The sequence below is a fragment of the Nansenia antarctica genome, assembly GCF_963989245.1.
Source record: "Nansenia antarctica genome assembly, chromosome: 5".
Lineage (NCBI taxonomy): Eukaryota > Metazoa > Chordata > Actinopteri > Argentiniformes > Microstomatidae > Nansenia > Nansenia antarctica.
Window position 1 is genome coordinate 34,051,367 of NC_137690.1, and position 72,089 is coordinate 34,123,455.

Consider the following 72,089-nt stretch of genomic DNA (forward strand, 5'->3'; position numbering starts at 1 on the left):
AGCATTGACTTGATCTTATAATGCAGTAAGTGCTACATGTTGGGGTAGTTTTAAGTGATTAATGCAACTACTACTCTTCAGAAGAGACTCTGTTTGTTGTTAGCTATGTCTCTGCAAGCAAACATGCTTTTTTAGAACACCTAGAAGTATACTTCAACTTTAGCAGCTCTCTTGTATCTGGTTAAAGAAAGTGCTATCAAGTTGGGGTATGACTCTGGATGGAATGACCACAATGCTTTCAAAGCCCAACAATTACCTGTGGCAAACATCATTATGAGATGTCGTACCAGGACAGCAACTTTAACAGAAGCATTCACCAGTTGTTTGACAGTAAGTGCTTTTTGTTGGGGTAGCTGTAACTGGAATATACAACAACCATTCTTGTTTTCTTTCTTTTTTAAAGAAAAAACCCATTTAAACAGTGTCAGTCCACCTAGCTTCACATTACAGTTATCTCAAATGGTTGCATTCATTTCTATCAATAAAGTAAGTGCTACTCTTTGGGGTAGCAGTAACAGTGGATGCCATTAGGTGGTGACCGTGGGTACCAAGAGACACAACAACATGTCACAGCAGAGAAATTCTGATGATCATGGAAGATAACCTCAATTCAATCATGCTATTAGGATTCCCATGTGTGCCTTTTTCAGATCAAGTTGAATTGTTGGCACACAATTGTTCAGGCTCATGAATGTGAATCGTTAATTACACATTAGCGTGGTGATCACAGCGTATGAAACAGGGGGCGTGGCTGTTAACAACACAGCCATCAGTTTCTATCCAAAGTCATTTAAAATGAACTCTTCTCTGGTCAGAAAAGCACTTCAGTTGCACTCTTGGAGGACATTCAACTTGGAAAAGACCTCCTGGGAAAACAAGCATCATGATATAACCAGTAAGTGGCCATGTTAGAATCTGGAAAATGCAGCAATCTCTTTACTTCACAATTGGTACCCTAACCTTAGCATTGACTTGATCTTATAATGCAGTAAGTGCTACATGTTGGGGTAGTTTTAAGTGATTAATTCAACTACTACTCTTCAGAAGAGACTCTGTTTGTTGTTAGCTATGTCTCTGCAAGCAAACATGCTTTTTTAGAACACCTAGAAGTATACTTCAACTTTAGCACCTCTCTTGTATCTGGTTAAAGAAAGTGCTATCAAGTTGGGGTATGACTCTGGATGGAATGACCACAATGCTTTCAAAGCCCAACAATTACCTGTGGCAAACATCATTATGAGATGTCGTACCAGGACAGCAACTCTAACAGAAGCATTCACCAGTTGTTTGACAGTAAGTGCTTTTTGTTGGGGTAGCTGTAACTGGAATATACAACAACCATTCTTGTTTTCTTTCTTTTTTTAAAGAAAAAAACCCATTTAAACAGTGTCAGTCCACCTAGCTTCACATTACAGTTACCTCAAATGGTTGCATTCATTTCTATCAATAAAGTAAGTGCTACTCTTTGGGGTAGCAGTAACAGTGGATGCCACTAGGTGGTGACCGTGGGTACCAAGAGACACAACAACAACATGTCACAGCAGAGAAATTCTGATGATCATGGAAGATAACCTCAATTCAATCATGCTATTAGGATTTCTATGTGTGCCTTTTTCAGATCAAGTCCCAGTTGAATTGTTGGCACACAATTGTACAGGCTCATGAATGTGAATCTTTAATTACACATTAGCGTGGTGATCACAGCGTATGAAACAGGGGGCGTGGCTGTTAACAACACAGCCATCAGTTTCTATCCAAAGTCATTTAAAATGAACTCATCTCTGGTCAGAAAAGCACTTCAGTTGCACTCTTGGAGGACATTCAACTTGGAAAAGACCTCCTGGGAAAACAAGCATCATGATATAACCAGTAAGTGGCCATGTTAGAATCTGGAAAATGCAGCAATCTCTTTACTTCACAATTAGTACCCTAACCTTAGCATTGACTTGATCTTATAATGCAGTAAGTGCTACATGTTGGGGTAGTTTTAAGTGATTAATTCAACTACTACTCTTCAGAAGAGACTCTGTTTGTTGTTAGCTATGTCTCTGCAAGCAAACATGCTTTTTTAGAACACCTAGAAGTATACTTCAACTTTAGCACCTCTCTTGTATCTGGTTAAAGAAAATGCTATCAAGTTGGGATATGACTCTGGATGGAATGACCACAATGCTTTCAAAGCCCAACAATTACCTGTGGCAAACATCATTATGAGATGTCGTACCAGGACAGCAACTTTAACAGAAGCATTCACCAGTTGTTTGACAGTAAGTGCTTTTTGTTGGGGTAGCTGTAACTGGAATATACAACAACCATTCTTGTTTTCTTTCTTTTTTAAAGAAAAAAACCCATTTAAACAGTGTCAGTCCACCTAGCTTCACATTACAGTTATCTCAAATGGTTGCATTCATTTCTATCAATAAAGTAAGTGCTACTCTTTGGGGTAGCAGTAACAGTGGATGCCATTAGGTGGTGACCGTGGGTACCAAGAGACACAACAACATGTCACAGCAGAGAAATTCGGATGATCATGGAAGATAACCTCAATTCAATCATGCTATTAGGATTCCTATGTGTGCCTTTTTCAGATCAAGTCCCAGTTGAATTGTTGGCACACAATTGTTCAGGCTCATGAATGTGAATCGTTAATTACACATTAGCGTGGTGATCACAGCGTATGAAACAGGGGGGGTGGCTGTTAACAACACAGCCATCAGTTTCTATCCAAAGTCATTTAAAATGAACTCATCTCTGGTCAGAAAAGCACTTCAGTTGCACTCTTGGAGGACATTAAACTTGGAAAAGACCTCCTGGGAAAACAAGCATCATGATATAACCAGTAAGTGGCCATGTTAGAATCTGGAAAATGCAGCAATCTCTTTAATTCACAATTGGTACCCTAACTGTAGCATTGACATGATCTTATAATGCAGTAAGTGCTACATGTTGGGGTAGTTTTAAGTGATTAATGCAACTACTACTCTTCAGAAGAGACTCTGTTTGTTGTTAGCTATGTCTCTGCAAGCAAACATGCTTTTTTAGAACACCTAGAAGTATACTTCAACTTTAGCACCTCTCTTGTATCTGGTTAAAGAAAGTGCTATCAAGTTGGGGTATGACTGGATGGAATGACCACAATGCTTTCAAAGCCCAACAATTACCTGTGGCAAACATCATTATGAGATGTCGTACCAGGACAGCAACTTTAACAGAAGCATTCACCAGTTGTTTGACAGTAAGTGCTTTTTGTTGGGGTAGCTGTAACTGGAATATACAACAACCATTCTTGTTTTCTTTCTTTTTTAAAGAAAAAAACCCATTTAAACAGTGTCAGTCCACCTAGCTTCACATTACAGTTACCTCAAATGGTTGCATTCATTTCTATCAATAAAGTAAGTGCTACTCTTTGGGGTAGCAGTAACAGTGGATGCCACTAGGTGGTGACCGTGGGTACCAATAGACACAACAACAACATGTCACAGCAGAGAAATTCTGATGATCATGGAAGATAACCTCAATTCAATCATGCTATTAGGATTCCCATGTGTGCCTTTTTCAGATCAAGTTGAATTGTTGGCACACAATTGTTCAGGCTCATGAATGTGAATCGTTAATTACACATTAGCGTGGTGATCACAGCGTATGAAACAGGGGGCGTGGCTGTTAACAACACAGCCATCAGTTTCTATCCAAAGTCATTTAAAATGAACTCATCTCTGGTCAGAAAAGCACTTCAGTTGCACTCTTGGAGGACATTCAACTTGGAAAAGACCTCCTGGGAAAACAAGCATCATGATATAACCAGTAAGTGGCCATGTTAGAATCTGGAAAATGCAGCAATCTCTTTACTTCACAATTAGTACCCTAACCTTAGCATTGACTTGATCTTATAATGCAGTAAGTGCTACATGTTGGGGTAGTTTTAAGTGATTAATTCAACTACTACTCTTCAGAAGAGACTCTGTTTGTTGTTAGCTATGTCTCTGCAAGCAAACATGCTTTTTTAGAACACCTAGTAGTATACTTCAACTTTAGCACCTCTCTCTAGCAATTCACAATTGGTACCCTAACCGTAGCATTGACATGATCTTATAATGCATTAAGTGCTACATGTTGGGGTAGTTTTAAGTGATTAATGCAACTACTTCTCTTCAGAAGAGACTCTGTTTGTTGTTAGCTATGTCTCTGCAATCAAACATGCTTTTTTAGAACACCTAGAAGTATACTTCAACTTTAGCACCTCTCTTGTATCTGGTTAAAGTAAGTGCTATCAAGTTGGGGTATGACTCTGGATGGAATGACCACAATGCTTTCAAAGCCCAACAATTACCTGTGGCAAACATCATTATGAGATGTCGTACCAGGACAGCAACTTTAACAGAAGCATTCACCAGTTGTTTGACAGTAAGTGCTTTTTGTTGGGGTAGCTGTAACTGGAATATACAACAACCATTCTTGTTTTCTTTCTTTTTTAAAGAAAAAACCCCATTTAAACAGTGTCAGTCCACCTAGCTTCACATTACAGTTACCTCAAATGGTTGCATTCATTTCTATCAATAAAGTAAGTGCTACTCTTTGGGGTAGCAGTAACAGTGGATGCCACTAGGTGGTGACCGTGGGTACCAAGAGACACAACAACAACATGTCACAGCAGAGAAATTCTGATGATCATGGAAGATAACCTCAATTCAATCATGCTATTAGGATTCCCATGTGTGCCTTTTTCAGATCAAGTTGAATTGTTGGCACACAATTGTTCAGGCTCATGAATGTGAATCGTTAATTACACATTAGCGTGGTGATCACAGCGTATGAAACAGGGGGCGTGGCTGTTAACAACACAGCCATCAGTTTCTATCCAAAGCCATTTAAAATGAACTCTTCTCTGGTCAGAAAAGCACTTCAGTTGCACTCTTGGAGGACATTCAACTTGGAAAAGACCTCCTGGGAAAACAAGCATCATGATATAACCAGTAAGTGGCCATGTTAGAATCTGGAAAATGCAGCAATCTCTTTACTTCACAATTGGTACCCTAACCTTAGCATTGACTTGATCTTATAATGCAGTAAGTGCTACATGTTGGGGTAGTTTTAAGTGATTAATTCAACGACTACTCTTCAGAAGAGACTCTGTTTGTTGTTAGCTATGTCTCTGCAAGCAAACATGCTTTTTTAGAACACCTAGAAGTATACTTCAACTTTAGCACCTCTCTTGTATCTGGATTGTTGTTAGCTATGTCTCTGCAAGCAAACATGCTTTTTTAGAAAACCTAGAAGTATACTTCAACTTTAGCACCTCTCTTGTATCTGGTTAAAGAAAGTGCTATCAAGTTGGGGTATGACTCTGGATGGAATGACCACAATGCTTTCAAAGCCAAACAATTATCTGTGGCAAACATCATTATGAGATGTCATACCAGGACAGCAACTCTAACAGAAGCATTCACCAGTTGTTTGACAGTAAGTGCTTTTTGTTGGGGTAGCTGTAACTGGAATATACAACAACCATTCTTGTTTTCTTTCTTTTTTAAAGAAAAAAAAACCATTTAAACAGTGTCAGTCCACCTAGCTTCACATTACAGTTACCTCAAATGGTTGCATTCATTTCTATCAATAAAGTAAGTGCTACTCTTTGGGGTAGCAGTAACAGTGGATGCCATTAGGTGGTGACCGTGGGTACCAAGAGACACAACAACAACATGTCACAGCAGAGAAATTCTGATGATCATGGAAGATAACCTCAATTCAATCATGCTATTAGGATTCCTATGTGTGCCTTTTTCAGATCAAGTCCCAGTTGAATTGTTGGCACACAATTGTTCAGGCTCATGAATGTGAATCTTTAATTACACATTAGCGTGGTGATCACAGCGTATGAAACAGGGGGCGTGGCTGTTAACAACACAGCCATCAGTTTCTATCCAAAGTCATTTAAAATGAACTCATCTCTGGTCAGAAAAGCACTTCAGTTGCACTCTTGGAGGACATTAAACTTGGAAAAGACCTCCTGGGAAAACAAGCATCATGATATAACCAGTAAGTGGCCATGTTAGAATCTGGAAAATGCAGCAATCTCTTTAATTCACAATTGGTACCCTAACTGTAGCATTGACATGATCTTATAATGCAGTAAGTGCTACATGTTGGGGTAGTTTTAAGTGATTAATGCAACTACTACTCTTCAGAAGAGACTCTGTTTGTTGTTAGCTATGTCTCTGCAAGCAAACATGCTTTTTTAGAACACCTAGAAGTATACTTCAACTTTAGCACCTCTCTTGTATCTGGTTAAAGAAAGTGCTATCAAGTTGGGGTATGACTGGATGGAATGACCACAATGCTTTCAAAGCCCAACAATTACCTGTGGCAAACATCATTATGAGATGTCGTACCAGGACAGCAACTTTAACAGAAGCATTCACCAGTTGTTTGACAGTAAGTGCTTTTTGTTGGGGTAGCTGTAACTGGAATATACAACAACCATTCTTGTTTTCTTTCTTTTTTAAAGAAAAAAACCCATTTAAACAGTGTCAGTCCACCTAGCTTCACATTACAGTTACCTCAAATGGTTGCATTCATTTCTATCAATAAAGTAAGTGCTACTCTTTGGGGTAGCAGTAACAGTGGATGCCACTAGGTGGTGACCGTGGGTACCAATAGACACAACAACAACATGTCACAGCAGAGAAATTCTGATGATCATGGAAGATAACCTCAATTCAATCATGCTATTAGGATTCCCATGTGTGCCTTTTTCAGATCAAGTTGAATTGTTGGCACACAATTGTTCAGGCTCATGAATGTGAATCGTTAATTACACATTAGCGTGGTGATCACAGCGTATGAAACAGGGGGCGTGGCTGTTAACAACACAGCCATCAGTTTCTATCCAAAGTCATTTAAAATGAACTCATCTCTGGTCAGAAAAGCACTTCAGTTGCACTCTTGGAGGACATTCAACTTGGAAAAGACCTCCTGGGAAAACAAGCATCATGATATAACCAGTAAGTGGCCATGTTAGAATCTGGAAAATGCAGCAATCTCTTTACTTCACAATTAGTACCCTAACCTTAGCATTGACTTGATCTTATAATGCAGTAAGTGCTACATGTTGGGGTAGTTTTAAGTGATTAATTCAACGACTACTCTTCAGAAGAGACTCTGTTTGTTGTTAGCTATGTCTCTGCAAGCAAACATGCTTTTTTAGAACACCTAGTAGTATACTTCAACTTTAGCACCTCTCTCTAGCAATTCACAATTGGTACCCTAACCGTAGCATTGACATGATCTTATAATGCAGTAAGTGCTACATGTTGGGGGTAGTTTTAAGTGATTAATGCAACTACTACTCTTCAGAAGAGACTCTGTTTGTTGTTAGCTATGTCTCTGCAAGCAAACATGCTTTTTTAGAACACCTAGAAGTATACTTCAACTTTAGCACCTCTCTTGTATCTGGTTAAAGAAAGTGCTATCAAGTTGGGGTATGACTCTGGATGGAATGACCACAATGCTTTCAAAGCCCAACAATTACCTGTAGCAAACATCATTATGAGATGTCGTACCAGGACAGCAACTTTAACAGAAGCATTCACCAGTTGTTTGACAGTAAGTGCTTTTTGTTGGGGTAGCTGTAACTGGAATATACAACAACCATTCTTGTTTTCTTTCTTTTTTAAAGAAAAAACCCCATTTAAACAGTGTCAGTCCACCTAGCTTCACATTACAGTTACCTCAAATGGTTGCATTCATTTCTATCAATAAAGTAAGTGCTACTCTTTGGGGTAGCAGTAACAGTGGATGCCACTAGGTGGTGACCGTGGGTACCAAGAGACACAACAACAACATGTCACAGCAGAGAAATTCTGATGATCATGGAAGATAACCTCAATTCAATCATGCTATTAGGATTCCCATGTGTGCCTTTTTCAGATCAAGTTGAATTGTTGGCACACAATTGTTCAGGCTCATGAATGTGAATCGTTAATTACACATTAGCGTGGTGATCACAGCGTATGAAACAGGGGGCGTGGCTGTTAACAACACAGCCATCAGTTTCTATTCAAAGTCATTTAAAATGAACTCTTCTCTGGTCAGAAAAGCACTTCAGTTGCACTCTTGGAGGACATTCAACTTGGAAAAGACCTCCTGGGAAAACAAGCATCATGATATAACCAGTAAGTGGCCATGTTAGAATCTGGAAAATGCAGCAATCTCTTTAATTCACAATTGGTACCCTAACCTTAGCATTGACTTGATCTTATAATGCAGTAAGTGCTACATGTTGGGGTAGTTTTAAGTGATTAATGCAACTACTACTCTTCAGAAGAGACTCTGTTTGTTGATAGCTATGTCTCTGCAAGCAAACATGCTTTTTTAGAACACCTAGAAGTATACTTCAACTTTAGCACCTCTCTTGTATCTGGTTAAAGAAAGTGCTATCAAGTTGGGGTATGACTCTGGATGGAATGACCACAATGCTTTCAAAGCCCAACAATTACCTGTGGCAAACATCATTATGAGATGTCGTACCAGGACAGCAACTTTAACAGAAGCATTCACCAGTTGTTTGACAGTAAGTGCTTTTTGTTGGGGTAGCTGTAACTGGAATATACAACAACCATTCTTGTTTTCTTTCTTTTTTAAAGAAAAAACCCCATTTAAACAGTGTCAGTCCACCTAGCTTCACATTACAGTTACCTCAAATGGTTGCATTAATTTCTATCAATAAAGTAAGTGCTACTCTTTGGGGTAGCAGTAACAGTGGATGCCATTAGGTGGTGACCGTGGGTACCAAGAGACACAACAACAACATGTCACAGCAGAGAAATTCTGATGATCATGGAAGATAACCTCAATTCAATCATGCTATTAGGATTCCTATGTGTGCCTTTTTCAGATCAAGTCCCAGTTGAATTGTTGGCACACAATTGATCAGGCTCATGAATGTGAATCTTTAATTACACATTAGCGTGGTGATCACAGCGTATGAAACAGGGGGCGTGGCTGTTAACAACACAGCCATCAGTTTCTATCCAAAGTCATTTAAAATGAACTCATCTCTGGTCAGAAAAGCACTTCAGTTGCACTCTTGGAGGACATTCAACTTGGAAAAGACCTCCTGGGAAAACAAGCATCATGATATAACCAGTAAGTGGCCATGTTAGAATCTGGAAAATGCAGCAATCTCTTTACTTCACAATTGGTACCCTAACCTTAGCATTGACTTGATCTTATAATGCAGTAAGTGCTACATGTTGGGGTAGTTTTAAGTGATTAATTCAACGACTACTCTTCAGAAGAGACTCTGTTTGTTGTTAGCTATGTCTCTGCAAGCAAACATGCTTTTTTAGAACACCTAGAAGTATACTTCAACTTTAGCACCTCTCTTGTATCTGGTTAAAGAAAGTGCTATCAAGTTGGGGTATGACTCTGGATGGAATGACCACAATGCTTTCAAAGCCAAACAATTATCTGTGGCAAACATCATTATGAGATGTCATACCAGGACAGCAACTTTAACTGAAGCATTCACCAGTTGTTTGACAGTAAGTGCTTTTTGTTGGGGTAGCTGTAACTGGAATATACAACAACCATTCTTGTTTTCTTTCTTTTTTAAAGAAAAAAAACCCATTTAAACAGTGTCAGTCCACCTAGCTTCACATTACAGTTACCTCAAATGGTTGCATTCATTTCTATCAATAAAGTAAGTGCTACTCTTTGGGGTAGCAGTAACAGTGGATGCCATTAGGTGGTGACCGTGGGTACCAAGAGACACAACAACAACATGTCACAGCAGAGAAATTCTGATGATCATGGAAGATAACCTCAATTCAATCATGCTATTAGGATTCCTATGTGTGCCTTTTTCAGATCAAGTCCCAGTTGAATTGTTGGCACACAATTGTTCAGGCTCATGAATGTGAATCTTTAATTACACATTAGCGTGGTGATCACAGCGTATGAAACAGGGGGCGTGGCTGTTAACAACACAGCCATCAGTTTCTATCCAAAGTCATTTAAAATGAACTCATCTCTGGTCAGAAAAGCACTTCAGTTGCACTCTTGGAGGACATTCAACTTGGAAAAGACCTCCTGGGAAAACAAGCATCATGATATAACCAGTAAGTGGCCATGTTAGAATCTGGAAAATGCAGCAATCTCTTTACTTCACAATTGGTACCCTAACCTTAGCATTGACTTGATCTTATAATGCAGTAAGTGCTACATGTTGGGGTAGTTTTAAGTGATTAATGCAACTACTACTCTTCAGAAGATACTCTGTTTGTTGTTAGCTATGTCTCTGCAAGCAAACATGCTTTTTTAGAACACCTAGAAGTATACTTCAACTTTAGCACCTCTCTTGTATCTGGTTAAAGAAAGTGCTATCAAGTTGGGGTATGACTCTGGATGGAATGACCACAATGCTTTCAAAGCCCAACAATTACCTGTGGCAAACATCATTATGAGATGTCGTACCAGGACAGCAACTTTAACAGAAGCATTCACCAGTTGTTTGACAGTAAGTGCTTTTTGTTGGGGTAGCTGTAACTGGAATATACAACAACCATTCTTGTTTTCTTTCTTTTTTAAAGAAAAAACCCCATTTAAACAGTGTCAGTCCACCTAGCTTCACATTACAGTTACCTCAAATGGTTGCATTCATTTCTATCAATAAAGTAAGTGCTACTCTTTGGGGTAGCAGTAACAGTGGATGCCATTAGGTGGTGACCGTGGGTACCAAGAGACACAACAACAACATGTCACAGCAGAGAAATTCTGATGATCATGGAAGATAACCTCAATTCAATCATGCTATTAGGATTCCCATGTGTGCCTTTTTCAGATCAAGTTGAATTGTTGGCACACAATTGTTCAGGCTCATGAATGTGAATCGTTAATTACACATTAGCGTGGTGATCACAGCGTATGAAACAGGGGGCGTGGCTGTTAACAACACAGCCATCAGTTTCTATTCAAAGTCATTTAAAATGAACTCTTCTCTGGTCAGAAAAGCACTTCAGTTGCACTCTTGGAGGACATTCAACTTGGAAAAGACCTCCTGGGAAAACAAGCATCATGATATAACCAGTAAGTGGCCATGTTAGAATCTGGAAAATGCAGCAATCTCTTTACTTCACAATTGGTACCCTAACCTTAGCATTGACTTGATCTTATAATGCAGTAAGTGCTACATGTTGGGGTAGTTTTAAGTGATTAATTCAACTACTACTCTTCAGAAGAGACTCTGTTTGTTGTTAGCTATGTCTCTGCAAGCAAACATGCTTTTTTAGAACACCTAGTAGTATACTTCAACTTTAGCACCTCGCTCTAGCAATTCACAATTGGTACCCTAACCGTAGCATTGACTTGATCTTATAATGCAGTAAGTGCTACATGTTGGGGGTAGTTTTAAGTGATTAATGCAACTACTACTCTTCAGAAGATACTCTGTTTGTTGTTAGCTATGTCTCTGCAAGCAAACATGCTTTTTTAGAACACCTAGAAGTATACTTCAACTTTAGCACCTCTCTTGTATCTGGTTAAAGAAAGTGCTATCAAGTTGGGGTATGACTCTGGATGGAATGACCACAATGCTTTCAAAGCCCAACAATTACCTGTAGCAAACATCATTATGAGATGTCGTACCAGGACAGCAACTTTAACAGAAGCATTCACCAGTTGTTTGACAGTAAGTGCTTTTTGTTGGGGTAGCTGTAACTGGAATATACAACAACCATTCTTGTTTTCTTTCTTTTTTAAAGAAAAAAACCCATTTAAACAGTGTCAGTCCACCTAGCTTCACATTACAGTTACCTCAAATGGTTGCATTCATTTCTATCAATAAAGTAAGTGCTACTCTTTGGGGTAGCAGTAACAGTGGATGCCACTAGGTGGTGACCGTGGGTACCAAGAGACACAACAACAACATGTCACAGCAGAGAAATTCTGATGATCATGGAAGATAACCTCAATTCAATCATGCTATTAGGATTCCCATGTGTGCCTTTTTCAGATCAAGTTGAATTGTTGGCACACAATTGTTCAGGCTCATGAATGTGAATCGTTAATTACACATTAGCGTGGTGATCACAGCGTATGAAACAGGGGGCATGGCTGTTAACAACACAGCCATCAGTTTCTATTCAAAGTCATTTAAAATGAACTCTTCTCTGGTCAGAAAAGCACTTCAGTTGCACTCTTGGAGGACATTCAACTTGGAAAAGACCTCCTGGGAAAACAAGCATCATGATATAACCAGTAAGTGGCCATGTTAGAATCTGGAAAATGCAGCAATCTCTTTAATTCACAATTGGTACCCTAACCTTAGCATTGACTTGATCTTATAATGCAGTAAGTGCTACATGTTGGGGTAGTTTTAAGTGATTAATGCAACTACTACTCTTCAGAAGAGACTCTGTTTGTTGATAGCTATATCTCTGCAAGCAAACATGCTTTTTTAGAACACCTAGAAGTATACTTCAACTTTAGCACCTCTCTTGTATCTGGTTAAAGAAAGTGCTATCAAGTTGGGGTATGACTCTGGATGGAATGACCACAATGCTTTCAAAGCCCAACAATTACCTGTGGCAAACATCATTATGAGATGTCGTACCAGGACAGCAACTTTAACAGAAGCATTCACCAGTTGTTTGACAGTAAGTGCTTTTTGTTGGGGTAGCTGTAACTGGAATATACAACAACCATTCTTGTTTTCTTTCTTTTTTAAAGAAAAAAACCAATTTAAACAGTGTCAGTCCACCTAGCTTCACATTACAGTTACCTCAAATGGTTGCATTAATTTCTATCAATAAAGTAAGTGCTACTCTTTGGGGTAGCAGTAACAGTGGATGCCATTAGGTGGTGACCGTGGGTACCAAGAGACACAACAACAACATGTCACAGCAGAGAAATTCTGATGATCATGGAAGATAACCTCAATTCAATCATGCTATTAGGATTCCTATGTGTGCCTTTTTCAGATCAAGTCCCAGTTGAATTGTTGGCACACAATTGATCAGGCTCATGAATGTGAATCTTTAATTACACATTAGCGTGGTGATCACAGCGTATGAAACAGGGGGCGTGGCTGTTAACAACACAGCCATCAGTTTCTATCCAAAGTCATTTAAAATGAACTCATCTCTGGTCAGAAAAGCACTTCAGTTGCACTCTTGGAGGACATTCAACTTGGAAAAGACCTCCTGGGAAAACAAGCATCATGATATAACCAGTAAGTGGCCATGTTAGAATCTGGAAAATGCAGCAATCTCTTTACTTCACAATTGGTACCCTAACCTTAGCATTGACTTGATCTTATAATGCAGTAAGTGCTACATGTTGGGGTAGTTTTAAGTGATTAATTCAACTACTACTCTTCAGAAGAGACTCTGTTTGTTGTTAGCTATGTCTCTGCAAGCAAACATGCTTTTTTAGAACACCTAGAAGTATACTTCAACTTTAGCACCTCTCTTGTATCTGGTTAAAGAAAGTGCTATCAAGTTGGGGTATGACTCTGGATGGAATGACCACAATGCTTTCAAAGCCCAACAATTACCTGTAGCAAACATCATTATGAGATGTCGTACCAGGACAGCAACTTTAACAGAAGCATTCACCAGTTGTTTGACAGTAAGTGCTTTTTGTTGGGGTAGCTGTAACTGGAATATACAACAACCATTCTTGTTTTCTTTCTTTTTTAAAGAAAAAACCCCATTTAAACAGTGTCAGTCCACCTAGCTTCACATTACAGTTACCTCAAATGGTTGCATTCATTTCTATCAATAAAGTAAGTGCTACTCTTTGGGGTAGCAGTAACAGTGGATGCCACTAGGTGGTGACCGTGGGTACCAAGAGACACAACAACAACATGTCACAGCAGAGAAATTCTGATGATCATGGAAGATAACCTCAATTCAATCATGCTATTAGGATTCCCATGTGTGCCTTTTTCAGATCAAGTTAAATTGTTGGCACACAATTGTTCAGGCTCATGAATGTGAATCGTTAATTACACATTAGCGTGGTGATCACAGCGTATGAAACAGGGGGCGTGGCTGTTAACAACACAGCCATCAGTTTCTATTCAAAGTCATTTAAAATGAACTCTTCTCTGGTCAGAAAAGCACTTCAGTTGCACTCTTGGAGGACATTCAACTTGGAAAAGACCTCCTGGGAAAACAAGCATCATGATATAACCAGTAAGTGGCCATGTTAGAATCTGGAAAATGCAGCAATCTCTTTAATTCACAATTGGTACCCTAACCTTAGCATTGACTTGATCTTATAATGCAGTAAGTGCTACATGTTGGGGTAGTTTTAAGTGATTAATGCAACTACTACTCTTCAGAAGAGACTCTGTTTGTTGATAGCTATGTCTCTGCAAGCAAACATGCTTTTTTAGAACACCTAGAAGTATACTTCAACTTTAGCACCTCTCTTGTATCTGGTTAAAGAAAGTGCTATCAAGTTGGGGTATGACTCTGGATGGAATGACCACAATGCTTTCAAAGCCCAACAATTATCTGTGGCAAACATCATTATGAGATGTCGTACCAGGACAGCAACTTTAACAGAAGCATTCACCAGTTGTTTGACAGTAAGTGCTTTTTGTTGGGGTAGCTGTAACTGGAATATACAACAACCATTCTTGTTTTCTTTCTTTTTTAAAGAAAAAAACCAATTTAAACAGTGTCAGTCCACCTAGCTTCACATTACAGTTACCTCAAATGGTTGCATTAATTTCTATCAATAAAGTAAGTGCTACTCTTTGGGGTAGCAGTAACAGTGGATGCCATTAGGTGGTGACCGTGGGTACCAAGAGACACAACAACAACATGTCACAGGAGAGAAATTCTGATGATCATGGAAGATAACCTCAATTCAATCATGCTATTAGGATTCCTATGTGTGCCTTTTTCAGATCAAGTCCCAGTTGAATTGTTGGCACACAATTGATCAGGCTCATGAATGTGAATCTTTAATTACACATTAGCGTGGTGATCACAGCGTATGAAACAGGGGGCGTGGCTGTTAACAACACAGCCATCAGTTTCTATCCAAAGTCATTTAAAATGAACTCATCTCTGGTCAGAAAAGCACTTCAGTTGCACTCTTGGAGGACATTCAACTTGGAAAAGACCTCCTGGGAAAACAAGCATCATGATATAACCAGTAAGTGGCCATGTTAGAATCTGGAAAATGCAGCAATCTCTTTAATTCACAATTGGTACCCTAACCTTAGCATTGACTTGATCTTATAATGCAGTAAGTGCTACATGTTGGGGTAGTTTTAAGTGATTAATGCAACTACTACTCTTCAGAAGAGACTCTGTTTGTTGATAGCTATGTCTCTGCAAGCAAACATGCTTTTTTAGAACACCTAGAAGTATACTTCAACTTTAGCACCTCTCTTGTATCTGGTTAAAGAAAGTGCTATCAAGTTGGGGTATGACTCTGGATGGAATGACCACAATGCTTTCAAAGCCCAACAATTACCTGTGGCAAACATCATTATGAGATGTCGTACCAGGACAGCAACTTTAACAGAAGCATTCACCAGTTGTTTGACAGTAAGTGCTTTTTGTTGGGGTAGCTGTAACTGGAATATACAACAACCATTCTTGTTTTCTTTCTTTTTTAAAGAAAAAAACCAATTTAAACAGTGTCAGTCCACCTAGCTTCACATTACAGTTACCTCAAATGGTTGCATTAATTTCTATCAATAAAGTAAGTGCTACTCTTTGGGGTAGCAGTAACAGTGGATGCCATTAGGTGGTGACCGTGGGTACCAAGAGACACAACAACAACATGTCACAGCAGAGAAATTCTGATGATCATGGAAGATAACCTCAATTCAATCATGCTATTAGGATTCCTATGTGTGCCTTTTTCAGATCAAGTCCCAGTTGAATTGTTGGCACACAATTGTTCAGGCTCATGAATGTGAATCTTTAATTACACATTAGCGTGGTGATCACAGCGTATGAAACAGGGGGCGTGGCTGTTAACAACACAGCCATCAGTTTCTATCCAAAGTCATTTAAAATGAACTCATCTCTGGTCAGAAAAGCACTTCAGTTGCACTCTTGGAGGACATTCAACTTGGAAAAGACCTCCTGGGAAAACAAGCATCATGATATAACCAGTAAGTGGCCATGTTAGAATCTGGAAAATGCAGCAATCTCTTTACTTCACAATTGGTACCCTAACCTTAGCATTGACTTGATCTTATAATGCAGTAAGTGCTACATGTTGGGGTAGTTTTAAGTGATTAATTCAACTACTACTCTTCAGAAGAGACTCTGTTTGTTGTTAGCTATGTCTCTGCAAGCAAACATGCTTTTTTAGAACACCTAGTAGTATACTTCAACTTTAGCACCTCTCTCTAGCAATTCACAATTGGTACCCTAACCGTAGCATTGACATGATCTTATAATGCAGTAAGTGCTACATGTTGGGGGTAGTTTTAAGTGATTAATGCAACTACTACTCTTCAGAAGATACTCTGTTTGTTGTTAGCTATGTCTCTGCAAGCAAACATGCTTTTTTAGAACACCTAGAAGTATACTTCAACTTTAGCACCTCTCTTGTATCTGGTTAAAGAAAGTGCTATCAAGTTGGGGTATGACTCTGGATGGAATGACCACAATGCTTTCAAAGCCCAACAATTACCTGTAGCAAACATCATTATGAGATGTCGTACCAGGACAGCAACTTTAACAGAAGCATTCACCAGTTGTTTGACAGTAAGTGCTTTTTGTTGGGGTAGCTGTAACTGGAATATACAACAACCATTCTTGTTTTCTTTCTTTTTTAAAGAAAAAACCCCATTTAAACAGTGTCAGTCCACCTAGCTTCACATTACAGTTACCTCAAATGGTTGCATTCATTTCTATCAATAAAGTAAGTGCTACTCTTTGGGGTAGCAGTAACAGTGGATGCCACTAGGTGGTGACCGTGGGTACCAAGAGACACAACAACAACAACATGTCACAGCAGAGAAATTCTGATGATCATGGAAGATAACCTCAATTCAATCATGCTATTAGGATTCCCATGTGTGCCTTTTTCAGATCAAGTTGAATTGTTGGCACACAATTGTTCAGGCTCATGAATGTGAATCGTTAATTACACATTAGCGTGGTGATCACAGCGTATGAAACAGGGGGCGTGGCTGTTAACAACACAGCCATCAGTTTCTATTCAAAGTCATTTAAAATGAACTCTTCTCTGGTCAGAAAAGCACTTCAGTTGCACTCTTGGAGGACATTCAACTTGGAAAAGACCTCCTGGGAAAACAAGCATCATGATATAACCAGTAAGTGGCCATGTTAGAATCTGGAAAATGCAGCAATCTCTTTAATTCACAATTGGTACCCTAACCTTAGCATTGACTTGATCTTATAATGCAGTAAGTGCTACATGTTGGGGTAGTTTTAAGTGATTAATGCAACTACTACTCTTCAGAAGAGACTCTGTTTGTTGATAGCTATGTCTCTGCAAGCAAACATGCTTTTTTAGAACACCTAGAAGTATACTTCAACTTTAGCACCTCTCTTGTATCTGGTTAAAGAAAGTGCTATCAAGTTGGGGTATGACTCTGGATGGAATGACCACAATGCTTTCAAAGCCCAACAATTACCTGTGGCAAACATCATTATGAGATGTCGTACCAGGACAGCAACTTTAACAGAAGCATTCACCAGTTGTTTGACAGTAAGTGCTTTTTGTTCGGGTAGCTGTAACTGGAATATACAACAACCATTCTTGTTTTCTTTCTTTTTTAAAGAAAAAAACCAATTTAAACAGTGTCAGTCCACCTAGCTTCACATTACAGTTACCTCAAATGGTTGCATTAATTTCTATCAATAAAGTAAGTGCTACTCTTTGGGGTAGCAGTAACAGTGGATGCCATTAGGTGGTGACCGTGGGTACCAAGAGACACAACAACAACATGTCACAGCAGAGAAATTCTGATGATCATGGAAGATAACCTCAATTCAATCATGCTATTAGGATTCCTATGTGTGCCTTTTTCAGATCAAGTCCCAGTTGAATTGTTGGCACACAATTGATCAGGCTCATGAATGTGAATCTTTAATTACACATTAGCGTGGTGATCACAGCGTATGAAACAGGGGGCGTGGCTGTTAACAACACAGCCATCAGTTTCTATCCAAAGTCATTTAAAATGAACTCATCTCTGGTCAGAAAAGCACTTCAGTTGCACTCTTGGAGGACATTCAACATGGAAAAGACCTCCTGGGAAAACAAGCATCATGATATAACCAGTAAGTGGCCATGTTAGAATCTGGAAAATGCAGCAATCTCTTTACTTCACAATTGGTACCCTAACCTTAGCATTGACTTGATCTTATAATGCAGTAAGTGCTACATGTTGGGGTAGTTTTAAGTGATTAATTCAACGACTACTCTTCAGAAGAGACTCTGTTTGTTGTTAGCTATGTCTCTGCAAGCAAACATGCTTTTTTAGAACACCTAGAAGTATACTTCAACTTTAGCACCTCTCTTGTATCTGGTTAAAGAAAGTGCTATCAAGTTGGGGTATGACTCTGGATGGAATGACCACAATGCTTTCAAAGCCCAACAATTATCTGTGGCAAACATCATTATGAGATGTCGTACCAGGACAGCAACTTTAACAGAAGCATTCACCAGTTGTTTGACAGTAAGTGCTTTTTGTTGGGGTAGCTGTAACTGGAATATACAACAACCATTCTTGTTTTCTTTCTTTTTTAAAGAAAAAAAACCATTTAAACAGTGTCAGTCCACCTAGCTTCACATTACAGTTACCTCAAATGGTTGCATTCATTTCTATCAATAAAGTAAGTGCTACTCTTTGGGGTAGCAGTAACAGTGGATGCCATTAGGTGGTGACCGTGGGTACCAAGAGACACAACAACAACATGTCACAGCAGAGAAATTCTGATGATCATGGAAGATAACCTCAATTCAATCATGCTATTAGGATTCCTATGTGTGCCTTTTTCAGATCAAGTCCCAGTTGAATTGTTGGCACACAATTGTTCAGGCTCATGAATGTGAATCTTTAATTACACATTAGCGTGGTGATCACAGCGTATGAAACAGGGGGCGTGGCTGTTAACAACACAGCCATCAGTTTCTATCCAAAGTCATTTAAAATGAACTCATCTCTGGTCAGAAAAGCACTTCAGTTGCACTCTTGGAGGACATTCAACTTGGAAAAGACCTCCTGGGAAAACAAGCATCATGATATAACCAGTAAGTGGCCATGTTAGAATCTGGAAAATGCAGCAATCTCTTTACTTCACAATTGGTACCCTAACCTTAGCATTGACTTGATCTTATAATGCAGTAAGTGCTACATGTTGGGGTAGTTTTAAGTGATTAATTCAACTACTACTCTTCAGAAGAGACTCTGTTTGTTGTTAGCTATGTCTCTGCAAGCAAACATGCTTTTTTAGAACACCTAGTAGTATACTTCAACTTTAGCACCTCTCTCTAGCAATTCACAATTGGTACCCTAACCGTAGCATTGACATGATCTTATAATGCAGTAAGTGCTACATGTTGGGGGTAGTTTTAAGTGATTAATGCAACTACTACTCTTCAGAAGATACTCTGTTTGTTGTTAGCTATGTCTCTGCAAGCAAACATGCTTTTTTAGAACACCTAGAAGTATACTTCAACTTTAGCACCTCTCTTGTATCTGGTTAAAGAAAGTGCTATCAAGTTGGGGTATGACTCTGGATGGAATGACCACAATGCTTTCAAAGCCCAACAATTACCTGTAGCAAACATCATTATGAGATGTCGTACCAGGACAGCAACTTTAACAGAAGCATTCACCAGTTGTTTGACAGTAAGTGCTTTTTGTTGGGGTAGCTGTAACTGGAATATACAACAACCATTCTTGTTTTCTTTCTTTTTTAAAGAAAAAACCCCATTTAAACAGTGTCAGTCCACCTAGCTTCACATTACAGTTACCTCAAATGGTTGCATTCATTTCTATCAATAAATTAAGTGCTACTCTTTGGGGTAGCAGTAACAGTGGATGCCACTAGGTGGTGACCGTGGGTACCAAGAGACACAACAACAACATGTCACAGCAGAGAAATTCTGATGATCATGGAAGATAACCTCAATTCAATCATGCTATTAGGATTCCCATGTGTGCCTTTTTCAGATCAAGTTGAATTGTTGGCACACAATTGTTCAGGCTCATGAATGTGAATCGTTAATTACACATTAGCGTGGTGATCACAGCGTATGAAACAGGGGGCGTGGCTGTTAACAACACAGCCATCAGTTTCTATTCAAAGTCATTTAAAATGAACTCTTCTCTGGTCAGAAAAGCACTTCAGTTGCACTCTTGGAGGACATTCAACTTGGAAAAGACCTCCTGGGAAAACAAGCATCATGATATAACCAGTAAGTGGCCATGTTAGAATCTGGAAAATGCAGCAATCTCTTTAATTCACAATTGGTACCCTAACCTTAGCATTGACTTGATCTTATAATGCAGTAAGTGCTACATGTTGGGGTAGTTTTAAGTGATTAATGCAACTACTACTCTTCAGAAGAGACTCTGTTTGTTGATAGCTATGTCTCTGCAAGCAAACATGCTTTTTTAGAACACCTAGAAGTATACTTCAACTTTAGCACCTCTCTTGTATCTGGTTAAAGAAAGTGCTATCAAGTTGGGGTATGACTCTGGATGGAATGACCACAATGCTTTCAAAGCCCAACAATTACCTGTGGCAAACATCATTATGAGATGTCGTACCAGGACAGCAACTTTAACAGAAGCATTCACCAGTTGTTTGACAGTAAGTGCTTTTTGTTGGGGTAGCTGTAACTGGAATATACAACAACCATTCTTGTTTTCTTTCTTTTTTAAAGAAAAAAACCAATTTAAACAGTGTCAGTCCACCTAGCTTCACATTACAGTTACCTCAAATGGTTGCATTAATTTCTATCAATAAAGTAAGTGCTACTCTTTGGGGTAGCAGTAACAGTGGATGCCATTAGGTGGTGACCGTGGGTACCAAGAGACACAACAACAACATGTCACAGCAGAGAAATTCTGATGATCATGGAAGATAACCTCAATTCAATCATGCTATTAGGATTCCTATGTGTGCCTTTTTCAGATCAAGTCCCAGTTGAATTGTTGGCACACAATTGATCAGGCTCATGAATGTGAATCTTTAATTACACATTAGCGTGGTGATCACAGCGTATGAAACAGGGGGCGTGGCTGTTAACAACACAGCCATCAGTTTCTATCCAAAGTCATTTAAAATGAACTCTTCTCTGGTCAGAAAAGCACTTCAGTTGCACTCTTGGAGGACATTCAACATGGAAAAGACCTCCTGGGAAAACAAGCATCATGATATAACCAGTAAGTGGCCATGTTAGAATCTGGAAAATGCAGCAATCTCTTTACTTCACAATTGGTACCCTAACCTTAGCATTGACTTGATCTTATAATGCAGTAAGTGCTACATGTTGGGGTAGTTTTAAGTGATTAATTCAACGACTACTCTTCAGAAGAGACTCTGTTTGTTGTTAGCTATGTCTCTGCAAGCAAACATGCTTTTTTAGAACACCTAGAAGTATACTTCAACTTTAGCACCTCTCTTGTATCTGGTTAAAGAAAGTGCTATCAAGTTGGGGTATGACTCTGGATGGAATGACCACAATGCTTTCAAAGCCCAACAATTACCTGTAGCAAACATCATTATGAGATGTCGTACCAGGACAGCAACTTTAACAGAAGCATTCACCAGTTGTTTGACAGTAAGTGCTTTTTGTTGGGGTAGCTGTAACTGGAATATACAACAACCATTCTTGTTTTCTTTCTTTTTTAAAGAAAAAACCCCATTTAAACAGTGTCAGTCCACCTAGCTTCACATTACAGTTACCTCAAATGGTTGCATTCATTTCTATCAATAAATTAAGTGCTACTCTTTGGGGTAGCAGTAACAGTGGATGCCACTAGGTGGTGACCGTGGGTACCAAGAGACACAACAACAACATGTCACAGCAGAGAAATTCTGATGATCATGGAAGATAACCTCAATTCAATCATGCTATTAGGATTCCCATGTGTGCCTTTTTCAGATCAAGTTGAATTGTTGGCACACAATTGTTCAGGCTCATGAATGTGAATCGTTAATTACACATTAGCGTGGTGATCACAGCGTATGAAACAGGGGGCGTGGCTGTTAACAACACAGCCATCAGTTTCTATTCAAAGTCATTTAAAATGAACTCTTCTCTGGTCAGAAAAGCACTTCAGTTGCACTCTTGGAGGACATTCAACTTGGAAAAGACCTCCTGGGAAAACAAGCATCATGATATAACCAGTAAGTGGCCATGTTAGAATCTGGAAAATGCAGCAATCTCTTTAATTCACAATTGGTACCCTAACCTTAGCATTGACTTGATCTTATAATGCAGTAAGTGCTACATGTTGGGGTAGTTTTAAGTGATTAATGCAACTACTACTCTTCAGAAGAGACTCTGTTTGTTGATAGCTATGTCTCTGCAAGCAAACATGCTTTTTTAGAACACCTAGAAGTATACTTCAACTTTAGCACCTCTCTTGTATCTGGTTAAAGAAAGTGCTATCAAGTTGGGGTATGACTCTGGATGGAATGACCACAATGCTTTCAAAGCCCAACAATTACCTGTGGCAAACATCATTATGAGATGTCGTACCAGGACAGCAACTTTAACAGAAGCATTCACCAGTTGTTTGACAGTAAGTGCTTTTTGTTGGGGTAGCTGTAACTGGAATATACAACAACCATTCTTGTTTTCTTTCTTTTTTAAAGAAAAAAACCCATTTAAACAGTGTCAGTCCACCTAGCTTCACATTACAGTTACCTCAAATGGTTGCATTCATTTCTATCAATAAAGTAAGTGCTACTCTTTGGGGTAGCAGAAACAGTGGATGCCACTAGGTGGTGACCGTGGGTACCAAGAGACACAACAACAACATGTCACAGCAGAGAAATTCTGATGATCATGGAAGATAACCTCAATTCAATCATGTTATTAGGATTCCCATGTGTGCCTTTTTCAGATCAAGTTGAATTGTTGGCACACAATTGTTCAGGCTCATGAATGTGAATCGTTAATTACACATTAGCGTGGTGATCACAGCGTATGAAACAGGGGGCGTGGCTGTTAACAACACAGCCATCAGTTTCTATCCAAAGTCATTTAAAATGAACTCTTCTCTGGTCAGAAAAGCACTTCAGTTGCACTCTTGGAGGACATTCAACTTGGAAAAGACCTCCTGGGAAAACAAGCATCATGATATAACCAGTAAGTGGCCATGTTAGAATCTGGAAAATGCAGCAATCTCTTTAATTCACAATTGGTACCCTAACCTTAGCATTGACTTGATCTTATAATGCAGTAAGTGCTACATGTTGGGGTAGTTTTAAGTGATTAATGCAACTACTACTCTTCAGAAGAGACTCTGATTGTTGTTAGCTATGTCTCTGCAAGCAAACATGCTTTTTTAGAACACCTAGAAGTATACTTCAACTTTAGCACCTCTCTTGTATCTGGTTAAAGAAAGTGCTATCAAGTTGGGGTATGACTCTGGATGGAATGACCACAATGCTTTCAAAGCCCAACAATTACCTGTGGCAAACATCATTATGAGATGTCATACCAGGACAGCAACTTTAACTGAAGCATTCACCAGTTGTTTGACAGTAAGTGCTTTTTGTTGGGGTAGCTGTAACTGGAATATACAACAACCATTCTTGTTTTCTTTCTTTTTTAAAGAAAAAAAACCATTTAAACAGTGTCAGTCCACCTAGCTTCACATTACAGTTACCTCAAATGGTTGCATTCATTTCTATCAATAAAGTAAGTGCTACTCTTTGGGGTAGCAGTAACAGTGGATGCCATTAGGTGGTGACCGTGGGTACCAAGAGACACAACAACAACATGTCACAGCAGAGAAATTCTGATGATCATGGAAGATAACCTCAATTCAATCATGCTATTAGGATTCCTATGTGTGCCTTTTTCAGATCAAGTCCCAGTTGAATTGTTGGCACACAATTGTTCAGGCTCATGAATGTGAATCTTTAATTACACATTAGCGTGGTGATCACAGCGTATGAAACAGGGGGCGTGGCTGTTAACAACACAGCCATCAGTTTCTATCCAAAGTCATTTAAAATGAACTCATCTCTGGTCAGAAAAGCACTTCAGTTGCACTCTTGGAGGACATTCAACTTGGAAAAGACCTCCTGGGAAAACAAGCATCATGATATAACCAGTAAGTGGCCATGTTAGAATCTGGAAAATGCAGCAATCTCTTTACTTCACAATTGGTACCCTAACCTTAGCATTGACTTGATCTTATAATGCAGTAAGTGCTACATGTTGGGGTAGTTTTAAGTGATTAATTCAACTACTACTCTTCAGAAGAGACTCTGTTTGTTGTTAGCTATGTCTCTGCAAGCAAACATGCTTTTTTAGAACACCTAGTAGTATACTTCAACTTTAGCACCTCTCTCTAGCAATTCACAATTGGTACCCTAACCGTAGCATTGACATGATCTTATAATGCAGTAAGTGCTACATGTTGGGGGTAGTTTTAAGTGATTAATGCAACTACTACTCTTCAGAAGATACTCTGTTTGTTGTTAGCTATGTCTCTGCAAGCAAACATGCTTTTTTAGAACACCTAGAAGTATACTTCAACTTTAGCACCTCTCTTGTATCTGGTTAAAGAAAGTGCTATCAAGTTGGGGTATGACTCTGGATGGAATGACCACAATGCTTTCAAAGCCCAACAATTACCTGTAGCAAACATCATTATGAGATGTCGTACCAGGACAGCAACTTTAACAGAAGCATTCACCAGTTGTTTGACAGTAAGTGCTTTTTGTTGGGGTAGCTGTAACTGGAATATACAACAACCATTCTTGTTTTCTTTCTTTTTTAAAGAAAAAACCCCATTTAAACAGTGTCAGTCCACCTAGCTTCACATTACAGTTACCTCAAATGGTTGCATTCATTTCTATCAATAAAGTAAGTGCTACTCTTTGGGGTAGCAGTAACAGTGGATGCCACTAGGTGGTGACCGTGGGTACCAAGAGACACAACAACAACATGTCACAGCAGAGAAATTCTGATGATCATGGAAGATAACCTCAATTCAATCATGCTATTAGGATTCCCATGTGTGCCTTTTTCAGATCAAGTTAAATTGTTGGCACACAATTGTTCAGGCTCATGAATGTGAATCGTTAATTACACATTAGCGTGGTGATCACAGCGTATGAAACAGGGGGCGTGGCTGTTAACAACACAGCCATCAGTTTCTATTCAAAGTCATTTAAAATGAACTCTTCTCTGGTCAGAAAAGCACTTCAGTTGCACTCTTGGAGGACATTCAACTTGGAAAAGACCTCCTGGGAAAACAAGCATCATGATATAACCAGTAAGTGGCCATGTTAGAATCTGGAAAATGCAGCAATCTCTTTAATTCACAATTGGTACCCTAACCTTAGCATTGACTTGATCTTATAATGCAGTAAGTGCTACATGTTGGGGTAGTTTTAAGTGATTAATGCAACTACTACTCTTCAGAAGAGACTCTGTTTGTTGATAGCTATGTCTCTGCAAGCAAACATGCTTTTTTAGAACACCTAGAAGTATACTTCAACTTTAGCACCTCTCTTGTATCTGGTTAAAGAAAGTGCTATCAAGTTGGGGTATGACTCTGGATGGAATGACCACAATGCTTTCAAAGCCCAACAATTACCTGTGGCAAACATCATTATGAGATGTCGTACCAGGACAGCAACTTTAACAGAAGCATTCACCAGTTGTTTGACAGTAAGTGCTTTTTGTTGGGGTAGCTGTAACTGGAATATACAACAACCATTCTTGTTTTCTTTCTTTTTTAAAGAAAAAAACCCATTTAAACAGTGTCAGTCCACCTAGCTTCACATTACAGTTACCTCAAATGGTTGCATTCATTTCTATCAATAAAGTAAGTGCTACTCTTTGGGGTAGCAGTAACAGTGGATGCCATTAGGTGGTGACCGTGGGTACCAAGAGACACAACAACAACATGTCACAGGAGAGAAATTCTGATGATCATGGAAGATAACCTCAATTCAATCATGCTATTAGGATTCCTATGTGTGCCTTTTTCAGATCAAGTCCCAGTTGAATTGTTGGCACACAATTGATCAGGCTCATGAATGTGAATCTTTAATTACACATTAGCGTGGTGATCACAGAGTATGAAACAGGGGGCGTGGCTGTTAACAACACAGCCATCAGTTTCTATCCAAAGTCATTTAAAATGAACTCATCTCTGGTCAGAAAAGCACTTCAGTTGCACTCTTGGAGGACATTCAACTTGGAAAAGACCTCCTGGGAAAACAAGCATCATGATATAACCAGTAAGTGGCCATGTTAGAATCTGGAAAATGCAGCAATCTCTTTAATTCACAATTGGTACCCTAACCTTAGCATTGACTTGATCTTATAATGCAGTAAGTGCTACATGTTGGGGTAGTTTTAAGTGATTAATGCAACTACTACTCTTCAGAAGAGACTCTGTTTGTTGATAGCTATGTCTCTGCAAGCAAACATGCTTTTTTAGAACACCTAGAAGTATACTTCAACTTTAGCACCTCTCTTGTATCTGGTTAAAGAAAGTGCTATCAAGTTGGGGTATGACTCTGGATGGAATGACCACAATGCTTTCAAAGCCCAACAATTACCTGTGGCAAACATCATTATGAGATGTCGTACCAGGACAGCAACTTTAACAGAAGCATTCACCAGTTGTTTGACAGTAAGTGCTTTTTGTTGGGGTAGCTGTAACTGGAATATACAACAACCATTCTTGTTTTCTTTCTTTTTTAAAGAAAAAAACCAATTTAAACAGTGTCAGTCCACCTAGCTTCACATTACAGTTACCTCAAATGGTTGCATTCATTTCTATCAATAAAGTAAGTGCTACTCTTTGGGGTAGCAGTAACAGTGGATGCCATTAGGTGGTGACCGTGGGTACCAAGAGACACAACAACAACATGTCACAGCAGAGAAATTCTGATGATCATGGAAGATAACCTCAATTCAATCATGCTATTAGGATTCCTATGTGTGCCTTTTTCAGATCAAGTCCCAGTTGAATTGTTGGCACACAATTGATCAGGCTCATGAATGTGAATCTTTAATTACACATTAGCGTGGTGATCACAGCGTATGAAACAGGGGGCGTGGCTGTTAACAACACAGCCATCAGTTTCTATTCAAAGTCATTTAAAATGAACTCTTCTCTGGTCAGAAAAGCACTTCAGTTGCACTCTTGGAGGACATTCAACTTGGAAAAGACCTCCTGGGAAAACAAGCATCATGATATAACCAGTAAGTGGCCATGTTAGAATCTGGAAAATGCAGCAATCTCTTTAATTCACAATTGGTACCCTAACCTTAGCATTGACTTGATCTTATAATGCAGTAAGTGCTACATGTTGGGGTAGTTTTAAGTGATTAATGCAACTACTACTCTTCAGAAGAGACTCTGTTTGTTGATAGCTATGTCTCTGCAAGCAAACATGCTTTTTTAGAACACCTAGAAGTATACTTCAACTTTAGCACCTCTCTTGTATCTGGTTAAAGAAAGTGCTATCAAGTTGGGGTATGACTCTGGATGGAATGACCACAATGCTTTCAAAGCCCAACAATTACCTGTGGCAAACATCATTATGAGATGTCGTACCAGGACAGCAACTTTAACAGAAGCATTCACCAGTTGTTTGACAGTAAGTGCTTTTTGTTGGGGTAGCTGTAACTGGAATATACAACAACCATTCTTGTTTTCTTTCTTTTTTAAAGAAAAAAACCAATTTAAACAGTGTCAGTCCACCTAGCTTCACATTACAGTTACCTCAAATGGTTGCATTAATTTCTATCAATAAAGTAAGTGCTACTCTTTGGGGTAGCAGTAACAGTGGATGCCATTAGGTGGTGACCGTGGGTACCAAGAGACACAACAACAACATGTCACAGCAGAGAAATTCTGATGATCATGGAAGATAACCTCAATTCAATCATGCTATTAGGATTCCTATGTGTGCCTTTTTCAGATCAAGTCCCAGTTGAATTGTTGGCACACAATTGATCAGGCTCATGAATGTGAATCTTTAATTACACATTAGCGTGGTGATCACAGCGTATGAAACAGGGGGCGTGGCTGTTAACAACACAGCCATCAGTTTCTATCCAAAGTCATTTAAAATGAACTCATCTCTGGTCAGAAAAGCACTTCAGTTGCACTCTTGGAGGACATTCAACATGGAAAAGACCTCCTGGGAAAACAAGCATCATGATATAACCAGTAAGTGGCCATGTTAGAATCTGGAAAATGCAGCAATCTCTTTACTTCACAATTGGTACCCTAACCTTAGCATTGACTTGATCTTATAATGCAGTAAGTGCTACATGTTGGGGTAGTTTTAAGTGATTAATTCAACGACTACTCTTCAGAAGAGACTCTGTTTGTTGTTAGCTATGTCTCTGCAAGCAAACATGCTTTTTTAGAACACCTAGAAGTATACTTCAACTTTAGCACCTCTCTTGTATCTGGTTAAAGAAAGTGCTATCAAGTTGGGGTATGACTCTGGATGGAATGACCACAATGCTTTCAAAGCCCAACAATTACCTGTAGCAAACATCATTATGAGATGTCGTACCAGGACAGCAACTTTAACAGAAGCATTCACCAGTTGTTTGACAGTAAGTGCTTTTTGTTGGGGTAGCTGTAACTGGAATATACAACAACCATTCTTGTTTTCTTTCTTTTTTAAAGAAAAAACCCCATTTAAACAGTGTCAGTCCACCTAGCTTCACATTACAGTTACCTCAAATGGTTGCATTCATTTCTATCAATAAATTAAGTGCTACTCTTTGGGGTAGCAGTAACAGTGGATGCCACTAGGTGGTGACCGTGGGTACCAAGAGACACAACAACAACATGTCACAGCAGAGAAATTCTGATGATCATGGAAGATAACCTCAATTCAATCATGCTATTAGGATTCCCATGTGTGCCTTTTTCAGATCAAGTTGAATTGTTGGCACACAATTGTTCAGGCTCATGAATGTGAATCGTTAATTACACATTAGCGTGGTGATCACAGCGTATGAAACAGGGGGCGTGGCTGTTAACAACACAGCCATCAGTTTCTATTCAAAGTCATTTAAAATGAACTCTTCTCTGGTCAGAAAAGCACTTCAGTTGCACTCTTGGAGGACATTCAACTTGGAAAAGACCTCCTGGGAAAACAAGCATCATGATATAACCAGTAAGTGGCCATGTTAGAATCTGGAAAATGCAGCAATCTCTTTAATTCACAATTGGTACCCTAACCTTAGCATTGACTTGATCTTATAATGCAGTAAGTGCTACATGTTGGGGTAGTTTTAAGTGATTAATGCAACTACTACTCTTCAGAAGAGACTCTGTTTGTTGATAGCTATGTCTCTGCAAGCAAACATGCTTTTTTAGAACACCTAGAAGTATACTTCAACTTTAGCACCTCTCTTGTATCTGGTTAAAGAAAGTGCTATCAAGTTGGGGTATGACTCTGGATGGAATGACCACAATGCTTTCAAAGCCCAACAATTACCTGTGGCAAACATCATTATGAGATGTCGTACCAGGACAGCAACTTTAACAGAAGCATTCACCAGTTGTTTGACAGTAAGTGCTTTTTGTTGGGGTAGCTGTAACTGGAATATACAACAACCATTCTTGTTTTCTTTCTTTTTTAAAGAAAAAAACCCATTTAAACAGTGTCAGTCCACCTAGCTTCACATTACAGTTACCTCAAATGGTTGCATTCATTTCTATCAATAAAGTAAGTGCTACTCTTTGGGGTAGCAGAAACAGTGGATGCCACTAGGTGGTGACCGTGGGTACCAAGAGACACAACAACAACATGTCACAGCAGAGAAATTCTGATGATCATGGAAGATAACCTCAATTCAATCATGCTATTAGGATTCCCATGTGTGCCTTTTTCAGATCAAGTTGAATTGTTGGCACACAATTGTTCAGGCTCATGAATGTGAATCGTTAATTACACATTAGCGTGGTGATCACAGCGTATGAAACAGGGGGCGTGGCTGTTAACAACACAGCCATCAGTTTCTATCCAAAGTCATTTAAAATGAACTCTTCTCTGGTCAGAAAAGCACTTCAGTTGCACTCTTGGAGGACATTCAACTTGGAAAAGACCTCCTGGGAAAACAAGCATCATGATATAACCAGTAAGTGGCCATGTTAGAATCTGGAAAATGCAGCAATCTCTTTAATTCACAATTGGTACCCTAACCTTAGCATTGACTTGATCTTATAATGCAGTAAGTGCTACATGTTGGGGTAGTTTTAAGTGATTAATGCAACTACTACTCTTCAGAAGAGACTCTGATTGTTGTTAGCTATGTCTCTGCAAGCAAACATGCTTTTTTAGAACACCTAGAAGTATACTTCAACTTTAGCACCTCTCTTGTATCTGGTTAAAGAAAGTGCTATCAAGTTGGGGTATGACTCTGGATGGAATGACCACAATGCTTTCAAAGCCCAACAATTACCTGTGGCAAACATCATTATGAGATGTCATACCAGGACAGCAACTTTAACAGAAGCATTCACCAGTTGTTTGACAGTAAGTGCTTTTTGTTGGGGTAGCTGTAACTGGAATATACAACAACCATTCTTGTTTTCTTTCTTTTTTAAAGAAAAAAAACCATTTAAACAGTGTCAGTCCACCTAGCTTCACATTACAGTTACCTCAAATGGTTGCATTCATTTCTATCAATAAAGTAAGTGCTACTCTTTGGGGTAGCAGTAACAGTGGATGCCATTAGGTGGTGACCGTGGGTACCAAGAGACACAACAACAACATGTCACAGCAGAGAAATTCTGATGATCATGGAAGATAACCTCAATTCAATCATGCTATTAGGATTCCTATGTGTGCCTTTTTCAGATCAAGTCCCAGTTGAATTGTTGGCACACAATTGTTCAGGCTCATGAATGTGAATCTTTAATTACACATTAGCGTGGTGATCACAGCGTATGAAACAGGGGGCGTGGCTGTTAACAACACAGCCATCAGTTTCTATCCAAAGTCATTTAAAATGAACTCATCTCTGGTCAGAAAAGCACTTCAGTTGCACTCTTGGAGGACATTCAACTTGGAAAAGACCTCCTGGGAAAACAAGCATCATGATATAACCAGTAAGTGGCCATGTTAGAATCTGGAAAATGCAGCAATCTCTTTACTTCACAATTGGTACCCTAACCTTAGCATTGACTTGATCTTATAATGCAGTAAGTGCTACATGTTGGGGTAGTTTTAAGTGATTAATTCAACTACTACTCTTCAGAAGAGACTCTGTTTGTTGTTAGCTATGTCTCTGCAAGCAAACATGCTTTTTTAGAACACCTAGTAGTATACTTCAACTTTAGCACCTCTCTCTAGCAATTCACAATTGGTACCCTAACCTTAGCATTGACTTGATCTTATAATGCAGTAAGTGCTACATGTTGGGGTAGTTTTAAGTGATTAATTCAACTACTACTCTTCAGAAGATACTCTGTTTGTTGTTAGCTATGTCTCTGCAAGCAAACATGCTTTTTTAGAACACCTAGAAGTATACTTCAACTTTAGCACCTCTCTTGTATCTGGTTAAAGAAAGTGCTATCAAGTTGGGGTATGACTCTGGATGGAATGACCACAATGCTTTCAAAGCCCAACAATTACCTGTAGCAAACATCATTATGAGATGTCGTACCAGGACAGCAACTTTAACAGAAGCATTCACCAGTTGTTTGACAGTAAGTGCTTTTTGTTGGGGTAGCTGTAACTGGAATATACAACAACCATTCTTGTTTTCTTTCTTTTTTAAAGAAAAAACCCCATTTAAACAGTGTCAGTCCACCTAGCTTCACATTACAGTTACCTCAAATGGTTGCATTCATTTCTATCAATAAAGTAAGTGCTACTCTTTGGGGTAGCAGTAACAGTGGATGCCACTAGGTGGTGACCGTGGGTACCAAGAGACACAACAACAACATGTCACAGCAGAGAAATTCTGATGATCATGGAAGATAACCTCAATTCAATCATGCTATTAGGATTCCCATGTGTGCCTTTTTCAGATCAAGTTAAATTGTTGGCACACAATTGTTCAGGCTCATGAATGTGAATCGTTAATTACACATTAGCGTGGTGATCACAGCGTATGAAACAGGGGGCGTGGCTGTTAACAACACAGCCATCAGTTTCTATTCAAAGTCATTTAAAATGAACTCTTCTCTGGTCAGAAAAGCACTTCAGTTGCACTCTTGGAGGACATTCAACTTGGAAAAGACCTCCTGGGAAAACAAGCATCATGATATAACCAGTAAGTGGCCATGTTAGAATCTGGAAAATGCAGCAATCTCTTTAATTCACAATTGGTACCCTAACCTTAGCATTGACTTGATCTTATAATGCAGTAAGTGCTACATGTTGGGGTAGTTTTAAGTGATTAATGCAACTACTACTCTTCAGAAGAGACTCTGTTTGTTGATAGCTATGTCTCTGCAAGCAAACATGCTTTTTTAGAACACCTAGAAGTATACTTCAACTTTAGCACCTCTCTTGTATCTGGTTAAAGAAAGTGCTATCAAGTTGGGGTATGACTCTGGATGGAATGACCACAATGCTTTCAAAGCCCAACAATTACCTGTGGCAAACATCATTATGAGATGTCGTACCAGGACAGCAACTTTAACAGAAGCATTCACCAGTTGTTTGACAGTAAGTGCTTTTTGTTGGGGTAGCTGTAACTGGAATATACAACAACCATTCTTGTTTTCTTTCTTTTTTAAAGAAAAAAACCCATTTAAACAGTGTCAGTCCACCTAGCTTCACATTACAGTTACCTCAAATGGTTGCATTCATTTCTATCAATAAAGTAAGTGCTACTCTTTGGGGTAGCAGTAACAGTGGATGCCATTAGGTGGTGACCGTGGGTACCAAGAGACACAACAACAACATGTCACAGGAGAGAAATTCTGATGATCATGGAAGATAACCTCAATTCAATCATGCTATTAGGATTCCTATGTGTGCCTTTTTCAGATCAAGTCCCAGTTGAATTGTTGGCACACAATTGATCAGGCTCATGAATGTGAATCTTTAATTACACATTAGCGTGGTGATCACAGAGTATGAAACAGGGGGCGTGGCTGTTAACAACACAGCCATCAGTTTCTATCCAAAGTCATTTAAAATGAACTCATCTCTGGTCAGAAAAGCACTTCAGTTGCACTCTTGGAGGACATTCAACTTGGAAAAGACCTCCTGGGAAAACAAGCATCATGATATAACCAGTAAGTGGCCATGTTAGAATCTGGAAAATGCAGCAATCTCTTTAATTCACAATTGGTACCCTAACCTTAGCATTGACTTGATCTTATAATGCAGTAAGTGCTACATGTTGGGGTAGTTTTAAGTGATTAATGCAACTACTACTCTTCAGAAGAGACTCTGTTTGTTGTTAGCTATGTCTCTGCAAGCAAACATGCTTTTTTAGAACACCTAGAAGTATACTTCAACTTTAGCACCTCTCTTGTATCTGGTTAAAGAAAGTGCTATCAAGTTGGGGTATGACTCTGGATGGAATGACCACAATGCTTTCAAAGCCCAACAATTACCTGTGGCAAACATCATTATGAGATGTCGTACCAGGACAGCAACTTTAACAGAAGCATTCACCAGTTGTTTGACAGTAAGTGCTTTTTGTTGGGGTAGCTGTAACTGGAATATACAACAACCATTCTTGTTTTCTTTCTTTTTTAAAGAAAAAAACCAATTTAAACAGTGTCAGTCCACCTAGCTTCACATTACAGTTACCTCAAATGGTTGCATTAATTTCTATCAATAAAGTAAGTGCTACTCTTTGGGGTAGCAGTAACAGTGGATGCCATTAGGTGGTGACCGTGGGTACCAAGAGACACAACAACAACATGTCACAGCAGAGAAATTCTGATGATCATGGAAGATAACCTCAATTCAATCATGCTATTAGGATTCCTATGTGTGCCTTTTTCAGATCAAGTCCCAGTTGAATTGTTGGCACACAATTGTTCAGGCTCATGAATGTGAATCTTTAATTACACATTAGCGTGGTGATCACAGCGTATGAAACAGGGGGCGTGGCTGTTAACAACACAGCCATCAGTTTCTATCCAAAGTCATTTAAAATGAACTCATCTCTGGTCAGAAAAGCACTTCAGTTGCACTCTTGGAGGACATTCAACTTGGAAAAGACCTCCTGGGAAAACAAGCATCATGATATAACCAGTAAGTGGCCATGTTAGAATCTGGAAAATGCAGCAATCTCTTTACTTCACAATTGGTACCCTAACCTTAGCATTGACTTGATCTTATAATGCAGTAAGTGCTACATGTTGGGGTAGTTTTAAGTGATTAATTCAACTACTACTCTTCAGAAGAGACTCTGTTTGTTGTTAGCTATGTCTCTGCAAGCAAACATGCTTTTTTAGAACACCTAGAAGTATACTTCAACTTTAGCACCTCTCTTGTATCTGGTTAAAGAAAGTGCTATCAAGTTGGGGTATGACTCTGGATGGAATGACCACAATGCTTTCAAAGCCCAACAATTACCTGTAGCAAACATCATTATGAGATGTCGTACCAGGACAGCAACTTTAACAGAAGCATTCACCAGTTGTTTGACAGTAAGTGCTTTTTGTTGGGGTAGCTGTAACTGGAATATACAACAACCATTCTTGTTTTCTTTCTTTTTTAAAGAAAAAACCCCATTTAAACAGTGTCAGTCCACCTAGCTTCACATTACAGTTACCTCAAATGGTTGCATTCATTTCTATCAATAAATTAAGTGCTACTCTTTGGGGTAGCAGTAACAGTGGATGCCACTAGGTGGTGACCGTGGGTACCAAGAGACACAACAACAACATGTCACAGCAGAGAAATTCTGATGATCATGGAAGATAACCTCAATTCAATCATGCTATTAGGATTCCCATGTGTGCCTTTTTCAGATCAAGTTGAATTGTTGGCACACAATTGTTCAGGCTCATGAATGTGAATCGTTAATTACACATTAGCGTGGTGATCACAGCGTATGAAACAGGGGGCGTGGCTGTTAACAACACAGCCATCAGTTTCTATTCAAAGTCATTTAAAATGAACTCTTCTCTGGTCAGAAAAGCACTTCAGTTGCACTCTTGGAGGACATTCAACTTGGAAAAGACCTCCTGGGAAAACAAGCATCATGATATAACCAGTAAGTGGCCATGTTAGAATCTGGAAAATGCAGCAATCTCTTTAATTCACAATTGGTACCCTAACCTTAGCATTGACTTGATCTTATAATGCAGTAAGTGCTACATGTTGGGGTAGTTTTAAGTGATTAATGCAACTACTACTCTTCAGAAGAGACTCTGTTTGTTGATAGCTATGTCTCTGCAAGCAAACATGCTTTTTTAGAACACCTAGAAGTATACTTCAACTTTAGCACCTCTCTTGTATCTGGTTAAAGAAAGTGCTATCAAGTTGGGGTATGACTCTGGATGGAATGACCACAATGCTTTCAAAGCCCAACAATTACCTGTGGCAAACATCATTATGAGATGTCATACCAGGACAGCAACTTTAACTGAAGCATTCACCAGTTGTTTGACAGTAAGTGCTTTTTGTTGGGGTAGCTGTAACTGGAATATACAACAACCATTCTTGTTTTCTTTCTTTTTTAAAGAAAAAAACCCATTTAAACAGTGTCAGTCCACCTAGCTTCACATTACAGTTACCTCAAATGGTTGCATTCATTTCTATCAATAAAGTAAGTGCTACTCTTTGGGGTAGCAGTAACAGTGGATGCCATTAGGTGGTGACCGTGGGTACCAAGAGACACAACAACAACATGTCACAGCAGAGAAATTCTGATGATCATGGAAGATAACCTCAATTCAATCATGCTATTAGGATTCCTATGTGTGCCTTTTTCAGATCAAGTCCCAGTTGAATTGTTGGCACACAATTGTTCAGGCTCATGAATGTGAATCTTTAATTACACATTAGCGTGGTGATCACAGCGTATGAAACAGGGGGCGTGGCTGTTAACAACACAGCCATCAGTTTCTATCCAAAGTCATTTAAAATGAACTCATCTCTGGTCAGAAAAGCACTTCAGTTGCACTCTTGGAGGACATTCAACTTGGAAAAGACCTCCTGGGAAAACAAGCATCATGATATAACCAGTAAGTGGCCATGTTAGAATCTGGAAAATGCAGCAATCTCTTTACTTCACAATTGGTACCCTAACCTTAGCATTGACTTGATCTTATAATGCAGTAAGTGCTACATGTTGGGGTAGTTTTAAGTGATTAATTCAACTACTACTCTTCAGAAGAGACTCTGTTTGTTGTTAGCTATGTCTCTGCAAGCAAACATGCTTTTTTAGAACACCTAGTAGTATACTTCAACTTTAGCACCTCTCTCTAGCAATTCACAATTGGTACCCTAACCGTAGCATTGACATGATCTTATAATGCAGTAAGTGCTACATGTTGGGGGTAGTTTTAAGTGATTAATGCAACTGCTACTCTTCAGAAGATACTCTGTTTGTTGTTAGCTATGTCTCTGCAAGCAAACATGCTTTTTTAGAACACCTAGAAGTATACTTCAACTTTAGCACCTCTCTTGTATCTGGTTAAAGAAAGTGCTATCAAGTTGGGGTATGACTCTGGATGGAATGACCACAATGCTTTCAAAGCCCAACAATTACCTGTAGCAAACATCATTATGAGATGTCGTACCAGGACAGCAACTTTAACAGAAGCATTCACCAGTTGTTTGACAATAAGTGCTTTTTGTTGGGGTAGCTGTAACTGGAATATACAACAACCATTCTTGTTTTCTTTCTTTTTTAAAGAAAAAACCCCATTTAAACAGTGTCAGTCCACCTAGCTTCACATTACAGTTACCTCAAATGGTTGCATTCATTTCTATCAATAAAGTAAGTGCTACTCTTTGGGGTAGCAGTAACAGTGGATGCCATTAGGTGGTGACCGTGGGTACCAAGAGACACAACAACAACATGTCACAGCAGAGAAATTCTGATGATCATGGAAGATAACCTCAATTCAATCATGCTATTAGGATTCCTATGTGTGCCTTTTTCAGATCAAGTCCCAGTTGAATTGTTGGCACACAATTGTTCAGGCTCATGAATGTGAATCTTTAATTACACATTAGCGTGGTGATCACAGCGTATGAAACAGGGGGCGTGGCTGTTAACAACACAGCCATCAGTTTCTATCCAAAGTCATTTAAAATGAACTCATCTCTGGTCAGAAAAGCACTTCAGTTGCACTCTTGGAGGACATTCAACTTGGAAAAGACCTCCTGGGAAAACAAGCATCATGATATAACCAGTAAGTGGCCATGTTAGAATCTGGAAAATGCAGCAATCTCTTTACTTCACAATTGGTACCCTAACCTTAGCATTGACTTGATCTTATAATGCAGTAAGTGCTACATGTTGGGGTAGTTTTAAGTGATTAATTCAACGACTACTCTTCAGAAGAGACTCTGTTTGTTGTTAGCTATGTCTCTGCAAGCAAACATGCTTTTTTAGAACACCTAGAAGTATACTTCAACTTTAGCACCTCTCTTGTATCTGGTTAAAGAAAGTGCTATCAAGTTGGGGTATGTCTCTGGATGGAATGACCACAATGCTTTCAAAGCCCAACAATTACCTGTGGCAAACATCATTATGAGATGTCGTACCAGGACAGCAACTTTAACAGAAGCATTCACCAGTTGTTTGACAGTAAGTGCTTTTTGTTGGGGTAGCTGTAACTGGAATATACAACAACCATTCTTGTTTTCTTTCTTTTTTAAAGAAAAAAACCCATTTAAACAGTGTCAGTCCACCTAGCTTCACATTACAGTTACCTCAAATGGTTGCATTCATTTCTATCAATAAAGTAAGTGCTACTCTTTGGGGTAGCAGTAACAGTGGATGCCACTAGGTGGTGACCGTGGGTACCAAGAGACACAACAACAACATGTCACAGCAGAGAAATTCTGATGATCATGGAAGATAACCTCAATTCAATCATGCTATTAGGATTCCCATGTGTGCCTTTTTCAGATCAAGTTGAATTGTTGGCACACAATTGTTCAGGCTCATGAATGTGAATCGTTAATTACACATTAGCGTGGTGATCACAGCGTATGAAACAGGGGGCGTGGCTGTTAACAACACAGCCATCAGTTTCTATCCAAAGTCATTTAAAATGAACTCTTCTCTGGTCAGAAAAGCACTTCAGTTGCACTCTTGGAGGACATTCAACTTGGAAAAGACCTCCTGGGAAAACAAGCATCATGATATAACCAGTAAGTGGCCATGTTAGAATCTGGAAAATGCAGCAATCTCTTTAATTCACAATTGGTACCCTAACCTTAGCATTGACTTGATCTTATAATGCAGTAAGTGCTACATGTTGGGGTAGTTTTAAGTGATTAATGCAACTACTACTCTTCAGAAGAGACTCTGATTGTTGTTAGCTATGTGTCTGCAAGCAAACATGCTTTTTTAGAACACCTAGAAGTATACTTCAACTTTAGCACCTCTCTTGTATCTGGTTAAAGAAAGTCCTATCAAGTTGGGGTATGACTCTGGATGGAATGACCACAATGCTTTCAAAGCCCAACAATTATCTGTGGCAAACATCATTATGAGATGTCGTACCAGGACAGCAACTTTAACAGAAGCATTCACCAGTTGTTTGACAGTAAGTGCTTTTTGTTGGGGTAGCTGTAACTGGAATATACAACAACCATTCTTGTTTTCTTTCTTTTTTAAAGAAAAAAACCCATTTAAACAGTGTCAGTCCACCTAGCTTCACATTACAGTTACCTCAAATGGTTGCATTCATTTCTATCAATAAAGTAAGTGCTACTCTTTGGGGTAGCAGTAACAGTGGATGCCATTAGGTGGTGACCGTGGGTACCAAGAGACACAACAACAACAACATGTCACAGCAGAGAAATTCTGATGATCATGGAAGATAACCTCAATTCAATCATGCTATTAGGATTCCTATGTGTGCCTTTTTCAGATCAAGTCCCAGTTGAATTGTTGGCACACAATTGTTCAGGCTCATGAATGTGAATCTTTAATTACACATTAGCGTGGTGATCACAGCGTATGAAACAGGGGGCGTGGCTGTTAACAACACAGCCATCAGTTTCTATCCAAAGTCATTTAAAATGAACTCATCTCTGGTCAGAAAAGCACTTCAGTTGCACTCTTGGAGGACATTCAACTTGGAAAAGACCTCCTGGGAAAACAAGCATCATGATATAACCAGTAAGTGGCCATGTTAGAATCTGGAAAATGCAGCAATCTCTTTACTTCACAATTGGTACCCTAACCTTAGCATTGACTTGATCTTATAATGCAGTAAGTGCTACATGTTGGGGTAGTTTTAAGTGATTAATTCAACTACTACTCTTCAGAAGAGACTCTGTTTGTTGTTAGCTATGTCTCTGCAAGCAAACATGCTTTTTTAGAACACCTAGTAGTATACTTCAACTTTAGCACCTCTCTCTAGCAATTCACAATTGGTACCCTAACCGTAGCATTGACATGATCTTATAATGCAGTAAGTGCTACATGTTGGGGGTAGTTTTAAGTGATTAATGCAACTGCTACTCTTCAGAAGATACTCTGTTTGTTGTTAGCTATGTCTCTGCAAGCAAACATGCTTTTTTAGAACACCTAGAAGTATACTTCAACTTTAGCACCTCTCTTGTATCTGGTTAAAGAAAGTGCTATCAAGTTGGGGTATGACTCTGGATGGAATGACCACAATGCTTTCAAAGCCCAACAATTACCTGTAGCAAACATCATTATGAGATGTCGTACCAGGACAGCAACTTTAACAGAAGCATTCACCAGTTGTTTGACAATAAGTGCTTTTTGTTGGGGTAGCTGTAACTGGAATATACAACAACCATTCTTGTTTTCTTTCTTTTTTAAAGAAAAAACCCCATTTAAACAGTGTCAGTCCACCTAGCTTCACATTACAGTTACCTCAAATGGTTGCATTCATTTCTATCAATAAAGTAAGTGCTACTCTTTGGGGTAGCAGTAACAGTGGATGCCATTAGGTGGTGACCGTGGGTACCAAGAGACACAACAACAACATGTCACAGCAGAGAAATTCTGATGATCATGGAAGATAACCTCAATTCAATCATGCTATTAGGATTCCTATGTGTGCCTTTTTCAGATCAAGTCCCAGTTGAATTGTTGGCACACAATTGTTCAGGCTCATGAATGTGAATCTTTAATTACACATTAGCGTGGTGATCACAGCGTATGAAACAGGGGGCGTGGCTGTTAACAACACAGCCATCAGTTTCTATCCAAAGTCATTTAAAATGAACTCATCTCTGGTCAGAAAAGCACTTCAGTTGCACTCTTGGAGGACATTCAACTTGGAAAAGACCTCCTGGGAAAACAAGCATCATGATATAACCAGTAAGTGGCCATGTTAGAATCTGGAAAATGCAGCAATCTCTTTACTTCACAATTGGTACCCTAACCTTAGCATTGACTTGATCTTATAATGCAGTAAGTGCTACATGTTGGGGTAGTTTTAAGTGATTAATTCAACGACTACTCTTCAGAAGAGACTCTGTTTGTTGTTAGCTATGTCTCTGCAAGCAAACATGCTTTTTTAGAACACCTAGAAGTATACTTCAACTTTAGCACCTCTCTTGTATCTGGTTAAAGAAAGTGCTATCAAGTTGGGGTATGTCTCTGGATGGAATGACCACAATGCTTTCAAAGCCCAACAATTACCTGTGGCAAACATCATTATGAGATGTCGTACCAGGACAGCAACTTTAACAGAAGCATTCACCAGTTGTTTGACAGTAAGTGCTTTTTGTTGGGGTAGCTGTAACTGGAATATACAACAACCATTCTTGTTTTCTTTCTTTTTTAAAGAAAAAAACCCATTTAAACAGTGTCAGTCCACCTAGCTTCACATTACAGTTACCTCAAATGGTTGCATTCATTTCTATCAATAAAGTAAGTGCTACTCTTTGGGGTAGCAGTAACAGTGGATGCCACTAGGTGGTGACCGTGGGTACCAAGAGACACAACAACAACATGTCACAGCAGAGAAATTCTGATGATCATGGAAGATAACCTCAATTCAATCATGCTATTAGGATTCCCATGTGTGCCTTTTTCAGATCAAGTTGAATTGTTGGCACACAATTGTTCAGGCTCATGAATGTGAATCGTTAATTACACATTAGCGTGGTGATCACAGCGTATGAAACAGGGGGCGTGGCTGTTAACAACACAGCCATCAGTTTCTATCCAAAGTCATTTAAAATGAACTCTTCTCTGGTCAGAAAAGCACTTCAGTTGCACTCTTGGAGGACATTCAACTTGGAAAAGACCTCCTGGGAAAACAAGCATCATGATATAACCAGTAAGTGGCCATGTTAGAATCTGGAAAATGCAGCAATCTCTTTAATTCACAATTGGTACCCTAACCTTAGCATTGACTTGATCTTATAATGCAGTAAGTGCTACATGTTGGGGTAGTTTTAAGTGATTAATGCAACTACTACTCTTCAGAAGAGACTCTGATTGTTGTTAGCTATGTGTCTGCAAGCAAACATGCTTTTTTAGAACACCTAGAAGTATACTTCAACTTTAGCACCTCTCTTGTATCTGGTTAAAGAAAGTCCTATCAAGTTGGGGTATGACTCTGGATGGAATGACCACAATGCTTTCAAAGCCCAACAATTATCTGTGGCAAACATCATTATGAGATGTCGTACCAGGACAGCAACTTTAACAGAAGCATTCACCAGTTGTTTGACAGTAAGTGCTTTTTGTTGGGGTAGCTGTAACTGGAATATACAACAACCATTCTTGTTTTCTTTCTTTTTTAAAGAAAAAAACCCATTTAAACAGTGTCAGTCCACCTAGCTTCACATTACAGTTACCTCAAATGGTTGCATTCATTTCTATCAATAAAGTAAGTGCTACTCTTTGGGGTAGCAGTAACAGTGGATGCCATTAGGTGGTGACCGTGGGTACCAAGAGACACAACAACAACAACATGTCACAGCAGAGAAATTCTGATGATCATGGAAGATAACCTCAATTCAATCATGCTATTAGGATTCCTATGTGTGCCTTTTTCAGATCAAGTCCCAGTTGAATTGTTGGCACACAATTGTTCAGGCTCATGAATGTGAATCTTTAATTACACATTAGCGTGGTGATCACAGCGTATAAAACAGGGGGCGTGGCTGTTAACAACACAGCCATCAGTTTCTATCCAAAGTCATTTAAAATGAACTCATCTCTGGTCAGAAAAGCACTTCAGTTGCACTCTTGGAGGACATTCAACTTGGAAAAGACCTCCTGGGAAAACAAGCATCATGATATAACCAGTAAGTGGCCATGTTAGAATCTGGAAAATGCAGCAATCTCTTTACTTCACAATTGGTACCCTAACCTTAGCATTGACTTGATCTTATAATGCAGTAAGTGCTACATGTTGGGGTAGTTTTAAGTGATTAATTCAACTACTTCGGTACTCTTCAGAAGAGACTCTGTTTGTTGTTAGCTATGTCTCTGCAAGCAAACATGCTTTTTTAGAACACCTAGTAGTATACTTCAACTTTAGCACCTCTCTCTAGCAATTCACAATTGGTACCCTAACCGTAGCATTGACATGATCTTATAATGCATTAAGTGCTACATGTTGGGGTAGTTTTAAGTGATTAATGCAACTACTACTCTTCAGAAGAGACTCTGTTTGTTGTTAGCTATGTCTCTGCAAGCAAACATGCTTTTTTAGAACACCTAGAAGTATACTTCAACTTTAGCACCTCTCTTGTATCTGGTTAAAGAAAGTGCTATCAAGTTGGGGTATGACTCTGGATGGAATGACCACAATGCTTTCAAAGCCCAACAATTACCTGTGGCAAACATCATTATGAGATGTCGTACCAGGACAGCAACTTTAACAGAAGCATTCACCAGTTGTTTGACAGTAAGTGCTTTTTGTTGGGGTAGCTGTAACTGGAATATACAACAACCATTCTTGTTTTCTTTCTTTTTTAAAGAAAAAAACCCATTTAAACAGTGTCAGTCCACCTAGCTTCACATTACAGTTATCTCAAATGGTTGCATTCATTTCTATCATAAAAGTAAGTGCTACTCTTTGGGGTAGCAGTAACAGTGGATGCCATTAGGTGGTGACCGTGGGTACCAAGAGACACAACAACATGTCACAGCAGAGAAATTCTGATGATCATGGAAGATCACCTCAATTCAATCATGCTATTAGGATTCCTATGTGTGCCTTTTTCAGATCAAGTCCCAGTTGAATTGTTGGCACACAATTGTTCAGGCTCATGAATGTGAATCGTTAATTACACATTAGCGTGGTGATCACAGCGTATGAAACAGGGGGCGTGGCTGTTAACAACACAGCCATCAGTTTCTATCCAAAGTCATTTAAAATGAACTCTTCTCTGGTCAGAAAAGCACTTCAGTTGCACTCTTGGAGGACATTCAACTTGGAAAAGACCTCCTGGGAAAACAAGCATCATGATATAACCAGTAAGTGGCCATGTTAGAATCTGGAAAATGCAGCAATCTCTTTAATTCACAATTGGTACCCTAACCTTAGCATTGACTTGATCTTATAATGCAGTAAGTGCTACATGTTGGGGTAGTTTTAAGTGATTAATGCAACTACTACTCTTCAGAAGAGACTCTGTTTGTTGTTAGCTATGTCTCTGCAAGCAAACATGCTTTTTTAGAACACCTAGAAGTATACTTCAACTTTAGCACCTCTCTTGTATCTGGTTAAAGAAAGTGCTATCAAGTTGGGGTATGACTCTGGATGGAATGACCACACTGCTTTCAAAGCCCAACAATTACCTGTGGCAAACATCATTATGAGATGTCGTACCAGGACAGCAACTTTAACAGAAGCATTCACCAGTTGTTTGACAGTAAGTGCTTTTTGTTGGGGTAGCTGTAACTGGAATATACAACAACCATTCTTGTTTTCTTTCTTTTTTAAAGAAAAAAACCCATTTAAACAGTGTCAGTCCACCTAGCTTCACATTACAGTTACCTCAAATGGTTGCATTCATTTCTATCAATAAAGTAAGTGCTACTCTTTGGGGTAGCAGTAACAGTGGATGCCATTAGGTGGTGACCGTGGGTACCAAGAGACACAACAACAACATGTCACAGCAGAGAAATTCTGATGATCATGGAAGATAACCTCAATTCAATCATGCTATTAGGATTCCTATGTGTGCCTTATTCAGATCAAGTCCCAGTTGAATTGTTGGCACACAATTGTTCAGGCTCATGAATGTGAATCTTTAATTACACATTAGCTTGGTGATCACAGCGTATAAAACAGGGGGCGTGGCTGTTAACAACACAGCCATCAGTTTCTATCCAAAGTCATTTAAAATGAACTCATCTCTGGTCAGAAAAGCACTTCAGTTGCACTCTTGGAGGACATTCAACTTGGAAAAGACCTCCTGGGAAAACAAGCATCATGATATAACCAGTAAGTGGCCATGTTAGAATCTGGAAAATGCAGCAATCTCTTTACTTCACAATTGGTACCCTAACCTTAGCATTGACTTGATCTTATAATGCAGTAAGTGCTACATGTTGGGGTAGTTTTAAGTGATTAATTCAACTACTACTCTTCAGAAGAGACTCTGTTTGTTGTTAGCTATGTCTCTGCAAGCAAACATGCTTTTTTAGAACACCTAGTAGTATACTTCAACTTTAGCACCTCTCTTGTATCTGGTTAAAGAAAGTGCTATCAAGTTGGGGTATGACTCTGGATGGAATGACCACAATGCTTTCAAAGCCCAACAATTACCTGTGGCAAACATCATTATGAGATGTCGTACCAGGACAGCAACTTTAACAGAAGCATTCACCAGTTGTTTGACAGTAAGTGCTTTTTGTTGGGGTAGCTGTAACTGGAATATACAACAACCATTCTTGTTTTCTTTCTTTTTTAAAGAAAAAAACCCATTTAAACAGTGTCAGTCCACCTAGCTTCACATTACAGTTACCTCAAATGGTTGCATTCATTTCTATCAATAAAGTAAGTGCTACTCTTTGGGGTAGCAGTAACAGTGGATGCCACTAGGTGGTGACCGTGGGTACCAAGAGACACAACAACAACATGTCACAGCAGAGAAATTCTGATGATCATGGAAGATAACCTCAATTCAATCATGCTATTAGGATTCCTATGTGTGCCTTTTTCAGATCAAGTCCCAGTTGAATTGTTGGCACACAATTGTTCAGGCTCATGAATGTGAATCGTTAATTACACATTAGCGTGGTGATCACAGCGTATGAAACAGGGGGTGGCTGTTAACAACACAGCCATCAGTTTCTATCCAAAGTCATTTAAAATGAACTCATCTCTGGTCAGAAAAGCACTTCAGTTGCACTCTTGGAGGACATTCAACTTGGAAAAGACCTCCTGGGAAAACAAGCATCATGATATAACCAGTAAGTGGCCATGTTAGAATCTGGAAAATGCAGCAATCTCTTTAATTCACAATTGGTACCCTAACCTTAGCATTGACTTGATCTTATAATGCAGTAAGTGCTACATGTTGGGGTAGTTTTAAGTGATTAATGCAACTACTACTCTTCAGAAGAGACTCTGTTTGTTGTTAGCTATGTCTCTGCAAGCAAACATGCTTTTTTAGAACACCTAGAAGTATACTTCAACTTTAGCACCTCTCTTGTATCTGGTTAAAGAAAGTGCTATCAAGTTGGGGTATGACTCTGGATGGAATGACCACAATGCTTTCAAAGCCCAACAATTACCTGTGGCAAACATCATTATGAGATGTCGTACCAGGACAGCAACTTTAACAGAAGCATTCACCAGTTGTTTGACAGTAAGTGCTTTTTGTTGGGGTAGCTGTAACTGGAATATACAACAACCATTCTTGTTTTCTTTCTTTTTTAAAGAAAAAAACCCATTTAAACAGTGTCAGTCCACCTAGCTTCACATTACAGTTACCTCAAATGGTTGCATTCATTTCTATCAATAAAGTAAGTGCTACTCTTTGGGGTAGCAGTAACAGTGGATGCCATTAGGTGGTGACCATGGGTACCAAGAGACACAACAACAACATGTCACAGCAGAGAAATTCTGATGATCATGGAAGATAACCTCAATTCAATCATGCTATTAGGATTTCTATGTGTGCCTTTTTCAGATCAAGTCCCAGTTGAATTGTTGGCACACAATTGTACAGGCTCATGAATGTGAATCTTTAATTACACATTAGCGTGGTGATCACAGCGTATGAAACAGGGGGCGTGGCTGTTAACAACACAGCCATCAGTTTCTATCCAAAGTCATTTAAAATGAACTCATCTCTGGTCAGAAAAGCACTTCAGTTGCACTCTTGGAGGACATTCAACTTGGAAAAGACCTCCTGGGAAAACAAGCATCATGATATAACCAGTAAGTGGCCATGTTAGAATCTGGAAAATGCAGCAATCTCTTTACTTCACAATTGGTACCCTAACCTTAGCATTGACTTGATCTTATAATGCAGTAAGTGCTACATGTTGGGGTAGTTTTAAGTGATTAATGCAACTACTACTCTTCAGAAGAGACTCTGTTTGTTGTTAGCTATGTCTCTGCAAGCAAACATGCTTTTTTAGAACACCTAGAAGTATACTTCAACTTTAGCACCGCTCTTGTATCTGGTTAAAGAAAGTGCTATCAAGTTGGGGTATGACTCTGGATGGAATGACCACAATGCTTTCAAAGCCCAACAATTACCTGTGGCAAACATCATTATGAGATGTCGTACCAGGACAGCAACTTTAACAGAAGCATTCACCAGTTGTTTGACAGTAAGTGCTTTTTGTTGGGGTAGCTGTAACTGGAATATACAACAACCATTCTTGTTTTCTTTCTTTTTTAAAGAAAAAAACCCATTTAAACAGTGTCAGTCCACCTAGCTTCACATTACAGTTATCTCAAATGGTTGCATTCATTTCTCTCATTAAAGTAAGTGCTACTCTTTGGGGTAGCAGTAACAGTGGATGCCATTAGGTGGTGACCGTGGGTACCAAGAGACACAACAACATGTCACAGCAGAGAAATTCTGATGATCATGGAAGATCACCTCAATTCAATCATGCTATTAGGATTCCTATGTGTGCCTTTTTCAGATCAAGTCCCAGTTGAATTGTTGGCACACAATTGTTCAGGCTCATGAATGTGAATCGTTAATTACACATTAGCGTGGTGATCACAGCGTATGAAACAGGGGGCGTGGCTGTTAACAACACAGCCATCAGTTTCTATCCAAAGTCATTTAAAATGAACTCTTCTCTGGTCAGAAAAGCACTTCAGTTGCACTCTTGGAGGACATTCAACTTGGAAAAGACCTCCTGGGAAAACAAGCATCATGATATAACCAGTAAGTGGCCATGTTAGAATCTGGAAAATGCAGCAATCTCTTTAATTCACAATTGGTACCCTAACCTTAGCATTGACTTGATCTTATAATGCAGTAAGTGCTACATGTTGGGGTAGTTTTAAGTGATTAATGCAACTACTACTCTTCAGAAGAGACTCTGTTTGTTGTTAGCTATGTCTCTGCAAGCAAACATGCTTTTTTAGAACACCTAGAAGTATACTTCAACTTTAGCACCTCTCTTGTATCTGGTTAAAGAAAGTGCTATCAAGTTGGGGTATGACTCTGGATGGAATGACCACAATGCTTTCAAAGCCCAACAATTACCTGTGGCAAACATCATTATGAGATGTCGTACCAGGACAGCAACTTTAACAGAAGCATTCACCAGTTGTTTGACAGTAAGTGCTTTTTGTTGGGGTAGCTGTAACTGGAATATACAACAACCATTCTTGTTTTCTTTCTTTTTTAAAGAAAAAAACCCATTTAAACAGTGTCAGTCCACCTAGCTTCACATTACAGTTACCTCAAATGGTTGCATTCATTTCTATCAATAAAGTAAGTGCTACTCTTTGGGGTAGCAGTAACAGTGGATGCCATTAGGTGGTGACCGTGGGTACCAAGAGACACAACAACAACATGTCACAGCAGAGAAATTCTGATGATCATGGAAGATAACCTCAATTCAATCATGCTATTAGGATTCCTATGTGTGCCTTATTCAGATCAAGTCCCAGTTGAATTGTTGGCACACAATTGTTCAGGCTCATGAATGTGAATCTTTAATTACACATTAGCGTGGTGATCACAGCGTATAAAACAGGGGGCGTGGCTGTTAACAACACAGCCATCAGTTTCTATCCAAAGTCATTTAAAATGAACTCATCTCTGGTCAGAAAAGCACTTCAGTTGCACTCTTGGAGGACATTCAACTTGGAAAAGACCTCCTGGGAAAACAAGCATCATGATATAACCAGTAAGTGGCCATGTTAGAATCTGGAAAATGCAGCAATCTCTTTACTTCACAATTGGTACCCTAACCTTAGCATTGACTTGATCTTATAATGCAGTAAGTGCTACATGTTGGGGTAGTTTTAAGTGATTAATTCAACTACTACTCTTCAGAAGAGACTCTGTTTGTTGTTAGCTATGTCTCTGCAAGCAAACATGCTTTTTTAGAACACCTAGTAGTATACTTCAACTTTAGCACCTCTCTTGTATCTGGTTAAAGAAAGTGCTATCAAGTTGGGGTATGACTCTGGATGGAATGACCACAATGCTTTCAAAGCCCAACAATTACCTGTGGCAAACATCATTATGAGATGTCGTACCAGGACAGCAACTTTAACAGAAGCATTCACCAGTTGTTTGACAGTAAGTGCTTTTTGTTGGGGTAGCTGTAACTGGAATATACAACAACCATTCTTGTTTTCTTTCTTTTTTAAAGAAAAAAACCCATTTAAACAGTGTCAGTCCACCTAGCTTCACATTACAGTTACCTCAAATGGTTGCATTCATTTCTATCAATAAAGTAAGTGCTACTCTTTGGGGTAGCAGTAACAGTGGATGCCACTAGGTGGTGACCGTGGGTACCAAGAGACACAACAACAACATGTCACAGCAGAGAAATTCTGATGATCATGGAAGATAACCTCAATTCAATCATGCTATTAGGATTCCTATGTGTGCCTTTTTCAGATCAAGTCCCAGTTGAATTGTTGGCACACAATTGTTCAGGCTCATGAATGTGAATCGTTAATTACACATTAGCGTGGTGATCACAGCGTATGAAACAGGGGGGTGGCTGTTAACAACACAGCCATCAGTTTCTATCCAAAGTCATTTAAAATGAACTCATCTCTGGTCAGAAAAGCACTTCAGTTGCACTCTTGGAGGACATTCAACTTGGAAAAGACCTCCTGGGAAAACAAGCATCATGATATAACCAGTAAGTGGCCATGTTAGAATCTGGAAAATGCAGCAATCTCTTTAATTCACAATTGGTACCCTAACTGTAGCATTGACATGATCTTATAATGCAGTAAGTGCTACATGTTGGGGTAGTTTTAAGTGATTAATGCAACTACTACTCTTCAGAAGAGACTCTGTTTGTTGTTAGCTATGTCTCTGCAAGCAAACATGCTTTTTTAGAACACCTAGAAGTATACTTCAACTTTAGCACCTCTCTTGTATCTGGTTAAAGAAAGTGCTATCAAGTTGGGGTATGACTCTGGATGGAATGACCACAATGCTTTCAAAGCCCAACAATTACCTGTGGCAAACATCATTATGAGATGTCGTACCAGGACAGCAACTTTAACAGAAGCATTCACCAGTTGTTTGACAGTAAGTGCTTTTTGTTGGGGTAGCTGTAACTGGAATATACAACAACCATTCTTGTTTTCTTTCTTTTTTAAAGAAAAAACCCATTTAAACAGTGTCAGTCCACCTAGCTTCACATTACAGTTATCTCAAATGGTTGCATTCATTTCTATCATTAAAGTAAGTGCTACTCTTTGGGGTAGCAGTAACAGTGGATGCCATTAGGTGGTGACCGTGGGTACCAAGAGACACAACAACATGTCACAGCAGAGAAATTCTGATGATCATGGAAGATAACCTCAATTCAATCATGCTATTAGGATTCCTATGTGTGCCTTTTTCAGATCAAGTCCCAGTTGAATTGTTGGCGCACAATTGTTCAGGCTCATGAATGTGAATCGTTAATTACACATTAGCGTGGTGATCACAGCGTATGAAACAGGGGGCGTGGCTGTTAACAACACAGCCATCAGTTTCTATCCAAAGTCATTTAAAATGAACTCTTCTCTGGTCAGAAAAGCACTTCAGTTGCACTCTTGGAGGACATTCAACTTGGAAAAGACCTCCTGGGAAAACAAGCATCATGATATAACCAGTAAGTGGCCATGTTAGAATCTGGAAAATGCAGCAATCTCTTTAATTCACAATTGGTACCCTAACCTTAGCATTGACTTGATCTTATAATGCAGTAAGTGCTACATGTTGGGGTAGTTTTAAGTGATTAATGCAACTACTACTCTTCAGAAGAGACTCTGTTTGTTGTTAGCTATGTCTCTGCAAGCAAACATGCTTTTTTAGAACACCTAGAAGTATACTTCAACTTTAGCACCTCTCTTGTATCTGGTTAAAGAAAGTGCTATCAAGTTGGGGTATGACTCTGGATGGAATGACCACAATGCTTTCAAAGCCCAACAATTACCTGTGGCAAACATCATTATGAGATGTCGTACCAGGACAGCAACTTTAACAGAAGCATTCACCAGTTGTTTGACAGTAAGTGCTTTTTGTTGGGGTAGCTGTAACTGGAATATACAACAACCATTCTTGTTTTCTTTCTTTTTTAAAGAAAAAAACCCATTTAAACAGTGTCAGTCCACCTAGCTTCACATTACAGTTACCTCAAATGGTTGCATTCATTTCTATCAATAAAGTAAGTGCTACTCTTTGGGGTAGCAGTAACAGTGGATGCCATTAGGTGGTGACCATGGGTACCAAGAGACACAACAACAACATGTCACAGCAGAGAAATTCTGATGATCATGGAAGATAACCTCAATTCAATCATGCTATTAGGATTCCCATGTGTGCCTTTTTCAGATCAAGTCCCAGTTGAATTGTTGGCACACAATTGTACAGGCTCATGAATGTGAATCTTTAATTACACATTAGCGTGGTGATCACAGCGTATGAAACAGGGGGCGTGGCTGTTAACAACACAGCCATCAGTTTCTATCCAAAGTCATTTAAAATGAACTCATCTCTGGTCAGAAAAGCACTTCAGTTGCACTCTTGGAGGACATTCAACTTGGAAAAGACCTCCTGGGAAAACAAGCATCATGATATAACCAGTAAGTGGCCATGTTAGAATCTGGAAAATGCAGCAATCTCTTTACTTCACAATTGGTACCCTAACCTTAGCATTGACTTGATCTTATAATGCAGTAAGTGCTACATGTTGGGGTAGTTTTAAGTGATTAATTCAACTACTACTCTTCAGAAGAGACTCTGTTTGTTGTTAGCTATGTCTCTGCAAGCAAACATGCTTTTTTAGAACACCTAGTAGTATACTTCAACTTTAGCACCTCTCTCTAGCAATTCACAATTGGTACCCTAACCGTAGCATTGACATGATCTTATAATGCATTAAGTGCTACATGTTGGGGTAGTTTTAAGTGATTAATGCAACTACTACTCTTCAGAAGAGACTCTGTTTGTTGTTAGCTATGTCTCTGCAAGCAAACATGCTTTTTTAGAACACCTAGAAGTATACTTCAACTTTAGCACCTCTCTTGTATCTGGTTAAAGAAAGTGCTATCAAGTTGGGGTATGACTCTGGATGGAATGACCACAATGCTTTCAAAGCCCAACAATTACCTGTGGCAAACATCATTATGAGATGTCGTACCAGGACAGCAACTTTAACAGAAGCATTCACCAGTTGTTTGACAGTAAGTGCTTTTTGTTGGGGTAGCTGTAACTGGAATATACAACAACCATTCTTGTTTTCTTTCTTTTTTAAAGAAAAAACCCATTTAAACAGTGTCAGTCCACCTAGCTTCACATTACAGTTATCTCAAATGGTTGCATTCATTTCTATCAATAAAGTAAGTGCTACTCTTTGGGGTAGCAGTAACAGTGGATGCCATTAGGTGGTGACCGTGGGTACCAAGAGACACAACAACATGTCACAGCAGAGAAATTCTGATGATCATGGAAGATAACCTCAATTCAATCATGCTATTAGGATTCCTATGTGTGCCTTTTTCAGATCAAGTCCCAGTTGAATTGTTGGCACACAATTGTTCAGGCTCATGAATGTGAATCGTTAATTACACATTAGCGTGGTGATCACAGCGTATGAAACAGGGGGGTGGCTGTTAACAACACAGCCATCAGTTTCTATCCAAAGTCATTTAAAATGAACTCATCTCTGGTCAGAAAAGCACTTCAGTTGCACTCTTGGAGGACATTCAACTTGGAAAAGACCTCCTGGGAAAACAAGCATCATGATATAACCAGTAAGTGGCCATGTTAGAATCTGGAAAATGCAGCAATCTCTTTAATTCACAATTGGTACCCTAACTGTAGCATTGACATGATCTTATAATGCAGTAAGTGCTACATGTTGGGGTAGTTTTAAGTGATTAATGCAACTACTACTCTTCAGAAGAGACTCTGTTTGTTGTTAGCTATGTCTCTGCAAGCAAACATGCTTTTTTAGAACACCTAGAAGTATACTTCAACTTTAGCACCTCTCTTGTATCTGGTTAAAGAAAGTGCTATCAAGTTGGGGTATGACTCTGGATGGAATGACCACAATGCTTTCAAAGCCCAACAATTACCTGTGGCAAACATCATTATGAGATGTCGTACCAGGACAGCAACTTTAACAGAAGCATTCACCAGTTGTTTGACAGTAAGTGCTTTTTGTTGGGGTAGCTGTAACTGGAATATACAACAACCATTCTTGTTTTCTTTCTTTTTTAAAGAAAAAACCCATTTAAACAGTGTCAGTCCACCTAGCTTCACATTACAGTTATCTCAAATGGTTGCATTCATTTCTATCATTAAAGTAAGTGCTACTCTTTGGGGTAGCAGTAACAGTGGATGCCATTAGGTGGTGACCGTGGGTACCAAGAGACACAACAACATGTCACAGCAGAGAAATTCTGATGATCATGGAAGATAACCTCAATTCAATCATGCTATTAGGATTCCTATGTGTGCCTTTTTCAGATCAAGTCCCAGTTGAATTGTTGGCGCACAATTGTTCAGGCTCATGAATGTGAATCGTTAATTACACATTAGCGTGGTGATCACAGCGTATGAAACAGGGGGCGTGGCTGTTAACAACACAGCCATCAGTTTCTATCCAAAGTCATTTAAAATGAACTCTTCTCTGGTCAGAAAAGCACTTCAGTTGCACTCTTGGAGGACATTCAACTTGGAAAAGACCTCCTGGGAAAACAAGCATCATGATATAACCAGTAAGTGGCCATGTTAGAATCTGGAAAATGCAGCAATCTCTTTAATTCACAATTGGTACCCTAACCTTAGCATTGACTTGATCTTATAATGCAGTAAGTGCTACATGTTGGGGTAGTTTTAAGTGATTAATGCAACTACTACTCTTCAGAAGAGACTCTGTTTGTTGTTAGCTATGTCTCTGCAAGCAAACATGCTTTTTTAGAACACCTAGAAGTATACTTCAACTTTAGCACCTCTCTTGTATCTGGTTAAAGAAAGTGCTATCAAGTTGGGGTATGACTCTGGATGGAATGACCACAATGCTTTCAAAGCCCAACAATTACCTGTGGCAAACATCATTATGAGATGTCGTACCAGGACAGCAACTTTAACAGAAGCATTCACCAGTTGTTTGACAGTAAGTGCTTTTTGTTGGGGTAGCTGTAACTGGAATATACAACAACCATTCTTGTTTTCTTTCTTTTTTAAAGAAAAAAACCCATTTAAACAGTGTCAGTCCACCTAGCTTCACATTACAGTTACCTCAAATGGTTGCATTCATTTCTATCAATAAAGTAAGTGCTACTCTTTGGGGTAGCAGTAACAGTGGATGCCATTAGGTGGTGACCATGGGTACCAAGAGACACAACAACAACATGTCACAGCAGAGAAATTCTGATGATCATGGAAGATAACCTCAATTCAATCATGCTATTAGGATTCCCATGTGTGCCTTTTTCAGATCAAGTCCCAGTTGAATTGTTGGCACACAATTGTACAGGCTCATGAATGTGAATCTTTAATTACACATTAGCGTGGTGATCACAGCGTATGAAACAGGGGGCGTGGCTGTTAACAACACAGCCATCAGTTTCTATCCAAAGTCATTTAAAATGAACTCATCTCTGGTCAGAAAAGCACTTCAGTTGCACTCTTGGAGGACATTCAACTTGGAAAAGACCTCCTGGGAAAACAAGCATCATGATATAACCAGTAAGTGGCCATGTTAGAATCTGGAAAATGCAGCAATCTCTTTACTTCACAATTGGTACCCTAACCTTAGCATTGACTTGATCTTATAATGCAGTAAGTGCTACATGTTGGGGTAGTTTTAAGTGATTAATTCAACTACTACTCTTCAGAAGAGACTCTGTTTGTTGTTAGCTATGTCTCTGCAAGCAAACATGCTTTTTTAGAACACCTAGTAGTATACTTCAACTTTAGCACCTCTCTCTAGCAATTCACAATTGGTACCCTAACCGTAGCATTGACATGATCTTATAATGCATTAAGTGCTACATGTTGGGGTAGTTTTAAGTGATTAATGCAACTACTACTCTTCAGAAGAGACTCTGTTTGTTGTTAGCTATGTCTCTGCAAGCAAACATGCTTTTTTAGAACACCTAGAAGTATACTTCAACTTTAGCACCTCTCTTGTATCTGGTTAAAGAAAGTGCTATCAAGTTGGGGTATGACTCTGGATGGAATGACCACAATGCTTTCAAAGCCCAACAATTACCTGTGGCAAACATCATTATGAGATGTCGTACCAGGACAGCAACTTTAACAGAAGCATTCACCAGTTGTTTGACAGTAAGTGCTTTTTGTTGGGGTAGCTGTAACTGGAATATACAACAACCATTCTTGTTTTCTTTCTTTTTTAAAGAAAAAACCCATTTAAACAGTGTCAGTCCACCTAGCTTCACATTACAGTTATCTCAAATGGTTGCATTCATTTCTATCAATAAAGTAAGTGCTACTCTTTGGGGTAGCAGTAACAGTGGATGCCATTAGGTGGTGACCGTGGGTACCAAGAGACACAACAACATGTCACAGCAGAGAAATTCTGATGATCATGGAAGATAACCTCAATTCAATCATGCTATTAGGATTCCTATGTGTGCCTTTTTCAGATCAAGTCCCAGTTGAATTGTTGGCACACAATTGTTCAGGCTCATGAATGTGAATCGTTAATTACACATTAGCGTGGTGATCACAGCGTATGAAACAGGGGGGGTGGCTGTTAACAACACAGCCATCAGTTTCTATCCAAAGTCATTTAAAATGAACTCATCTCTGGTCAGAAAAGCACTTCAGTTGCACTCTTGGAGGACATTCAACTTGGAAAAGACCTCCTGGGAAAACAAGCATCATGATATAACCAGTAAGTGGCCATGTTAGAATCTGGAAAATGCAGCAATCTCTTTACTTCACAATTGGTACCCTAACCTTAGCATTGACTTGATCTTATAATGCAGTAAGTGCTACATGTAGGGGTAGTTTTAAGTGATTAATGCAACTACTACTCTTCAGAAGAGACTCTGTTTGTTGTTAGCTATGTCTCTGCAAGCAAACATGCTTTTTTAGAACACCTAGAAGTATACTTCAACTTTAGCACCTCTCTTGTATCTGGTTAAAGAAAGTGCTATCAAGTTGGGGTATGACTCTGGATGGAATGACCACAATGCTTTCAAAGCCCAACAATTACCTGTGGCAAACATCATTATGAGATGTCGTACCAGGACAGCAACTTTAACAGAAGCATTCACCAGTTGTTTGACAGTAAGTGCTTTTTGTTGGGGTAGCTGTAACTGGAATATACAACAACCATTCTTGTTTTCTTTCTTTTTTAAAGAAAAAACCCCATTTAAACAGTGTCAGTCCACCTAGCTTCACATTACAGTTACTGGGGTAGCAGTAACAGTGGATGCCACTAGGTGGTGACCGTGGGTACCAAGAGACACAACAACAACATGTCACAGCAGAGAAATTCTGATGATCATGGAAGATAACCTCAATTCAATCATGCTATTAGGATTCCCATGTGTGCCTTTTTCAGATCAAGTTGAATTGTTGGCACACAATTGTTCAGGCTCATGAATGTGAATCGTTAATTACACATTAGCGTGGTGATCACAGCGTATGAAACAGGGGGCGTGGCTGTTAACAACACAGCCATCAGTTTCTATCCAAAGTCATTTAAAATGAACTCTTCTCTGGTCAGAAAAGCACTTCAGTTGCACTCTTGGAGGACATTCAACTTGGAAAAGACCTCGTGGGAAAACAAGCATCATGAACCAGTAAGTGACCATGTTAGAATCTGGAAAATGCAGCAATCTCTTTAATTCACAATTGGTACCCTAATCTTAGCATTGACTTGATCTTATAATGCAGTAAGTGCTACATGTTGGGGTAGTTTTAAGTGATTAATGCAACTACTACTCTTCAGAAGAGACTCTGTTTGTTGTTAGCTATGTCTCTGCAAGCAAACATGCTTTTTTAGAACACCTAGAAGTATACTTCAACTTTAGCACCTCTCTTGTATCTGGTTAAAGAAAGTGCTATCAAGTTGGGGTATGACTCTGGATGGAATGACCACAATGCTTTCAAAGCCCAACAATTACCTGTGGCAAACATCATTATGAGATGTCGTACCAGGACAGCAACTTTAACAGAAGCATTCACCAGTTGTTTGACAGTAAGTGCTTTTTGTTGGGGTAGCTGTAACTGGAATATACAACAACCATTCTTGTTTTCTTTCTTTTTTAAAGAAAAAACCCCATTTAAACAGTGTCAGTCCACCTAGCTTCACATTACAGTTACCTCAAATGGTTGCATTCATTTCTATCAATAAAGTAAGTGCTACTCTTTGGGGTAGCAGTAACAGTGGATGCCACTAGGTGGTGACCGTGGGTACCAAGAGACACAACAACAACATGTCACAGCAGAGAAATTCTGATGATCATGGAAGATAACCTCAATTCAATCATGCTATTAGGATTCCCATGTGTGCCTTTTTCAGATCAAGTTGAATTGTTGGCACACAATTGTTCAGGCTCATGAATGTGAATCGTTAATTACACATTAGCGTGGTGATCACAGCGTATGAAACAGGGGGCGTGGCTGTTAACAACACAGCCATCAGTTTCTATCCAAAGTCATTTAAAATGAACTCTTCTCTGGTCAGAAATGCACTTCAGTTGCACTCTTGGAGGACATTCAACTTGGAAAAGACCTCCTGGGAAAACAAGCATCATGATATAACCAGTAAGTGGCCATGTTAGAATCTGGAAAATGCAGCAATCTCTTTACTTCACAATTGGTACCCTAACCTTAGCATTGACTTGATCTTATAATGCAGTAAGTGCTACATGTTGGGGTAGTTTTAAGTGATTAATGCAACTACTACTCTTCAGAAGAGACTCTGTTTGTTGTTAGCTATGTCTCTGCAAGCAAACATGCTTTTTTAGAACACCTAGAAGTATACTTCAACTTTAGCACCTCTCTTGTATCTGGTTAAAGAAAGTGCTATCAAGTTGGGGTATGACTCTGGATGGAATGACCACAATGCTTTCAAAGCCCAACAATTACCTGTGGCAAACATCATTATGAGATGTCGTACCAGGACAGCAACTTTAACAGAAGCATTCACCAGTTGTTTGACAGTAAGTGCTTTTTGTTGGGGTAGCTGTAACTGGAATATACAACAACCATTCTTGTTTTCTTTCTTTTTTAAAGAAAAAACCCATTTAAACAGTGTCAGTCCACCTAGCTTCACATTACAGTTACCTCAAATGGTTGCATTCATTTCTATCAATAAAGTAAGTGCTACTCTTTGGGGTAGCAGTAACAGTGGATGCCATTAGGTGGTGACCGTGGGTACCAAGAGACACAACAACAACATGTCACAGCAGAGAAATTCTGATGATCATGGAAGATAACCTCAATTCAATCATGCTATTAGGATTCCCATGTGTGCCTTTTTCAGATCAAGTTGAATTGTTGGCACACAATTGTTCAGGCTCATGAATGTGAATCGTTAATTACACATTAGCGTGGTGATCACAGCGTATGAAACAGGGGGCGTGGCTGTTAACAACACAGCCATCAGTTTCTATCCAAAGTCATTTAAAATGAACTCTTCTCTGGTCAGAAAAGCACTTCAGTTGCACTCTTGGAGGACATTCAACTTGGAAAAGACCTCCTGGGAAAACAAGCATCATGATATAACCAGTAAGTGGCCATGTTAGAATCTGGAAAATGCAGCAATCTCTTTAATTCACAATTGGTACCCTAACCTTAGCATTGACTTGATCTTATAATGCAGTAAGTGCTACATGTTGGGGTAGTTTTAAGTGATTATTGCAACTACTACTCTTCAGAAGAGACTCTGTTTGTTGTTAGCTATGTCTCTGCAAGCAAACATGCTTTTTTAGAACACCTAGAAGTATACTTCAACTTTAGCACCTCTCTTGTATCTGGTTAAAGAAAGTGCTATCAAGTTGGGGTATGACTCTGGATGGAATGACCACAATGCTTTCAAAGCCCAACAATTACCTGTGGCAAACATCATTATGAGATGTCGTACCAGGACAGCAACTTTAACAGAAGCATTCACCAGTTGTTTGCCAGTAAGTGCTTTTTGTTGGGGTAGCTGTAACTGGAATATACAACAACCATTCTTGTTTTCTTTCTTTTTTAAAGAAAAAAACCCATTTAAACAGTGTCAGTCCACCTAGCTTCACATTACAGTTACCTCAAATGGTGGCATTCATTTCTATCAATAAAGTAAGTGCTACTCTTTGGGGTAGCAGTAACAGTGGATGCCACTAGGTGGTGACCGTGGGTACCAAGAGACACCACAACAACATGTCACAGCAGAGAAATTCTGATGATCATGGAAGATAACCTCAATTCAATCATGCTATTAGGATTCCCATGTGTGCCTTTTTCAGATCAAGTCCCAGTTGAATTGTTGGCACACAATTGTTCAGGCTCATGAATGTGAATCGTTAATTACACATTAGCGTGGTGATCACAGCGTATGAAACAGGGGGCGTGGCTGTTAACAACACAGCCATCAGTTTCTATCCAAAGTCATTTAAAATGAACTCATCTCTGGTCAGAAAAGCACTTCAGTTGCACTCTTGGAGGACATTCAACTTGGAAAAGACCTCCTGGGAAAACAAGCATCATGATATAACCAGTAAGTGGCCATGTTAGAATCTGGAAAATGCAGCAATCTCTTTACTTCACAATTGGTACCCTAACCTTAGCATTGACTTGATCTTATAATGCAGTAAGTGCTACATGTTGGGGTAGTTTTAAGTGATTAATGCAACTACTACTCTTCAGAAGAGACTCTGTTTGTTGTTAGCTATGTCTCTGCAAGCAAACATGCTTTTTTAGAACACCTAGAAGTATACTTCAACTTTAGCACCTCTCTTGTATCTGGTTAAAGAAAGTGCTATCAAGTTGGGGTATGACTCTGGATGGAATGACCACAATGCTTTCAAAGCCCAACAATTACCTGTGGCAAACATCATTATGAGATGTCGTACCAGGACAGCAACTTTAACAGAAGCATTCACCAGTTGTTTGACAGTAAGTGCTTTTTGTTGGGGTAGCTGTAACTGGAATATACAACAACCATTCTTGTTTTCAAAAACCCATTTAAACAGTGTCAGTCCACCTAGCTTCACATTACAGTTACCTCAAATGGTGGCATTCATTTCTATCAATAAAGTAAGTGCTACTCTTTGGGGTAGCAGTAACAGTGGATGCCACTAGGTGGTGACCGTGGGTACCAAGAGACACCACAACAACATGTCACAGCAGAGAAATTCTGATGATCATGGAAGATAACCTCAATTCAATCATGCTATTAGGATTCCCATGTGTGCCTTTTTCAGATCAAGTCCCAGTTGAATTGTTGGCACACAATTGTTCAGGCTCATGAATGTGAATCGTTAATTACACATTAGCGTGGTGATCACAGCGTATGAAACAGGGGGCGTGGCTGTTAACAACACAGCCATCAGTTTCTATCCAAAGTCATTTAAAATGAACTCTTCTCTGGTCAGAAAAGCACTTCAGTTGCACTCTTGGAGGACATTCAACTTGGAAAAGACCTCCTGGGAAAACAAGCATCATGATATAACCAGTAAGTGGCCATGTTAGAATCTGGAAAATGCAGCAATCTCTTTAATTCACAATTGGTACCCTAACCGTAGCATTGACTTGATCTTATAATGCAGTAAGTGCTACATGTTGGGGTAGTTTTAAGTGATTAATGCAACTGCTACTCTTCAGAAGAGACTCTGTTTGTTGTTAGCTATGTCTCCGCAAGCAAACATGCTTTTTTAGAACACCTAGAAGTATACTTCAACTTTAGCACCTCTCTTGTATCTGGTTAAAGAAAGTGCTATCAAGTTGGGGTATGACTCTGGATGGAATGACCACAATGCGTTCAAAGCCCAACAATTACCTGTGGCAAACATCATTGAGAGATGTCGTGCCAGGACAGCAACTTTAACAGAAGCATTCACCAGTTGTTTGACAGTAAGTGCTTTTTGTTGGGGTAGCTGTAACTGGAATATACAATAACCATTCTTGTTTTCTTTCTTTTTTAAAGAAAAAACCCAATTTAAACAGTGTCAGTCCACATAGCTTCACATTACAGTTACCTCAAATGGTTGCATTCATTTCTATCAATAAATTAAGTGCTACTCTTTGGGGTAGCAGTAACAGTGGATGCCACTAGGTGGTGACCGTGGGTACCAAGAAACACCACAACAACATGTCACAGCAGAGAAATTCTGATGATCATGGAAGATAACCTCAATTCAATCATGCTATTAGGATTCCCATGTGTGCCTTTTTCAGATCAAGTCCCAGTTGAATTGTTGGCACACAATTGTTCAGGCTCATGAATGTGAATCGTTAATTACACATTAGCGTGGTGATCACAGCGTATGAAACAGGGGGCGTGGCTGTTAACAACACAGCCATCAGTTTCTATCCAAAGTCATTTAAAATGAACTCATCTCTGGTCAGAAAAGCACTTCAGTTGCACTCTTGGAGGACATTCAACTTGGAAAAGACCTCCTGGGAAAACAAGCATCATGATATAACCAGTAAGTGGCCATGTTAGAATCTGGAAAATGCAGCAATCTCTTTAATTCACAATTGGTACCCTAACCGTAGCATTGACTTGATCTTATAATGCAGTAAGTGCTACATGTTGGGGTAGTTTTAAGTGATTAATGCAACTGCTACTCTTCAGAAGAGACTCTGTTTGTTGTTAGCTATGTCTCTGCAAGCAAACATGCTTTTTTAGAACACCTAGAAGTATACTTCAACTTTAGCACCTCTCTTGTATCTGGTTAAAGAAAGTGCTATCAAGTTGGGGTATGACTCTGGATGGAATGACCACAATGCGTTCAAAGCCAAACAATTACCTGTGGCAAACATCATTGAGAGATGTCGTACCAGGACAGCAACTTTAACAGAAGCATTCACCAGTTGTTTGACAGTAAGTGCTTTTTGTTGGGGTAGCTGTAACTGGAATATACAATAACCATTCTTGTTTTCTTTCTTTTTTAAAGAAAAAAACCCATTTAAACAGTGTCAGTCCACATAGCTTCACATTACAGTTACCTCAAATGGTTGCATTCATTTCTATCAATAAATTAAGTGCTACTCTTTGGGGTAGCAGTAACAGTGGATGCCACTAGGTGGTGACCGTGGGTACCAAGAGACACCACAACAACATGTCACAGCAGAGAAATTCTGATGATCATGGAAGATAACCTCAATTCAATCATGCTATTAGGATTCCCATGTGTGCCTTTTTCAGATCAAGTCCCAGTTGAATTGTTGGCACACAATTGTTCAGGCTCATGAATGTAAATCGTTAATTACACATTAGCGTGGTGATCACAGCGTATGAAACAGGGGGCGTGGCTGTTAACAACACAGCCATCAGTTTCTATCCAAAGTCATTTAAAATGAACTCATCTCTGGTCAGAAAAGCACTTCAGTTGCACTCTTGGAGGACATTCAACTTGGAAAAGACCTCCTGGGAAAACAAGCATCATGATATAACCAGTAAGTGGCCATGTTAGAATCTGGAAAATGCCGCAATCTCTTTACTTCACAATTGGTACCCTAACCGTAGCATTGACTTGATCTTATAATGCAGTAAGTGCTACATGTTGGGGTAGTTTTAAGTGATTAATGCAACTACTACTCTTCAGAAGAGACTCTGTTTGTTGTTAGCTATGTCTCTGCAAGCAAACATGCTTTTTTAGAACACCTAGAAGTATACTTCAACTTTAGCAGCTCTCTTGTATCTGGTTAAAGAAAGTGCTATCAAGTTGGGGTATGACTCTGGATGGAATGACCACAATGCTTTCAAAGCCCAACAATTACCTGTGGCAAACATCATTATGAGATGTCGTACCAGGACAGCAACTCTAACAGAAGCATTCACCAGTTCTTTGACAGTAAGTGCTTTTTGTTGGGGTAGCTGTAACTGGAATATACAACAACCATTCTTGTTTTTTTGTTTTTTAATGAAAAAAAACAATTTAAACAGTGTCAGTCCACCTAGCTTCACATTACAGTTACCTCAAATGGTGGCATTCATTTCTATCAATAAAGTAAGTGGTACTCTTTGGGGTAGCAGTAACAGTGGATGCCACTAGGTGGTGACCGTGGGTACCAAGAGACAACACAACAACATGTCACAGCAGAGAAATTCTGATGATCATGGAAGATAACCTCAATTCAATCATGCTATTAGGATTCCCATGTGTGCCTTTTTCAGATCAAGTCCCAGTTGAATTGTTGGCACACAATTGTTCAGGCTCATGAATGTGAATCGTTAATTACACATTAGCGTGGTGATCACAGCGTATGAAACAGGGGGCGTGGCTGTTAACAACACAGCCATCAGTTTCTATCCAAAGTCATTTAAAATGAACTCATCTCTGGTCAGAAAAGCACTTCAGTTGCACTCTTGGAGGACATTCAACTTGGAAAAGACCTCCTGGGAAAACAAGCATCATGATATAACCAGTAAGTGGCCATGTTAGAATCTGGAAAATGCCGCAATCTCTTTACTTCACAATTGGTACCCTAACCGTAGCATTGACTTGATCTTATAATGCAGTAAGTGCTACATGTTGGGGTAGTTTTAAGTGATTAATGCAACTACTACTCTTCAGAAGAGACTCTGTTTGTTGTTAGCTATGTCTCTGCAAGCAAACATGCTTTTTTAGAACACCTAGAAGTATACTTCAACTTTAGCAGCTCTCTTGTATCTGGTTAAAGAAAGTGCTATCAAGTTGGGGTATGACTCTGGATGGAATTACCACAATGCTTTCAAAGCCCAACATCTACCTGTGGCAAACATCATTATGAGATGTCGTACCAGGACAGCAACTCTAACAGAAGCATTCACCAGTTGTTTGACAGTAAGTGCTTTTTGTTGGGGTAGCTGTAACTGGAATATACAACAACCATTCTTGTTTTCTTTCTTTTTTAAAGAAAAAAACCCATTTAAACAGTGTCAGTCCACCTAGCTTCACATTACAGTTACCTCAAATGGTTGCATTCATTTCTATCAATAAAGTAAGTGCTACTCTTTGGGGTAGCAGTAACAGTGGATGCCATTAGGTGGTGACCGTGGGTACCAAGAGACACAACAACAACATGTCACAGCAGAGAAATTCTGATGATCATGGAAGATAACCTCAATTCAATCATGCTATTAGGATTCCCATGTGTGCCTTTTTCAGATCAAGTTGAATTGTTGGCACACAATTGTTCAGGCTCATGAATGTGAATCGTTAATTACACATTAGCGTGGTGATCACAGCGTATGAAACAGGGGGGGTGGCTGTTAACAACACAGCCATCAGTTTCTATCCAAAGTCATTTAAAATGAACTAATCTCTGGTCAGAAAAGCACTTCAGTTGCACTCTTGGAGGACATTCAACTTGGAAAAGACCTCCTGGGAAAACAAGCATCATGATATAACCAGTAAGTGGCCATGTTAGAATCTGGAAAATGCAGCAATCTCTTTACTTCACAATTGGTACCCTAACCTTAGCATTGACTTGATCTTATAATGCAGTAAGTGCTACATGTAGGGGTAGTTTTAAGTGATTAATGCAACTACTACTCTTCAGAAGAGACTCTGTTTGTTGTTAGCTATGTCTCTGCAAGCAAACATGCTTTTTTAGAACACCTAGAAGTATACTTCAACTTTAGCACCTCTCTTGTATCTGGTTAAAGAAAGTGCTATCAAGTTGGGGTATGACTCTGGATGGAATGACCACAATGCTTTCAAAGCCCAACAATTACCTGTGGCAAACATCATTATGAGATGTCGTACCAGGACAGCAACTTTAACAGAAGCATTCACCAGTTGTTTGACAGTAAGTGCTTTTTGTTGGGGTAGCTGTAACTGGAATATACAACAACCATTCTTGTTTTCTTTCTTTTTTAAAGAAAAAACCCCATTTAAACAGTGTCAGTCCACCTAGCTTCACATTACAGTTACTGGGGTAGCAGTAACAGTGGATGCCACTAGGTGGTGACCGTGGGTACCAAGAGACACAACAACAACATGTCACAGCAGAGAAATTCTGATGATCATGGAAGATAACCTCAATTCAATCATGCTATTAGGATTCCCATGTGTGCCTTTTTCAGATCAAGTTGAATTGTTGGCACACAATTGTTCAGGCTCATGAATGTGAATCGTTAATTACACATTAGCGTGGTGATCACAGCGTATGAAACAGGGGGCGTGGCTGTTAACAACACAGCCATCAGTTTCTATCCAAAGTCATTTAAAATGAACTCTTCTCTGGTCAGAAAAGCACTTCAGTTGCACTCTTGGAGGACATTCAACTTGGAAAAGACCTCGTGGGAAAACAAGCATCATGAACCAGTAAGTGACCATGTTAGAATCTGGAAAATGCAGCAATCTCTTTAATTCACAATTGGTACCCTAATCTTAGCATTGACTTGATCTTATAATGCAGTAAGTGCTACATGTTGGGGTAGTTTTAAGTGATTAATGCAACTACTACTCTTCAGAAGAGACTCTGTTTGTTGTTAGCTATGTCTCTGCAAGCAAACATGCTTTTTTAGAACACCTAGAAGTATACTTCAACTTTAGCACCTCTCTTGTATCTGGTTAAAGAAAGTGCTATCAAGTTGGGGTATGACTCTGGATGGAATGACCACAATGCTTTCAAAGCCCAACAATTACCTGTGGCAAACATCATTATGAGATGTCGTACCAGGACAGCAACTTTAACAGAAGCATTCACCAGTTGTTTGACAGTAAGTGCTTTTTGTTGGGGTAGCTGTAACTGGAATATACAACAACCATTCTTGTTTTCTTTCTTTTTTAAAGAAAAAACCCATTTAAACAGTGTCAGTCCACCTAGCTTCACATTACAGTTACCTCAAATGGTTGCATTCATTTCTATCAATAAAGTAAGTGCTACTCTTTGGGGTAGCAGTAACAGTGGATGCCATTAGGTGGTGACCGTGGGTACCAAGAGACACAACAACAACATGTCACAGCAGAGAAATTCTGATGATCATGGAAGATAACCTCAATTCAATCATGCTATTAGGATTCCCATGTGTGCCTTTTTCAGATCAAGTTGAATTGTTGGCACACAATTGTTCAGGCTCATGAATGTGAATCGTTAATTACACATTAGCGTGGTGATCACAGCGTATGAAACAGGGGGCGTGGCTGTTAACAACACAGCCATCAGTTTCTATCCAAAGTCATTTAAAATGAACTCTTCTCTGGTCAGAAAAGCACTTCAGTTGCACTCTTGGAGGACATTCAACTTGGAAAAGACCTCCTGGGAAAACAAGCATCATGATATAACCAGTAAGTGGCCATGTTAGAATCTGGAAAATGCAGCAATCTCTTTAATTCACAATTGGTACCCTAACCTTAGCATTGACTTGATCTTATAATGCAGTAAGTGCTACATGTTGGGGTAGTTTTAAGTGATTATTGCAACTACTACTCTTCAGAAGAGACTCTGTTTGTTGTTAGCTATGTCTCTGCAAGCAAACATGCTTTTTTAGAACACCTAGAAGTATACTTCAACTTTAGCACCTCTCTTGTATCTGGTTAAAGAAAGTGCTATCAAGTTGGGGTATGACTCTGGATGGAATGACCACAATGCTTTCAAAGCCCAACAATTACCTGTGGCAAACATCATTATGAGATGTCGTACCAGGACAGCAACTTTAACAGAAGCATTCACCAGTTGTTTGCCAGTAAGTGCTTTTTGTTGGGGTAGCTGTAACTGGAATATACAACAACCATTCTTGTTTTCTTTCTTTTTTAAAGAAAAAAACCCATTTAAACAGTGTCAGTCCACATAGCTTCACATTACAGTTACCTCAAATGGTGGCATTCATTTCTATCAATAAAGTAAGTGCTACTCTTTGGGGTAGCAGTAACAGTGGATGCCACTAGGTGGTGACCGTGGGTACCAAGAGACACCACAACAACATGTCACAGCAGAGAAATTCTGATGATCATGGAAGATAACCTCAATTCAATCATGCTATTAGGATTCCCATGTGTGCCTTTTTCAGATCAAGTCCCAGTTGAATTGTTGGCACACAATTGTTCAGGCTCATGAATGTGAATCGTTAATTACACATTAGCGTGGTGATCACAGCGTATGAAACAGGGGGCGTGGCTGTTAACAACACAGCCATCAGTTTCTATCCAAAGTCATTTAAAATGAACTCATCTCTGGTCAGAAAAGCACTTCAGTTGCACTCTTGGAGGACATTCAACTTGGAAAAGACCTCCTGGGAAAACAAGCATCATGATATAACCAGTAAGTGGCCATGTTAGAATCTGGAAAATGCAGCAATCTCTTTACTTCACAATTGGTACCCTAACCTTAGCATTGACTTGATCTTATAATGCAGTAAGTGCTACATGTTGGGGTAGTTTTAAGTGATAAATGCAACTACTACTCTTCAGAAGAGACTCTGTTTGTTGTTAGCTATGTCTCTGCAAGCAAACATGCTTTTTTAGAACACCTAGAAGTATACTTCAACTTTAGCACCTCTCTTGTATCTGGTTAAAGAAAGTGCTATCAAGTTGGGGTATGACTCTGGATGGAATGACCACAATGCTTTCAAAGCCCAACAATTACCTGTGGCAAACATCATTATGAGATGTCGTACCAGGACAGCAACTTTAACAGAAGCATTCACCAGTTGTTTGACAGTAAGTGCTTTTTGTTGGGGTAGCTGTAACTGGAATATACAACAACCATTCTTGTTTTCTTTCTTTTTTAAAGAAAAAACCCATTTAAACAGTGTCAGTCCACCTAGCTTCACATTACAGTTATCTCAAATGGTTGCATTCATTTCTATCAATAAATTAAGTGCTACTCTTTGGGGTAGCAGTAACAGTGGATGCCACTAGGTGGTGACCGTGGGTACCAAGAGACACAACAACAACATGTCACAGCAGAGAAATTCTGATGATCATGGAAGATAACCTCAATTCAATCATGCTATTAGGATTCCCATGTGTGCCTTTTTCAGATCAAGTTGAATTGTTGGCACACAATTGTTCAGGCTCATGAATGTGAATCGTTAATTACACATTAGCGTGGTGATCACAGCGTATGAAACAGGGGGCGTGGCTGTTAACAACACAGCCATCAGTTTCTATCCAAAGTCATTTAAAATGAACTCTTCTCTGGTCAGAAAAGCACTTCAGTTGCACTCTTGGAGGACATTCAACTTGGAAAAGACCTCCTGGGAAAACAAGCATCATGATATAACCAGTAAGTGGCCATGTTAGAATCTGGAAAATGCAGCAATCTCTTTAATTCACAATTGGTACCCTAACCTTAGCATTGACTTGATCTTATAATGCAGTAAGTGCTACATGTTGGGGTAGTTTTAAGTGATTAATGCAACTACTACTCTTCAGAAGAGACTCTGTTTGTTGTTAGCTATGTCTCTGCAAGCAAACATGCTTTTTTAGAACACCTAGAAGTATACTTCAACTTTAGCACCTCTCTTGTATCTGGTTAAAGAAAGTGCTATCAAGTTGGGGTATGACTCTGGATGGAATGACCACAATGCTTTCAAAGCCCAACAATTACCTGTGGCAAACATCATTATGAGATGTCGTACCAGGACAGCAACTTTAACAGAAGCATTCACCAGTTGTTTGCCAGTAAGTGCTTTTTGTTGGGGTAGCTGTAACTGGAATATACAACAACCATTCTTGTTTTCTTTCTTTTTTAAAGAAAAAAACCCATTTAAACAGTGTCAGTCCACCTAGCTTCACATTACAGTTACCTCAAATGGTGGCATTCATTTCTATCAATAAAGTAAGTGCTACTCTTTGGGGTAGCAGTAACAGTGGATGCCACTAGGTGGTGACCGTGGGTACCAAGAGACACCACAACAACATGTCACAGCAGAGAAATTCTGATGATCATGGAAGATAACCTCAATTCAATCATGCTATTAGGATTCCCATGTGTGCCTTTTTCAGATCAAGTCCCAGTTGAATTGTTGGCACACAATTGTTCAGGCTCATGAATGTGAATCGTTAATTACACATTAGCGTGGTGATCACAGCGTATGAAACAGGGGGCGTGGCTGTTAACAACACAGCCATCAGTTTCTATCCAAAGTCATTTAAAATGAACTCATCTCTGGTCAGAAAAGCACTTCAGTTGCACTCTTGGAGGACATTCAACTTGGAAAAGACCTCCTGGGAAAACAAGCATCATGATATAACCAGTAAGTGGCCATGTTAGAATCTGGAAAATGCAGCAATCTCTTTAATTCACAATTGGTACCCTAACCGTAGCATTGACTTGATCTTATAATGCAGTAAGTGCTACATGTTGGGGTAGTTTTAAGTGATTAATGCAACTGCTACTCTTCAGAAGAGACTCTGTTTGTTGTTAGCTATGTCTCCGCAAGCAAACATGCTTTTTTAGAACACCTAGAAGTATACTTCAACTTTAGCACCTCTCTTGTATCTGGTTAAAGAAAGTGCTATCAAGTTGGGGTATGACTCTGGATGGAATGACCACAATGCGTTCAAAGCCCAACAATTACCTGTGGCAAACATCATTGAGAGATGTCGTGCCAGGACAGCAACTTTAACAGAAGCATTCACCAGTTGTTTGACAGTAAGTGCTTTTTGTTGGGGTAGCTGTAACTGGAATATACAATAACCATTCTTGTTTTCTTTCTTTTTTAAAGAAAAAACCCAATTTAAACAGTGTCAGTTCACATAGCTTCACATTACAGTTACCTCAAATGGTTGCATTCATTTCTATCAATAAATTAAGTGCTACTCTTTGGGGTAGCAGTAACAGTGGATGCCACTAGGTGGTGACCGTGGGTACCAAGAAACACCACAACAACATGTCACAGCAGAGAAATTCTGATGATCATGGAAGATAACCTCAATTCAATCATGCTATTAGGATTCCCATGTGTGCCTTTTTCAGATCAAGTCCCAGTTGAATTGTTGGCACACAATTGTTCAGGCTCATGAATGTGAATCGTTAATTACACATTAGCGTGGTGATCACAGCGTATGAAACAGGGGGCGTGGCTGTTAACAACACAGCCATCAGTTTCTATCCAAAGTCATTTAAAATGAACTCATCTCTGGTCAGAAAAGCACTTCAGTTGCACTCTTGGAGGACATTCAACTTGGAAAAGACCTCCTGGGAAAACAAGCATCATGATATAACCAGTAAGTGGCCATGTTAGAATCTGGAAAATGCAGCAATCTCTTTAATTCACAATTGGTACCCTAACCGTAGCATTGACTTGATCTTATAATGCAGTAAGTGCTACATGTTGGGGTAGTTTTAAGTGATTAATGCAACTGCTACTCTTCAGAAGAGACTCTGTTTGTTGTTAGCTATGTCTCTGCAAGCAAACATGCTTTTTTAGAACACCTAGAAGTATACTTCAACTTTAGCACCTCTCTTGTATCTGGTTAAAGAAAGTGCTATCAAGTTGGGGTATGACTCTGGATGGAATGACCACAATGCGTTCAAAGCCAAACAATTACCTGTGGCAAACATCATTGAGAGATGTCGTACCAGGACAGCAACTTTAACAGAAGCATTCACCAGTTGTTTGACAGTAAGTGCTTTTTGTTGGGGTAGCTGTAACTGGAATATACAATAACCATTCTTGTTTTCTTTCTTTTTTAAAGAAAAAAACCCATTTAAACAGTGTCAGTCCACATAGCTTCACATTACAGTTACCTCAAATGGTTGCATTCATTTCTATCAATAAATTAAGTGCTACTCTTTGGGGTAGCAGTAACAGTGGATGCCACTAGGTGGTGACCGTGGGTACCAAGAGACACCACAACAACATGTCACAGCAGAGAAATTCTGATGATCATGGAAGATAACCTCAATTCAATCATGCTATTAGGATTCCCATGTGTGCCTTTTTCAGATCAAGTCCCAGTTGAATTGTTGGCACACAATTGTTCAGGCTCATGAATGTAAATCGTTAATTACACATTAGCGTGGTGATCACAGCGTATGAAACAGGGGGCGTGGCTGTTAACAACACAGCCATCAGTTTCTATCCAAAGTCATTTAAAATGAACTCTTCTCTGGTCAGAAAAGCACTTCAGTTGCACTCTTGGAGGACATTCAACTTGGAAAAGACCTCCTGGGAAAACAAGCATCATGATATAACCAGTAAGTGGCCATGTTAGAATCTGGAAAATGCCGCAATCTCTTTACTTCACAATTGGTACCCTAACCGTAGCATTGACTTGATCTTATAATGCAGTAAGTGCTACATGTTGGGGTAGTTTTAAGTGATTAATGCAACTACTACTCTTCAGAAGAGACTCTGTTTGTTGTTAGCTATGTCTCTGCAAGCAAACATGCTTTTTTAGAACACCTAGAAGTATACTTCAACTTTAGCAGCTCTCTTGTATCTGGTTAAAGAAAGTGCTATCAAGTTGGGGTATGACTCTGGATGGAATGACCACAATGCTTTCAAAGCCCAACAATTACCTGTGGCAAACATCATTATGAGATGTCGTACCAGGACAGCAACTCTAACAGAAGCATTCACCAGTTGTTTGACAGTAAGTGCTTTTTGTTGGGGTAGCTGTAACTGGAATATACAACAACCATTCTTGTTTTCTTTCTTTTTTAAAGAAAAAACCCCATTTAAACAGTGTCAGTCCACCTAGCTTCACATTACAGTTACCTCAAATGGTTGCATTCATATCTATCAATAAAGTAAGTGCTACTCTTTGGGGTAGCAGTAACAGTGGATGCCATTAGGTGGTGACCGTGGGTACCAAGAGACACAACAACAACATGTCACAGCAGAGAAATTCTGATGATCATGGAAGATAACCTCAATTCAATCATGCTATTAGGATTCCTATGTGTGCCTTTTTCAGATCAAGTCCCAGTTGAATTGTTGGCACACAATTGTTCAGGCTCATGAATGTGAATCTTTAATTACACATTAGCGTGGTGATCACAGCGTATGAAACAGGGGGCGTGGCTGTTAACAACACAGCCATCAGT